Source organism: Saccostrea cucullata, unplaced genomic scaffold (assembly GCF_032062105.1).
Source record: "Saccostrea cucullata isolate Sc308-1 unplaced genomic scaffold, CSIRO_AGI_Scuc_v1 ctg974, whole genome shotgun sequence".
NCBI classification, from domain to species: domain Eukaryota; kingdom Metazoa; phylum Mollusca; class Bivalvia; order Ostreida; family Ostreidae; genus Saccostrea; species Saccostrea cuccullata.
Window position 1 is genome coordinate 6156 of NW_026938202.1, and position 66982 is coordinate 73137.

Sequence of the window (66982 nt, forward strand, 5' to 3'; positions counted from 1 at the left end):
TGTCAAGTGTCCATTCCTTATTAATCATTTAAAGACAGAAATATATATGTAAAGTCAATTTAATGTTTTTAAAATGAATCTGAACCCATTCTATAAGAAAAATGTACATTTCTGAAAACAAAATACGCTTAAACAAACTGTATACCTCACACGTTACACATCGTCCGCGTGGCGCAGTGGTTAGTGTCTGCTCTATGTTATGGGTCAGAATAACCCTAAATGCCAGCAAAGATCAATAACACAATTTAAACTTAACAATAATTTATTTACAGTAATTTATTATAAGTATATGAAACATAAAGTACAAACTTAGCAAGAATCTAAAAATACATACATCAGAGTGTCCGTTGCTGCACACAATGTCCCAGTGAAAATATATCCCAGTTGTATCTCAATGGTGCTCATACGACAAAAGTATCTCTATGCATCGAATTGACAGGGTATTTATACAGTAATATAAATCTAGAATATTCTAGAAATTGTTAAAACATGATATTACTGGAACAATCTGGACATACACAAAATTTAAGAATGTTCTAGATAAAATGACCGAACATGATGACCACTCTGGAATGTTCAAGAAATTTAATGTTACTAATTATATACATAATGAAACAGTACACATCTCACAACACCTCCCCCCTTAAAAAGTTTGAATGTCAATGAAAACTTATATTATTAAAACATAGGTACATTAATACAAAATCTAGTATGTTTACGATACTCTTTCAACATGTTTATGTGACAAACCCGTTTCTCTTTACGTCGACCTGGTGTCTTAACTACATAGTTTACATCACTAATCTTGCTTTCAATTTCATAAGTGCCGTAATATCTGGCCTGTAAAGGATGACCAGGAATAGGTAAAAATACAAGAACCTTATCACCTGGCTTAAACACCCTATTTCTGGCATCTTTGTCATACCACATTTTCATTTTCATCTGAGAACTCTTCAAATTTTCTTGTGCTAATTTACAAGCATTGTAAAGTTTTTCTTTGAAATCAGACACATAATCTAAAAGATTAAGATCACTAGTCTCAGTCAACCACTTTTCCTTCAACAATTTCAAAGGTCCTCTAACTGTATGACCAAACACCAATTCAAAAGGACTGAACCCAAGAGACTCCTGGACTGCTTCTCGTGCAGCAAATAGCACAAGATGAACACCTTCGTCCCATTCTTTTTCATACTGGTAACAATAGGTCTTCAGCATAGTTTTTAGGGTTTGATGAAAACGTTCTAGCGCTCCCTGGGACTCAGGATGATAAGCAGTTGATCTATATTGCCTTATACCCAACTCATGCATGACTTGCTGGAACAACCCCGACATAAAATTTGAGCCTTGATCCGACTGAATTGCCTTGGGTGCTCCTACAAAACTGAAAAACTTGGTTAGGGCCTTATCTACGCTCTTTGCCTTTATATTCCTAAGAGGTATGGCTTCAGGAAATCGAGTGGATGTACACATAATGGTAAGTAAATACTGGTTCCCAGATCTAGTCCTAGGCAAAGGTCCTGCACAATCCACCAACACTCGACTAAACGGTTCTTCAAAAGCTGGAATGGGTTGGAGAGGAGCAGATGGTATCTTCTGATTTGGTTTACCTACCATCTGACAGACATGGCATGACTTGCAAAACTTCGAAACATCCTTTCTTAGCTTAGGCCAATAAAAATGACTCAAAATCCTATTATAAGTCTTATTGATACCTAAATGACCAGCCATAGGTGTATCGTGAGCTAAACTCATGACATCTCGACGATAAGCAGAACAACACGCCACACTTCATTTGGAGAAGCGTCAGGTGGTCTCGATTTTCGCATATAAGGATGCCATCTTTCAAATAGAAACATTCTCCAACTTTAGTGGTCTCTTCTGGTGGAAGTGCCCTCTTACTAAGTTGAATGATATCTGGGTCTTTATGTTGTTCAGAGAGTAAACGTTCTAGGCTGAGGATGTCCTTGCCTTGGCTAACTAGTGGATGCAACTCATCATCCTCACCACCAAATTTTGGTAAAAGTTCTTTCTTCTCTTGCTTCTTGATATGGTGTGGTTCCATGCTTGTTCGAGTGCCATCAAGGTCAGATAAGAAAGTGTCATTCAAATCAATATCAACAGAGGAATTCGTCTCGTCAAAGGCTTGAGTATGGTCTGCCTCCATTTCTCGTCTTCTGGCCATCGCTCTAGTAACAGCACAGGCTGGATAAATGTCATCATCTTCATCATCGCACATGACATTGGAAGTGATTTTCTCACAAACTATAGGATCAGGTACAACCTTCCCACCATCTAAATCGTTGCCTAACAACAAAGAAATGCCTGGAACGGGAAGAGTAGGTCGAACTCCTACAGTAACAGGTCCAGTAACTAAATCTGACTTCAAACAAATTCTATGCAGGGGAACGTCAATGACGCCTAGCTCCACGCCCTGTAATAAAACTGACCCACCAGTATATGTCTGCTCAGACAGAGTAAGCTCGCTCTCTAACATTAAAGTCTGTGCAGCACCAGTATCTCTCAAAATCTGGACAGGTTTAATTTCGCTAGAGTCACCGAGTGAAACAAATCCCTGAGACATAAAGGGCTTATAATCCTCCATAGAATCAATAGAACTGGACTGTGAACCCTGGACATCAGGAGTGTCAGAACAAATCGAAACTAATGCTTCTCTATCACCTCCAACTGCCGCACAAGCGTGTGGTTGAGTTTTATCAAAATCATTTTTTCTCTTAAGTTTAAAGCATTCACTGATCAGATGACCTTTTTTCTTACAATAACTACAAGTAGGAAGCGACCCTATTCCACATGATCCTTCAACACGTCCTGGACCGGACTTAAAACCACCTTGTGATGGAAACTGGAGACTTGTGGAAGACTGAGACCCTGAACCACTCTTTTTATATGTGTCTGAATTGGTAGAATTACTGCTAGTCTGAGATCTTGATACAAAATTCTTTTTATGAGACAGAGCATAAGTATCAGATATGACTGCTGCCTCTTCAAGAGTTTTCACATTCTTATCTTCTAAATGTGTTTTCAAATCTTGAGAAACACATTCCTTAAACTCTTCTACCAGGATGACTTGGCGCAAATTAGCAAAAGTTTTATCAAGTTTCTTAGATCTAAACCAATGATCGAATAAATCTTCTTTCTCTCGTGAAAATTCAACAAATGTTTGATTATCAAACTTCCTATACTTTCTGAATTTTTGTCTATACGCTTCAGGTACTAATTCATATGCTTTTAATATTGATGCTTTGACCTTCTCATAGTCTGAACTCTCAGCTACCCCTAGTGCAGAGTATACCTCAGCCGCTTTTCCAACCAGTACACTTTGTAACATTGTTGACCAAACATTTTGTGGCCATTTAAGATTCTCTGCGACTTTTTCGAATTGGGGAAAATATTTGTCTACAGATTTTTCTTGAAATTTTGGAACTAACCTAATATTTTTTGCTGCATCAAATTCAGTCTTGACAAATGACGGTTCTGGTTGGTGCTGTAATCTTAATTTCTCTAATTCAAAGTGCTTTTGTCTTTCTACTTTGTCTAATTCAAATTTTCGTTCACGCTGTCGTTCTTCTCTTTCTCTTTCTCTTTCTCGCTCTTCTCTTTCTAATTTTTCTCTTTCAAGTCGCATTTTCTCTAACTCTAATTGAAACTGATATTCTGCCATTTTATAAGAGCCTAACTCTGATTTAACTGTATATTCTGGAAGATCGTATTTTTCAAAGATGTTTTCTTCTACTAGTTTGTTTGCAACCTTAATTCTAATGTCTTGCTTTCTCTGAGAGGATTTAACATCTAACCCAAAATGCAAACCTAATGCGATCAAGTCATCCTTTTTTAACGTATCAAAAAACTGAACACTTGGTGAACTAAGAAAGTCTGTGACCGAAAACACCATGTTGATTTCTGCTGGCTTATAATCAAATTTAACGGTTCAATAAACAAAATTCTGACAATAAACTGCAAAAGTGCAAGAAATTCTTTATCCCGGACGAGCCCCCTATTCTGTTATGGGTCAGAATAACCTTAAATGCCAGCAAAGATCAATAACACAATTTAAACCTAACAATAATTTATTTACAGTAATATATTGTAAGTATATGAAACATAAAGTACAAACTTAGCAAGAATCTAAAAATACATACATCAGAGTGTCCGTTGCTGCACACAATGTCCCAGTGAAAATATATCCCAGTTGTATCTCAATGGTGCTCATACGACAAAAGTATCTCTATGCATCGAATTGACAGGGTATTTATACAGTAATATAAATCTAGAATATTCTAGAAATTGTTAAAACATGATATTACTGGAACAATCTGGACATACACAAAATTTAAGAATGTTCTAGATAAAATGACCGAACATGTTGACCACTCTGGAATGTTCAAGAAATTTAATGTTACTAATTATATACATAATGAAACAGTACACATCTCACAACATCTAAAGTTGCGAAGTAAGGTGTTGATCCTTACGTCGGCGGGTTTGATTCCCACTGTGGAACGAGGAGACCGGTCATTCGGATGAGACCGTATTAACCGAGGTCACGTGACACAGTAGGTTTTGGCACTCTAGAGCAGACGCTCTAACCACTGCGCCACGCGGGCGACTAATGTGTCAAGAGGAATAACTCGTCCTATCAAATGTTATCCAGAAACTTCAATATGTGACGTCATAGGATATAAATATAGAATATAATGGCAATGTCCATGTTTTGCCATGGGAAACCTAAAATACGTGTCGAATAAAAAAGTAAAATAGGAGGTGCGCAATGGCAATATGTAATAAAGATTCTGTGAAAGTTTCATTAAATTCCACTCAGTAGTATAAGAGGAGTTGCGGATAAGAGATGGGTACCCAAAAGCGTAACAGACGGACGGAAATACTAATTACTATATACCCTCCGACCTTTCAAGCGGGGGGTATAATAACTATTGGTAATTTATATAGCGCCTTTGACGTTTTCAGGTGTTTATTGCGAATCAAAATGATTCTGCTTGCCGAAACTATTGTAACCTTTACATGAATGGTTCATTAAATTTAATGTGATTATTAAAATACAATTCATAAAATTAAAGGGCACTAGCTAGAACCTTAAGAATAAGCACCTCCTAAACAGCAATGATTTAAATGTTTTTTTTAAAAAATGTCAAAAAAACTAGATTTTTAAATGTTTAAAAATCGAATATTTTTTAATGAGCCATTCCTAAAATTCTAACTAACTTCCTAGGGTATTTTAAGGAAATAATTATACTGATTTAAGCTTATCCCATACATGTATTAGTTTTATTATCTCCGATATCAAAACTTTGCATTCGTTTTACCTGAATGTTTTTTGTCACGGGAATTTGCGAAAAAGGACGACACGTGTTCCTTTTTTACAGTTAATGTATATTTGTGTTTTATTGTATACTGCACTGGCCGAACAGTTGTTTTGTCTTTTGTATCATTCTCGCTTGCCGTGGAAGAGACATAGTACGTTTGTCTAGCGGGCGTTTAACAACAGCAATGTAGCATACTTATGCATCCGTCTACTGTTGTCAACTGATTACATTGAGCAGTGATTTAGTGAACGGCTTATACAGTGGTCCTTAAATATAATTACTTCAAAAGAAAATATGAGAAAAATTCTTTCTATTTACTGAGTATAATGTTAAGCTTTAAAATATACTAGTACAGTTCAATAAAGATGGATTCTGTCTTTTACGAAACGAAATGTGAAGATAGAAATGTGAACGAATATTGAAATATTACAGTATGCCCTTTGGAGTCCGGAAAATACGGATCTCAAAAAAACATCACAGATTGAATCAGAAGTAAATATTCATTGTCGTTAAATCACAGACGCCACGTGCACCTTGTCCTCATTAAAAAAAAAACTACAAGAAAAATGAAAAAGATGAAGCAAAATGTACAAATTACGAGCGGTAATCAAGCTAAAATGACAACTTAAACAAAACACATCAGGTGCGGAGTAAGCACCGATATCTCAAATACAATACAATTATATGAATATCCCTCGTGTACAGATCACATACAAAGTGTATTCAAAGTGTGGTCATTAACATAATCGTGGAAACAGAAAAAATAGTAAAATCTTCGGGTGAAAACAATTTTAACTACTGTGGAATCATTTTAATTTGTGGGGGTCAATTTTCGTTGGGAAGCAAAACTTTGTCTGTTCATGTGGACGTCATTTCGTGCGCTTCTGTTACTCGTAAATACGATGTTTCAATGAATCAATATGTGAACAAATTAAACATTCGTGAGAATGAAAATTCGTGGGTAAGGGTTACCCACGAAATCCACGAACTTTGGTCCCCCAACGAACAATGATGATTCTACAGCATTTGTTTAAAGAACGTCAATTATTTGAATTGATGATAAATTGTTTTTGCTTTTAAAAATTCATTGCATCGACCAAAGATCTTGAGAAATGGTGACTTTAGATAAACTTAGATATCCTTGTTCGATCATTTTTGTCACTTACTTGTTTCAATTTAGGAAAAGTGTCCATGTATATAAAACTCGCTCTTGTATATCGAATCAACTTAGAGATTTTTTTTTTTTTCAAATTCACTTTCATTTATTACTAAAGTTAATTACTATAAAACCCTTTGGTCAACACATTATCATCAATTTTGTGACATAAGCTAGACTATTGTGACGTCACCTTTTTTTTTTTTTTTTAATTCTTTATTTATTTTACATTATCTGTTTCATAAATCATAATACAAAATTTTATTATATTACAGATTGGTTTTTGAGAGAGAGAGAGAGAGAGAGAGAGAGAGAGAGAGAGAGAGAGGTGGCATGTTAACTCCTTTGCATAAATAAGACTATTTCATTTTATAGCATTTTATGAAAACAATTGATTCCACTGATTCCAGTTGGTGTCAAAAATCTCTCTGTCACCATTTTTATATGCTAAATATTTTTGAGTTTCATAAAAAATTTTAATATGTGAAGTCGCAAGTCTGACATCTAATTTTTTCCCTAAACATCTCATTGTATATATATAATATTTTATCCATAGGAACAGCAAGTTATGAATATCTTTGTTTTTTACTAGAAATCCCAAAATAAAACTTTGCTTTGTAAATGAAAGTTGCAACCCTATCCTTTGCTCGCAATATCTTTCAAAACTGTTGAGGAAGGTCTGTACATTGTCACACTCCCATAAAGTATGTATTATTGTTTCTTCTTCCATATTGCAGAAAGAACATAAGTTATTATCTCTTTTTCTTATTTTACATAGATATGAGTTTATACCTAGTATTTTATTTAAAATTCTGTATTGAAACCATTGCAGTTTACTATTTTTTGTAATTTTAAATGGAAGTTTAAGAATCTTCTTCCATTCACTTTCCCCTAAATTGAAAATATCATTCCATCTTGTTTTCCCAGTGGGTTCAATGTCATTTACATTGATTAATTCATAAAACTGTTTTGCTTTTTTACACATTGAAAGAAAATGAGTGCTGGACAAAAATAATGGGCTAGGTAATTTTGCAATTACATCATTAGTGTCTGGTGCTTTCATCCATGCCTTTACAGCATGTATTATACCTGCAAAATCTAAGAAATTAAGCCTTACATTTGGATATATGCCACAAAATTCCTCAAAACTAAAAAAGGAACCATTTTCATCTATAAGATCATTAATAAATCTAATATTCAAGTCATACATATTTTTGTTATAAATAACTTTCCCACCAATGACAATTTTAGGATTATAAAAAAATTGGTATGTCTCTTGCAACCTTGGATACACTATAGTTTTTATTATTTAATTCAATCCAAGCCTCAAAGACATCTTTCCAAAACTTGTTTTTAAGGTTCTTCATGATATTTTTGATATATTCAATGCCGCATGTTAATATTTTTATCAAATCTAGATTAGGTAAAAAATTTTGTAAACCTTTATCTGACAGTATAAGCTGTCTCATCCAAAATAATTTAAGTGATGCAGTGAAAGCTCTAATATTTATCATTTTAAGTCCGCCTTCTTCATATTTTTTACTAGGACATCTTTCTTCACTCTGTGTTGAGGACCATTCCATACAAATGAGAAGAATAATTTTTCCAGTTCCTTCAAAAGGTTTTCTGGTGGATTGGGAATAGCCATTAGTATATGGTTTAGCAGTGGTAAAACAAGAGTTTTAAGAACAGTTATCTTTCCAATAGGTGTCAAATATCTCTTACTCCACTGACTAATTATAGCTTTTATTTGTCTTAATTTTGGTTCATAATTAAGTCTTTCAATTTTATTCAAATCAACATCATAATGAATTCCAAGTAAAGTAAATCTTGTACATCCCCACTTAAGATTATATTCATGACTTAGTATTTCTTGACTAAATCTTTTGGAACCTATCCAAACTGCATGGGATTTCGAACCATTGATATATAAACCAGATATTTCGGAAAATTTCTTTAATGTTTTCATCACTTCTGTTAATGATTCTTTGCTACCATCTAAAAGGATTGAAGTGTCATCTGCTAATTGGGATATTTTCTTTTCCATATTTTTTACAGTAATTCCCTTGATTTTTTTTTATTTTTTCTTATCATTATTGCTAAAATTTCTGCACACAAGATAAAGATATAGGGTGATAGTGGATCCCCTTGTCTACACCCTCTCTGTATATTAAATCTTTGTGAAAAATTACCACTTTGATTAATTGTGGAATTTATATTAGTATAAAACAATTTCATCCATTTTTGTATTGAGGGACCAAAATTAAAAAACTGTAAGGAATTCTGTATAAAATTCCATGAAATAGTGTCAAAAGCTTTCTCAAAGTCAATCAAAAGCAACAAGCCTGGTATATTTTCTTCTTCTGTGTACTGCATTATATCATAAATTAAACGTGTATTTTCTCCTATGTACCTATTAGAAATAAATCCTGTTTGATCACTATTTATTAATTTGTCAAGTTTATTTTTTATTCTGTTAGCAATAGTACCTGAAGCAATTTTATATACAGTATTTAGGAGTGTTATTTGCCGCCAGTTTTTTAGAAATTGTCTTGGCTTATCCCCCTTCGGTAAAAGTGTTATTATACCATGTCTCTGTGTGATAGACATAAGATTATTCTCAGATGCATAATTAATTGATCTTACAACAAAGTATCCAAGGTATTTCCAAAAAACTTTAAAAAATTCTGCTGAGAAACCATCAGAACCTGGTGATTTGTCTGCTTTCATTTTATTTAAAGTGCTAGAAGCCTCCTGTAAAGTAATGAAACCTTCTAATTCTTCAGCTTCTGCATTAGATAATTTTGGAGAATTCTCACTTATTAGATCAGACTCAAATTCTCTTAGTGGTTTACTCAATATAGATTCAGAATATAATTTTTCAGTAACCAGTGGTAATCATTAATTTCTTTTCTAGCAAAATATCCAAACATGAAAATTTGCTTATGTATGTGTTATCTTTTCAAATTCTCTTGGATGCAACAGGTCGACAGATTGATGTAAATCAAAAACCCAAGCATCATCTAAGTATCAATTTTGGATTAATTGTGTGTAAAATCCAATTCTTTTGAACCAAATAATTTTGCAATTCACCATCCATCATTTTTGCAGAAAAAGCGGCCGTCTGTGATGTCAAATACATTGAAATTCATTTAACGTTAATATAACAAAAATTGACCCAACTCCATAATTCTTCAAACGAAGCAAATGTTTTAACAGGGCACAGCTCGGACTCCCAATATTACAAGAAATCAAATCATGTTTAAAGTTAATAGAATTTTCATACTTTATTCCTTTATTTAGAAATCAACTTTCGACCTAATCACAGATGCTCTTAAATGATTGATTGATTGTATATTGTCTAAAGTCCCTCTTGAGAATTTTTTACTCATATGGAGACGCCACCACTGGCCGGTTGAGAGCTGCAAATTTCGTCCTTTACTCACTCAGGGCCATTGAGCAGGGAGAGATCTTTTTCGTGTCAGCACGTACTGCGACATTGAACCTCGGTTTATACGGTCTCATCCGAAGGACCGGTCTTCACGTCCCATAGTGGGTTCGAACCCGCGACATAAGGATTCACTCCTTACTTCGCGACTCTAGAGCAGACGCTATAACCACTGCGCCACACGGGCGACTGCTTTTAAATGAAGTGGAAGAGATAATTTCCATATACTGGTCATAACAGTGTAAGGCTGTTGAAAGGTTGAGGTTATTACGCTTTTCAGACAAGTTTTTGCAAGGGTTGTTGATACCATCTTTTTTCCTAGTGACTTATATTTAAATTTAAAACAACTGTCTCAGACTCAGTGCTGACTTCTCTTTTTGAGCTGGGATTGGCTTTTACGTGCACGTGTTTAATATAGCTTTATGAATTATGAAAAAGGATAAAGATATAAAAAGAAAAAGTGATCGAATAAACAAATTTTCACTATGATCCATTTACAATTGCCGAAAGGAAATTAATAACCTGTTTCATTTTTTTGAAAAGCAATTCATTTATGAAAGTCATGATTTTGGTGTCAGAACAACAGTCTGGCCCCGGAGAGGAATTGATATAATCATCGCTTGACAATAATACATTATACTTGTATAATCTGACGTAAGGTTAGAATAAAATCCGAATAACTTTTTTTTCAAGATTTGGAAAATAGAACAAATAAAATGAAATTAATAAAAAAAAAATCTTTAAAAATAACCAATTTTAACACCGGTAAAGAAGAAATGGAAAACAATAATTATTATGAAAAGGTTTCACGACTTCAATGACCTTAAACAAGAATTAAGCCATAAACAAATAAAAACAATTACAAGTACATGTATAAAACATGTATTTTGAAATCATTTTCCTAAAAACAAGTTACTGAATATTTGATCAACGGAATCAAGAAATACGCTATTAAAAAAATAATAGATACTTTAATTCTATAAACCCGCTTAGGTACAGCTTCACGACATAAGATTTGTCAGTATTCCCCAGAGTTTTTCAAAGAATACTTGTTTGATTACTATAGTTTACTTATTTAAACACTGCACACCTTGTCTTCAACGTAAATATAAACATTTATCATTCTTTTACATATCAAAGATGAAGATGATACAAGTTAATGTATAAAAAAATATAAATGTAAATTCTGTTTGCATGCTTAAACTAATGATCAATAGCATGCCCCGCTTTTTTGTTGTACATCATATATCAACTACAAAAAATCGAATAAAAGGGAGGTTTACAGGTAATTTTATAAAACCGGATATAGCTTATGTAGTTTAACGTAACTGTTGTCATTGTTGTTTTAGAGCTTGCAGAATGGCACATCTGTTCGTTTTTCTTCTCACAGTTGCTTTTTTTGTCAAAGAAAGTTATCAAGGTACAGTTATTCTACTTTTCACATTTTTCATTCATAAACTTGCATGTAAAACGAACGAGATAAGAAAAGTATTACAAAGATTTTTTTAAAGATAGAATTTATTTTCTGAGACTATTTAGGTCGAAAATTGTTTGCCATCCTCATTTTTTCTTATTTATTACCTATTTAGAAGCAACCAGGGATTTTTCAGTTTTGATTACATTTCATGTATCACAAGACACAAATAGAATATGAAGCATCTGTTTCTTTGCAAAGCATGCCATTTTTTCATAGTAAAAATCATGGCTCTATCGAATATTTACTTATATCCATATTCGTTCAACAAATGATGAAGTTTTTAATGTAACTTGTATAAATGATATTATTTTTTTTTCGTTCTTATTCAGCAGGTTGCATTTGCACCGCACAGTATGACCCGGTATGCGGAACAGATGGCAGAACTTACTCGAATCCTTCGTGTATGAGCTGCACGTAAGAAAGAAACGAACATTAACATAGTTCTTTTTTAAGAACTCCAGATTTGTTACAATATATACACATTGGCAAGGACCTTATTTTAACTTTCTCTAGAAAATTAAAATATTTATCAATTAAAAAATATTCAGGGATTGTGAGACTCAATTTTTTAATATAAAGTCATTTTTGTGGTACATTTCAAGACCAATCATACTTTGTCTCTGTTAAATTATTTTACTAGGTTACTTACTGGTAACTTTTCAGTCAAAAAAAGAATATATGTATACATTTTCATGTTATTTTTTATTATCTCCATTATTTCTTCTAGACCAAATGTTCGGATTGCTTGTCGAGGAAGATGTCCTTGTTGTGAGTATTCGAACAATATCTTTCGGCTACAAAAAGCCGATATATAATATATATAATTCCACATGTCCAATTTCTATTTTATTGTAAGTAAAATTATACATTTTTGCTAGAATATCACAAAATATTTTTAAAGCACCATGTATCTGCACTGCTCAGTATGATCCTGTGTGCGGAACGGACGGGAAAACGTACTCTAATACTTCATGTATGCGCTGCACGTACGTAGGCTTTTTAAATTCTTTATATTTTATATTAAATATTATATTAAATGTTTAACGTTTCTGTGCTAACGCTAAATAAAATATGATATCACACTTCTTTATGTTTAATTTTGGCCGTTGAAATTTTAGAGTTAAGTACTCTGAAAAATTAACCTGCAAAGATATGTCTTTTATGGGCGTTTTAGTTTGTTGATGACTTATTCACGGTATTCAAATTAAAAAAAAATAGCTTGACAGAAAAGTACGGATCTAACTTATATAAAGTCGTACCCAATTCGAAATGGATTTTTGACTTTAATATTATATTGTTCGTTATTATGTATTTCATTTAAGATATCAGTTGAAGATTTTTTTGTTAAACAAAGACGGAGAAAGTATCCCGACACAGACTAGAAACGCCAACATGTCTCCAACTTGTTGTTAGTGTTACCGTTTAACATTATTTTAATCCAACTTCCATACCCACTAAACATTGAATATTCTCCATTATATTCATTTCATTAATGAAATTTGAAATAGATGGAGATAATGAATGGTATTAAAGCTTAAAAGTCCGACAATTTTGGGGCTGAGCGAACACGGACCTCCAAAATATCAGAGGTAGGATTAGATGCCATGGAAAAGTGATCATCCCCTGCCGACCGATCAAACCCACCGTGTGCTCCTTGTCATGACAGAGACGGAAAACTCCGTCGACAATTCAGTGTGTAAATAATGGATAAACAATTACTATGAATGATATCAGTCAACTTTTGACTAAATGAACTGACAAAGTCTGTTGTTTAAGGGACCCCTGTTTGCTCTACTCCTGATTCATATTGTTCGAATAAACTTTTGAGCTTAATTATACTGTCCGTTTTCTCCATATATATTTCATCTCTGGGGCAATTTTAAAGACGAAGCTATAAATTTTAGTTTGAAACAAAATATTTTATCTTTTCATACAGGCCAGGTGTGAGAGTTGCCTGTAAAGGTGAGTGCCCCTGCCCACGGCCCTGTAACTGTAAGGGTAAGCCTAAGTCCCCCGTGTGTGGAGTAGACGGCAGGAATTATGATCATCCTTGCTGGGCACGGTGTCAGTAAGTTAACCTTAATTATATTATTATTATGTACTTTAATGAGCTATAGTATTGTTATGGAAAAAAAGAAATAAACTAATATGTATTGACTTAAAAATGTACTGCCATGAAATATTTTGTTTTAAAAAAATGACCTTTAGTCATTTGCTTATTGAAAATTGTACTTTAAAACCATCTATTTTATCTCATTTACAAAGCTTTAACATCTCTAACTTTACATTTAACTGATCGTATTAGCGATACGTTTAAAATATGTGATTGTGATTGTAAAAATTGTGAATTCTATCAGATTCGAGTGCTGTCTTTTCATAATTATTTTTTTTTTTCAATTTTTAACAGCAATATAGCAGTACAGTGCAATGGATACTGTCCCTGCAAAGGATATGGAAAATGAAATAGTATCAAAATCTTATTTTGGTGAAAATTATGAAGTGACAGAAATAAATAATCTGTTATAGACTTATTATTTGTTATCTTACTTTTAGAATGCAGTTCTAAATCAAATTAAATGTAAAATAAGTCTGATGGATGATATGACGAAAAAAGAGCAATTTTTTTCTTGCAAATAGAATAATTACTCTAAACGTAATTTTTTTTCTCTCCTACAAGCATATGAGTCGCCCGCGTAGCGCAGCGGTTAGAGCGTCGCAAAATTAATAGTCGATCCTTGCGCCGCGGGTCTGAATCCCAGTGTTAGTCGTGAAGACCCGTCTTTCGGATGAAACGGTAGAAATCGAGGTCCCGTGTTGCAGTTTGTGCTGGCACGAAATAGATCCCTCCCTGCACAATGGCCCTGAGTGCCGAGTATATGACAAAATTTGCAGCTCTCCACCGGCAAACGGTGGCGTCTCCATATGAGTAAGAAATTCTCAGGAGGGACGTAACAACATACAAATCAAGAAAAAGCTGACATATGATTATTGCAATTTAGAACCTCTTGGTTTTTATTCTATATTTGATATCAAACTCATACACAGTGGTCAGTAACATTGAAAATACACCAAAACCACATACTTCTATCTACCCAACCTGTACTTCACTTTTAAAATTCTGCATCAGTATCAGCATTAAAAATTAGCATTACCAAGATCAGCAGCAACAAGCAAAGGATAACATGAGCTTGACCTACTTAACACCAGAATTGACCTACTAATTAACATAAAAATATCAATGAGGTTTTATTCAGAAAAAATGACAACACAGAAAGGAAATTAGTTTAGGTATTAAAATCATTTATACATCACGAGATATTATGATCAAATAAGTATATAAGTATATGAAGCACTTTTATTGCTTTAAACGGCAATGCGTCAGAATTCAATTATTTATTTCTGGCAGGATGATGCTACTTCCGTTAGCATTGACCAAATTATGCTACAGCATCAGGATAAGCATTACAAGTATTAAATCCGAAAAAAGGCAGCTTTCTATTCAGCAAGCAAAAAGCACAGTGTTTAATGATAATTTGAATGTATGTTTGATATGAAACATACACACATATAATATAGTTTATAAATTAGGTATTAAAATCTCAATAAAAAGTTTACAAAAGATGAAAACAGAATCAAGGCAAGGAAGAAATTCAGCAAACAAACTAATGAAAAATGCAGGAAGATAAGTTGACAAATAAAGAAGGATAAATCATAAAATTTGTCAGAAGTTAATATGCCCGTGAATTCAACATGTTTTATATTAAATTCTAAATTCTTTCTGTGCAAATTTTAAAAATAATCGATCCGGAAGAAAATAGGTAGCTTTAGAAAAGAAATTAGAATAAGTGTTTTTTTTTTTTTGAAAAATTATGAAATAGTGAAACCTTTCAAAAATTGTTTCCGTGCATTCTTTTGTTGAAAATGAAAAAAAAAAAAAGAAATCGGTCCAAAACAAATTTTACTATTTTACTCCGTTTGTCCTTTTTCAGAAGAAGTTTCATAAGTGTTAAATGTTTCGGAAGTTTACAAAATCTTTAGCCTTCTTGAAAGTACAGTAGCCCATATTTTTAAAATTTTACACAATAATAGAAAAAATCTATTTCATGTTCATGAGAATTATTCTATGAATCCTACCATAGCAATTAATATTTTATTAAAATTGTTTTAGGAAATTTAAAAAGAAATATAAAGCAAAATGTTTTTCGATGATAATTAATCCTAAGAATTTTGTTTGAATTAACCCTTTAACTTCAATATTGAGAACAAATGTAGGTACAGGAGACAAAAATGTGACAGAGAGGTCATCGGAGCAACTTATTGCCACTATATGTTTAAGGGATTTTTCATCCAACCAAAGTCTTACTAATGCTCTTTTAACAGGTGGAAATAGTTTTAATTTTTTGATGGGATACCCTTATTTTTGAACTTGCAAAGAGTAAGTAAACACTCAAAATTTAGTTTGCCAAATAATGGAAGATTCAAAACACTATCGGGCAAATATTGACAACACTTTCAGAAACTTTGTACAGTTAAAATTTGATGTATATTTGAAATTTGTGTAATTCTTAGGTAAATATTTAAAAGTTACTCAATTGTAGCTCACCTGAGCCAATTTGCAGTGATATCATGTAGATTTTGTCTGCCGTCTGTCGGAGTTGTCTTCGTTCCATAATCAACTTTTCTTAAACCACTAGGTCAATTTTTACCCAGCTGACCACAAAGAAATTTTGGATAAAATGAGCTTACATTTGTTTACATTATAAGGAATCTATCCCATCTCAAGACGGTTACATATAAATACACTGCAAACACGGCGGGTGTGATCGTTGGCATTGGTGCTAACTCTTTCATGAATCCTGATGTCACCACCCATGTTCTGGAGATCTGTGTCTGCTCTACTCCAAATTTGTATCGGTTAATGGACTTTTGAGTTTGAATACTGTTTGTAATCTTTTATATATTTCTAAATTATGAACGCTTCGTAGTATTATAGTCAGTTTAAATTCGTTTAAATAATGGTTCCTGGAGAAAAGGTGGTTGCAACTAATTGATATCCATGTTGTGAATAGTAATTCGGTGGAAAAATTCTCTGGTGATAAATAAGAGGGACAATATCTTCTCGAGTGGGCCTTTGTGCCTTTTTTGGTTAATATTTGAAATATCATCCCATGTAAAAGCAATATACACACCTTTTACTCGTCCAAGTAGCTAATACTAAAAACCATCCAAAATATTAAGTGGTTATGATCACCAAATGACAAGATACTTGCTTCTAAGTTCAATTCTAGGTTCAATTTTCTTTCGCTGCGCTGTGTGAAGCCTAAAACAAAGGGAGTAGCTGTTTTCTCGCAAATCACCCTGAGCTCTAGCGAATTAGTCGTGGATCTTGAAGGATGAGACGGGGGTTTAGTGTCATTGTGGGCATTTGCATATTGAAAACAAGAGGCCCATGGGCCACATCGCTCACCTGAATACTGGACTAGCTATAAAAATAAATCAGCTTAGTATTGAAAATTTTACTTGTTAGGGGAGAGAGGATTTTAATTTTTTATTACTTGATAATGTCACTATTTCAATAAAGCATACCTGTATAATTTTGCCATACATGCGAAGAAGAGTTTTAAAGATATATCCTATATACATGTATTTCTATGTAAATAAAGTATTTGATTGCCCATCATGGCCATACCTTACCCCCAGGGGTCATGATATGAACAAACTTGAATTAACTCTAACTGAGGATGTTTCCATATTAATATTACCAATCATAGTTTTGCTGATCTTGAGAAGAAACATTTAAAAAGATTTGTCCTATGTATTCCCATGTAAAAATTTGATCAGCCATGGCAGCCCCGCCCTATCCTTGGCGGTCATGATTTGAACTTGACTCTTCACTACCTGGGGATGCTTCCACATGAGTGTCATCTTTATGGTTTCATGGATTTGGAGAAAAAGATTTTTTAAAGATTTTTTCCTATATATATAACCTCTGGTCCGTCATTGTCGGCAATGGTTCTGGAGAAGATTTTGTTAAAGATGTCAATAATTTTTCATTTATTTATAATTATATCCCTTTGGAAGAATTTAGCTTGGTCCTGCATTTGAGCAAACTTGAGTTCCCTATACTCAAGGATAATTTGTGACAAGTTTGGTCGAAATTGGCCTAGTGGTTCGTGAGAAGAATTAAAAAATGTGAAAGTTTACGACAACAACGACAACGACAGACAACGAACAAAATTTTATCAGAAAAGCTCACTTCGGCTCAGGTGAGCTAAAAACACTGCTCAGTGTTAAAAATGCGACGCTACATTTACTGTCATGGGACTATTATCAATCTTCGTATTGCTTAAATTTAGCAAAACAAACCCCCAAAACGGAAGTTTAAATTGTTTATCGATTGTGAATTTGATAGATATTATCTTCTAGAGCAGGAAGTAAATTCATGTATCAATAAGTATGTAAATATCTGTCAAGAAGTCCGCAGATATTACTAACTGGTTATCTATACTCCAACATTAAATATTGATTGGCATTTCAGTATACGTTTTAGTTTTAACAGCTGGCCAAGGTCTGCATTATCTAAAAGATTTCATTCCAGAAACTTTCTCAAATCTACTTTTTTCATTAAAATATATACTACTTACGATATTTGAAAGGTTGTTATAGAGTAAAATAAACTTTAAAAACGATAATGATAAAACACAGAAAAAAATGTTTTTAAACATGCGCTTTGTATTTAAGTCTACTATACGTGTATATATATAAATTACGATTGTCCACATTTATCGATTTTATTTCTTTAAACAGATAATATTAAAACAATTTTACACAGGAAATGGTGTCTGCACATTCTAAAATAAAGAAACGTTATTCATTATTTGAAAAGAGGCTATATAAATGTATGTGCGATTTCTATAACATGGATCGGAATATGTAAAGGAAATATGAATTAACTTGAAGTGCTTATCTGCCACCCTATGTTCATCGTTAGAAACCTACGGCTGATAATGCTTCGTTCCTGGCGTAATCAGCATAAGGTTTCATACGTCTTCATATAGTTAATAAGTTGGAGGTTAGACATGGGGAAAATTTTATGTGATATTTCTTTATTAGTAAGTGGATTAATGATTACAACAAAAGTTTAAAATACCATGTATTGTGATTAAAATTTTTAATAAGATTCAGTTAATAAATATCCATTGGGACATTTAACTGTGCTTCAATTACAATTTACCTCAATACTATTAACTGAGAACATAATTCTAGCTTTGAATATCTCGAACTTTATTAAACATACCAGGGGTGATAAAAAGGTTCGCGAATTATTTGAATAACTTTCATCAAAAAAAGTTTTTCAGTATTGATTTGTTAAGTATTCCTTACTAATGTTAACCATTCTGCCTATGCACGAATAACATGATCTAGACGATCACTTGATCTTCTCGATATTCTTCGTAGCGTTTCGTCACAGGAACTAAAAGATTTTCCCGAATTCATATTTCTAACTATACAAAAACCATACAAAAACAGACCATTTTTCAGAAATAATCAGATCTTGGTAAAATATGTAGTCTGATTGGATAAAAATATCTTTTTTAAGAACGAGCATGATGACCACCATAAACTGAGTCCTCTGTCTTGTGATCGTCGTTTATTCAATGTGGATAATGCATGACTTCCTCCCTTTTTTTAATATCAGAAATGTTTATAGTCTATATTAAACGAAATTTTAGGGATGTAGTAATCATTTTATTGATATTCAGCTACTTTTGTAACTGTAAATTGGCGATTTCTTTATGTCATATTGCTTAACAAAGTACACATCTCATTGCCAACTTTCTTTCACTGGGCAACTAAACAATCATCATTTTTTCAAACATCTCTCTTCCTCACTAGACAGTCAATCCAATTAATGATTAAAATTTTGACTGGTCTTGAATTTGTTATTTTTATAAAAGGTGTAAATTATTATATAGTACTGCAAATGAATTTTCAAGATATACGTTTAACTTTAAGCTGTTCGTTGCTCAGTTGACCATTTTTTTCTCGAATCCTATACCGTATAAGTAGAATTTTTAGCGAGGATTTAATTTTGGCATTATTAGCGAGGGTGCCGAGATCGCTAGAATTGAATATAGCTAAAAATTAATTGCTTTTTATTTGTAATAGCTTCTTTAATATACATTTGAAAATCGCTAAAATAACATCTCGCTAAAAATAAATTACCAGTTTTGATGGACAAATCGCTAAATTTGCGTCTCGCTAAAATTTCCACTTATACGGTATTTTGTAAGAAGCATATCCTTTTAATTTCATGTAATTTACAGTGTGGTTAAAAAAATTAATTCTCAATTTTGTTACTGTTACAAAGCTGGCAATTTCTGTCTTTGGATGGCTCAGATTCAAACGTCCAGTTTCAATCCGAAGTGGTAAAATACCGCAACGAAACATTGCTATAGCTGATAGGAAAGGTTTTGGGAAGTTCACACTGACAGACTGCTCGACTTCATATTGGTTTTTAAAAAGACAGTAAGTTCTTCGATTGGAGATTTTTTGTTAATCCTGTGGCAAATCCATGTTATAAGTTATTGTTTATATTCGACATATTCAGGGAATCCAGTAATAGTTTTGTTTTGGGCCGGGGTTCCATATTTTTCTTTATATTTTGATTCCGGTCCCAAAGAAAAATTTTGGTCAAACAGTCGCCCGCTTGTGACAGTGATAAGAACCTCTGCTTTAGAGTCGCGAAGTCAGGATTCTATCCTCACTTCGCGGGTTCGAATTCCACTGTGGGATGTGAAGACCGATGCTTCGAATGGGACCGTATAAAGCGAGGTCTCGTGTCGCAGTAGGTGCTGACACGAAAAAGATCCCTCCCTGCTCAATTGCCCTGAGTGCCGAGTATAGGACAAAATTTGCAACTCTTCATCAGCAAGTGGTGGCGTCTCCATATGAGTCAATCTAATTAAAATTAGATCCTTTGATCCGCTCACCTAATATCGCTACACCTTTGTTTAGCGATCTTAGGTGAGCGGATCAAAGGATCTAATTTTAATTAGATTGCATATGAGTGAAAAATTCTCGAGATGGACTTCAAAATAACATTCAATCAATCTTATCCAGACAATCGGTCGTTTTCTGATATCATTAGACTGTTCCAGAACACAGGATGTTAATCTGGTGTTGATTGTATCATGGCTTCCATCAGAATTCTCACTGAATTGCAATCAATGGTGTGAAATGGAGTACTTCCAAAAATATTCCATCACCTCTAGATTTAAGCGATTCCCAAACTCCACTACAGTAATCTAGAATTTATGGGTAACACACTTGAGATATAATTTCCCAGTATATGTTTAAATCCGACCAATTTAAGGGAGTGAATTGTTGATACCATGGATCCAAAAGCTCGTCCTCCAGATTTTGCCTTATTTTCGGCATTTCTTTTAAAATCAATATTCACATCAAAGAGTACACATAAATAGTTGCCGCTATTTTTACACCACAAGTCTACAACACGTAACATGTCTTACATACTCGATTCAGAAACTTCAGAACTTCAGAAACCTCATAAGCAGGTTTCAGTAAATGTTCAACCAAGCATTTTTATTTACTCCTCACTAAGATATTAACAGTAGTGAAGGAGAATCTTTGAACGTACTGTGCAAGAATATATTCAAGACGTAGTATAAATCAGATGCGGATACTTAAAAATTTGAAATCACAAAATTTTACCAAAATGAACAGATTAAAAACTTACAACTTTTCAACTTTATACACAACCATTTCCCATGAAAAAATTAAATTCCAGGCTTTTCATCATCATTGACAGCTGCTTTTTCAATAAAAATAAAACTCGTACATTTATTTACCTTGCCATTGGTTATTCGCAAAATTCCGTTGTTAAAAACATTCTGATTGTACACACAAGTACTTTGAAGTCGGCAACAAAAAGATGCTTGAGTTTCTGACTGATAATATCTATGTTGTGTTTGGAGACCAGATCTTGCAACAATCTATTGGAATTCCCATGGGTACAAATTGCGCCCTGTAATTAGCAGACCTATTTTTGTATTCCTATGAACCAGAATTTGTGCAAAATCGCGTGAAAAAAAGGAAACTCATGCTGTGGTCTTCAACCTGGCACGTAGATAAATCGACGACGTATTGTCAATTAACAATGGTAATTTCTATTCTTGTGTCGATACAATATATCCTTGTGAAATGGAGATAAAAGATACCATGGAGTCTGACACATCTGTTTCATATTTGAATACAAGTATTTTCTTGAAAAAGACGTAAATGGTAATCTAACAACCAAGCTCTGTGATCAATATGATGACTTTAATTTTTCTGTAGTCAACTTCCCTTATTTAAGCAGCAATATTCCTTCATCACCTGCATATGGAATTCAACTGATTCACTAGAGCATTCTATATGCATGAACAATTTCTAAAGCAAGGTAAATTATTGACAAACAAGTTGATGAAACAAGAATATAAGCAGTATTGGTCAACGTCATAATTTCGTAAGTTCTATGGTCGAAACGAAATGACCTTGTCAGGAAATACAATTTATCGTTGAATCAAATGCTGACTTTATGATTTCATACTAACTGTTAGACCACTATTTATAATATACCGCTGTATTAACGACTTAATTTTCCGTTATTCCCCGATCATGACAAGGAATACACGACGGGATTGGCAGGCCATGTTCACTCCTCCATGAAACCTGATGCCACCTCTTCAGTTTTATATAGTTTTAAAAAATTCTTTATACCACAATTTTCTCAGTAATTTTTCATCCGAAGTTATTTCCCCTTGTTCGTCATAGCATTCCGTGGGATTGTGTCTTTTTTATGAGAACAAAGCCGTTTACTTTGTTCCCAGAACTTCTGAGGATCATCTGGGCAAACAGACTTGATATTTAGAGCTAATGATCTCTTATACGTTCTTTCATAGTAACGAAAATATTTTTCTGAGGCGTTCTGTGCATATTTTTTCCCGTAATTCACGCTTAATATGATGATCTTTTACATTGCGTTTAGGGTGCATTTTTTAACCATATATAAATTACATTAACTTTATCGTACATGCAATGCAACTTTGGGGAAAATCTACCGTCCAGGTATTCTAGATCTTAAGGGACCGTCTCAAAATACAGGTTCATTTACTATAGGATTATGTAGGAAAGTGCCACTTTTTAACACTTTAAAGCATATTATACAAATCGTACTACAATATACGTTTTGTTAAAACTATAATATATGAAGAGTAATACTATATTGTACATTATATGTAAAAAACACAAAATTCTACCCTCATGTTACCAGAGGGTAACAAAAAATGCAAAAAATTAAAGAATTTTCCTTTTTTTTATGAGTACTACAAAATATAACGGGCACAAAAGATTTATATGAAAACTTAGGAAAATATTGAAGATATTCTTAAATTTCTATGTTTTAAATTTCAATAGCGTATGTTTATTACTTTTTCTTTAATAACATTTTTATGACCCATTTCTTAAGAGCTTCAGTTTATCATAACGTCAAAAACACACTATAACGACGTTAAACTACCTACCAATTGCAAAATCGGTTAAAAAATCAGTTATATAAAACTGTGCTTACATTTTTAAACCTGTTATTTCTTAAGTTGATTTAATTTTATTAATGAAGTGAAAAAAAGTGCTTTAAAACAGAAAGTAAGCTTACTATAATGCGCGAAATATTGCGCAATGAAAACCAAACTCGGCCCCCTTAAAATACTATTTTCAAGGTCTCTTAGAGTGTCCATAGTTCAGTTAACTTGTCGTTTAAGTACGGCTTGTGTCTACGCATTTTAGGGGCACTTGCATATGAAGGACGGGAGTTCAGATTAGGTTGGTTGTCGTTTTCATCAAGGACAACTTATATTTGCGTTGAAAGTACTCATTATTTTCGTTTAATTAAATGTTGAGCTTAATATTTTAATATTTAATATGAATACAGTTTCAACATCAGGTAAGCATTTTTAACTTGCACTTGCGTCAAATAAAAATTAAGTTTAAGATTTATTTCAAGGGAAACTGACGTAGGGGTATGTCATTGTACTGCAGTTCGAAAATTTAATTTTTATTACAATAATGTGACCTTAATTTGGGCGAAAAACCATATGACCTTAAAAAGTGCGTTGAGATGTATTTTGTTATTTATGTGGTACACCACCTACAAAAAATACATTGAAAACAATGTGTTCTATAATTTTGAAAAATGGCACTGTCCATTTTCTTCCTATTAAGTCCAGAATGTTGCACTTTCCAGCATTCATAGGCGAAGCAAAGTTCAAACTGGATATGTAATAGGTTTGCCATCATGTTTCGGGAGGGGAATCTTTTAGGGATAAACCTCCCTCTCCTTAAACAGATATAGTAATCGTTTGGAGTGTTCTGGTCCTTATCCTAAAATTTACGAAAATCAAGTTAACTGATACAGAATATTTGCTTAAAACTGACCAATATCGATTATAACTTATATACAATTTTTGTAAGAGATTTATGAGAAATAGAGAGAGAGAGAGAGAGAGAGAGAGATGATTTCTAGAGCAACGTCTGACGTGAATAGATGGAATTTTAGTGATAAAAAATACATTTATGTTAACAGATTTAAAGATTTTATGTACCGGTATTTTGATTCAGTAGGCCATGTTATATTAAGAAGTTTTTTAGCCTTTGACGCAAATACTTATTATATTTAGAGGGGGAAATATGAAAATGAATCATGAAAATGAAATAGTAATATTTGACAGAAGTAGAAGTTCCTGGATGAAACAATGCAATATATCAAAAGATGACAGAAGGATACACACGTGTTGGTCGCCTTCATGGAAATACTGGTCGGATCTAAAGGCACGTGGTTGGACATTAATGGGTTGCCCATTTCAAACATATTTGATAATCATCCAGTGCTTAATACCGGTATTTACATTTGCTGATGTCTTTTTTGATATAACAATGCCAATAAATTTGAAATTCAATTTTCAATGACTTGCAGTTGGTCACATGATCAGACATTCTTGCGTATGGAAAGCGAACTGCACAAGCAATTTGGAAAGTTCTGACTGTGACGTCACATGACGTCGTAGATAATTTACGTTGCATTTCAAAATCAAAGTCGGATTAATGCCTGTATTTTTTGTAACATGAATAAAAACGTAAAATATGAATATAAGAAATAAAATATCAGCTTTTGGAGTTTCATTGGGTTATGATATGAAGTCGGTACGTGACCAAATCTACTATAACGCCCACCGATTTCATGTCATAGCCCAATGAAACTCTAAAAATGATATTTTATTTCTTAAATGAATATAAGCTATTAATAAAAATGCTCACAATTATGATGAATTTTTGGAAAATGAATACTTTAATGCATAAAACCTTTTGAAACCCCATAATTACATAAGCAGATTTAATAAGCAAGGTGCATGAAGATTATGCAACCATCAGTGGTTTGTGGAACCTTGACAAATTGTCCATTTAGGTACTTTCAATATTGTAAATTCAAGTCAGAAAAGTGAGATTCCCTGTAGTGGGAGGAGCTAACAGCAACTATAAATTGAGAATATTAAAATTCATACCAACAATTACCTTGAGTACTTATCCAGGATGGTTGGTGGAAGTACTGTAGTATTGGTGTGTGTGGTCCTGTTCTTGGTAGCCCCAAGAGAAGGTAGGTCAATTAAAACAGACCATTTTCAGTTGTTAATAATATTTTAAAAGGTTGCAATATAGATATGTTAACTTAATCAACAGGAAATTGTCGTCCATTTCTAACTTACAAATAACAAAATCTATTCAACATACTATAAGCAGCAGACGAAACAAGGGGATATTGGCTAACCCTAAAGTGCAACATTTCTTAATTTAAAAGATATGTCAAAGTTATACACACTGCTCTTTCAAGGTTACGCATATGGATTTTCAAGCAAAGTAAAGACAAATATCATTAACCAACAACAACCTATACTCTTTGCTAAGTTTTTCCCACTAAAGGACAGATGATACAAAAAAATAGATAGTTGGATTGGTATATATTTCTGGGTCTATTTTTGTTGCAAATGATGCAGCTAATAAAATTTCAATATTTTAATTAAGAATTTGTAATCCTTCTATGATGTTCAAAATTCTACCTTCTTGTAGCCCTCTTTGTTACATAATACAAATATTTTTCGTTTCAAATTCCATTTTTGTGAAAACTAAAAAACTACGCGATTAAAATGTTCATTTTACTTATTGAAACATGACACAGGTTGTTATTTTCAATTTTTAGAACAAAAATTGTTTGTATCATGTGCAATAAAGTTTCAATATTTTAAGAAAATTGCGACTGTTCTACGAAGAATGTCTATAAAAATTAAGTAAGCATTTGAAAAATACAGAATTTCTTTTCTTCAGTTTAATTTCAGTTAAGAATAATTACTTTTTCTAAATATTGAACAATTGTCATATTAGTAAACATATCGTTAATGATGCATGTTTTTGTTTATATTACATTAATTGATTAACGGCTTTTTAGTGTTGTCTATTTTGCTATATATTGATATATTTTAGTTGCGTATTCATTTATTTAGTAATAAATGACTATTCAATGTCCAACCTTGTAATGTCTTTTGTGTCAAACAGCACCGCCACATCAAGTATTCATAAGTAAAAATTTTACACACGCCTAAAACAGCAGTAAATATCAAATTCTAGTGATTAACATCTATTTAACATACAGTAAGTTCCAGACAAAAAGATATGTATAAATGCAACATCTTTTCATTTAGTATTTTGTCAGGGTTATAAACACTGCATTCTTAAGGTTAGGCGTACGACTTTTCAAGCAAGGAATAGGAAAATGCCAAAAATCAACAACTAACTCTTCACAAAGTTTTACTCACTTTAGACAAAGTTTCAAAATTTTAAGATACATTTGAAGATACATGTATCATATGAATAAATCCTGCAATAAGTAATTATTTAAATTTAGTTTTACCCGAGAATTTGTTTTTATTTTTCTACATTAAAAAATAAATTTTGCAATCAAGCAAGAGAGAAGAAGAAAATTATGAAGAGTTTACCAAAACCAATATCTGTATTTTTGTAAAGAGTTCTTATTAAATAGCAAAAAGCGTGTTAAGATCGATGTTTTATTTCATTTCATTATGTTTGTCATGTGGTTATTTATCTAGAAGTTAAATATTTAAATATCTCTTCATATATAAATATTTTGTTTCATTTTTTATTTTGTTTTCTTTCAAAATAAATGAATTACAGTACTTTAGCAAGTTAGATTATCAAGATTTTTTAAAGCAGGAAAATGCTTTTACTATTTGCTTTTACGCAGATTTCCTTTCACAATATTATGGGATCATTAATGTACATAATAACGAACAATGAATAAGTAACGATTATTAATACATTTTTATCGTTTTTTTTTTTTTTTTTTTTTTTTTTTTTTTTTTTACATATATGTATATTAGGTGTATTCTAATAAAGCGAGTGAAATACGTACACATTTATAATTTGATCTGCACGGTTCGTAGTTACCTTTGACACTATTAAGTAATTATGTATCAAAACCGGCATTTATTAGTGTGGATTATTATTGTTTCCATCAATTGATTGTACAATAAGATTGTAAGATGAAAAAGAAAAATATTGATGGATGTGAAAATAGACTACATTTGAATTCCATTGTTTTATAGGGATAGGATGTCCATGTCCTAAAATTTGGGATCCTGTGTGTGGCGCAGATGGGTATACTTACGGAAATACTTGTTTCCTTCTATGCGCGTATGTTAAAAATATATATGTTATATTTTCCATTAAATGAACAGAAAGAAACTTAACTAGAACAATTGGCAGAAGATATATACATGTATAACAAAGAAGCGGTCAAACAAACTCGTTTTCCTCACATGAAAGGGAAATATTTAACGATAATGATAATTGTTCAAGCAGATTCTTTATTCTTTCAGGATCAAAATGTTTTAACAGAACAAAATTTTACAAAATTACAAACCTTTCAAAGCATTTTTTTTATTGAAAAAGAATTTTATACAAGATAAAATCTTACTTTTTCTTTTATCAACAGTGGTGTCCCCATATATTGTAGAGGAGAATGTCCTTGCTACAGACGCCAATAAACAAAACAGAGACAACACTTTACAGTAATGTCACCCGTCACCTAAAAATCAAGTATATATTCTCTTATATCTGTAAAAGTGAATTTTCTTGTTTAATAAAAACGGCATTCTAAACCTAGTTATTTCTTATTTTGTGCTTCAATCCTTTTTTTCTCCAACTCTCCTGTCAACTCAGCAGCTTTGCAAAATTAACCAATAAGCAAGGGCATTACTTTACTATAATTAAAATGTTCAACACAATTAATAGGATAAAATGAGGTTTTTCAAATGAGTTGGAAAACATTCTCAATATGATGTTCTTGTTGTGAGGATTTTTAAAAGTTACAACCAATTTTTCATTGATTCTTGGGTTGTTTCCCCTGAAAAGTTTCCATGGCTCTTCAGTTAAAAAGTATTATATTCTTTTTCTTCCAGGATATTTATATCAAGTTTGGTTGAAGTTGTTCAAGTATTTCCAAAGAAGTCGAAATATAAACTGTTTAGAGACTTCACATGCCGGTCAGATAAATGTTTAGACAAGAAGTGAACATTTTCTGAAAGGAAAATCTCTTGATTTTCAGTTCAGATGTGATAAAATTACGAGAGTAACTGTAGTTATGTTTATGGCCTTATTTATTTGTGCATCCCTTTGCTGTCTCAGTGAAAAGGGATAGAGTACATAGAGATGTATTACATTTGACTTAAATAAAAGGTTTCTTTTTCAAAATACTAGTAATAATAATTTCAGTTCATACAAAAAATCATAAAAAGAGTCTGAAATATAATTTAAAATTTGCCGTATCCTTTTCTCTAAAGAAGATTAGGATTATTCAAAGAATGAAATGTTTTCGTTGTATATGTGTGTTAATTATGGGGTAAAAGTAAAGGCTTCCGAAATTGTAGGATAAAAATAAGCATGTAAAATTGTCACAACTGACCTCAAGTTGTGATGGATTCGTTAAATCAGAATTTACAAACCAAAATAAATAATATTTTGTAAGACCTCCTGTATACCAAGAAACAACAAGATTTATAAAAATTAACAATAAGTTTATCTACATATGTACAATAAACATGAAAACGGCCAAAAGTTCAATCATGGTCATCACTGGACAGATTCACACTTCACACCACGTCGCAATGTATGGTCCACCATATTGTCCCTTCCGGTCCACCATATCCCAAAAGTATCCTCACCATGTACACCAATCCTCCCTTCCAGAACAAAAGCTTAATATACAATTTTGGTCACCTACAATTTTCATAGGGTTTTCTAATAAAATATTCAAAACACATATCTGTTCAATATACTAGATTTTACGAACAAATAACGAAAGAAAACATGTATTTGTCGTTTAACAAGTAAATGAATTAGAGCGTAAATATATACATTCTCGCTATATTGCTATCAGTTTTACATAGAAAATTGCTCTTTAAAGCTAACAACAAAAATATTGTAAAGTATAAAAACTTACTGAGCTGTGGCATTTTATACATAAAAACCATACTGTCGGCCCCCAGGTCTTGCTCGCAACGCCGCTACAAACATCCCTGAATCCCAAGATCACACAGCAGGGGAAACAGCTAGAACACACCCAAGTTCACACAGCATGGGTTATATAAAAGGCACACCCAAGATCACTAAGCATGGGTAAAGTATCACTCACGGCGTCCAGACCTCATCTGACACACACTAGCCAACACCCAGTATAAATAACTGACCAAACTACTCAAACGGGTTCGACGAGTATACGTTGATAAAAATAGAACAAATACAACTCAGTGACCAATAGTGCGTAAATGAAATAAACGATAACTCCTAATGCCAAAATAAAGATAACTCTCACCGATATACAATGTACAATAAGCTAATATCAAACATTGACACAATGTCACTTGTGACAAAAATCAATATCAACACAAAAACGGAAAAGCAATGTAACCGTTAAATTCTGAAATTTCTTATATAATCTTTACTTTACTGTTAACTGTAATTTCTAGAACATTAAAGAAAGTCTCTTGATGTAACCATTTTCTATGTATGATTAATTTTTATTTATTCATTTACTGTAGATGATCTACATGATAAATGAAGTGGCCTGTTATTATAAAATGAAATACATGGATATAACGAACAGTATTCAAGCTCAATTAATCCATTGAACAATAATTCTTAGGATGATTAATTGACTGATTGTATATTGTTATACGTCCCTGTTGATAATTTTTCACTCATATTGAGACGTCACCGTATGCCGGTTTAGGGCTTAAAATTTTGACCATTACTAAGCACTCAGGGCCATTGAGCAGTGAGGTATAATAGTGCCGAGCGCATGGCAAAGGAACAGTTGCTAACCATTTTATCGACTAGGTCAGTCACGACCGAGATACGAACTCACGACCCCCCTGTCACGGAGAGAGCGCTCTACCGACTGAGCTGCCAGGAACGGTTTCCTAGGATGAGAGCAAACACGGATCAGGTGCGAGGGAGGAGTGAGCGTACCCCAACGCCCGGTACTCCTTGCCATTATCGAAAAATAGCGGAAAATCCGCCGACAATTTAGTGTAAATTATGGTCAAACAATAAGTAAGTATGAAAAAGTCAGTCAGCATTTGACTATATGAAAACTTGTATTCGCTGACAGGTCATTACAACGACCCTAGAACCTAACAAAATATAAATTGAAAAGAGACTGCTGACATTCTTGTTTCATCAACTTTGCCAATAAAAAAAACTCTTTTTAGAAATTGTTTATACGAACATGTTGGGCATACTCTTGCAAATCGAAAGAACTGATAGATATAAACTCCTTGTGCAGGGTATTTTGCTGCCTAAGCAAGGGCAGTCGATGATTAAAAAGTTAGTCAAGTTTATAAACAAGAGGCCCACGGGCTTTATTTGTCATCTACATTTCATGTAACAACTTTCCAACAAATGAATTTTTTTGTTTCAAATCAGAGGCCATGAAATTCGCTATTTTGAAAGTTGAACCATTACTCATACACTGGGCAATCTTACTTTGATTACTTAAAAGCCAGAGACAGAGCAAAGAAACAAAGAAGATATGCATTTCCACTGCATAATCAGACTTGCCCAACCACACAGAAACCCCTAGTACTACATGTGACTGGGGCCACACATTTCACAATTTTGGTAAAGGCACCCTTGCTCATTATTAATGTTTGATCAATACCAACAAAAAGCGGATTTCAAAGCATTTAATATTTAATTTATTTTCAGTATATAATTATTAAAGCCCATCCACCCCAGGCATGCCTGCCCAAGGGCCTTGAAATTCACAATACTGGAAAAATCACCCTTAAGCTTCCTCATCATGACTATGTACTTTAATCATCAACATAATACCCAGTAACAAAGGAGATTTTTTAAAGAATTAATGCATTTTCACTGCATAATCATTGGAGCCCGCCCTAACACCAGAACCCATGACCCAGAAGCAATGAAATTCACATTATTGGAAGCTGTGCTTTTCTTCATCATACCTATGTAAATAGTTCATTGGCTTTAACGCGCAATTGTTTATTATAGCTTTTTGAATTATGAAAAAAATTAATATATTATTAAGATATAAAACAAGAGTCCTAGGGGCCACATCCCTCATCTGAGCAAATGGCTAGAAAAAAGCAAAACATTAGTTAAGTATTGAAAAAAATATAAAATTGGGTACAGGGGAGAGGTGGGGTTTGAACAAACTTATACCCACACTTCCTAAGTAATTTTTTGAATTGATATGACACAACGGCTGAAAATTTTTATTGATCCTTTGTTATGATCCACTATAATGGCTCCTATGTTCTCCTATTTAGAAGACTAAATCTATATTACCTTTTTTAATGCTTTTATGTTGATGACCCCTCGGGGGTATTAATTTGAACATACACTTTCAGAGAATGCTTTTATATAACAGGTCGAGGAAACTATTTTCTGTGACCTCGGAATAAATTTACATGTTAAGTGAGAAACCGACGTGACTGACAAATCGACCAATCAGCTCAATGAGTTGCATTATGGTCTACTACAAAAATACTACACGTGTGTTTCTAAAAGGCCCAATTTTTCAAATCGCTCTCGGAAAAACCTGATATATTTTTCCAAGCATTTTACACACTTAATACAATATGAACATCATCATCTACTAATTCCATGCTCAAATTTATATACAAATGATTTACAATGATAACAAATAGGGTTTTCTCCACTCCATTGTACAATTCCGTTTGTTGACAGCTTTTCCAGTGCTGTAATTTCAGTGAAAAGTCAATTTCACGTGACTATTCCTTGGTCCAAAAACAATCAACTCTGAGGTGTGTTCATGTATTGTCAATGTTTCCAACGTATACAACTACGAAATATTTGCTCTCACGTTCTATGATCAATGTGCATGAGGGTGCAGGTAAATAATTTTTAAAAAGTGCAACTTAAGAATTCTTTTTTTTTATAAAATGCAACTTTTAATTTCTAGTAAGAAATAACGGAACAACAACTAAATAAACTTAACCAGTAACATGGCAAATTAACGAATATCGAGTTAAAGAACTTGAGTCTTATTTACTTGTGATGACTTTGTGAGCGGTATTTCAAAGTACTATTTAACAAGGAAAACTTACTTTGTTTGTTAATGTGAGCATGGGGAATCTTAATTAGTACCCAATCTTCGCATTTTTCATAACACATTTTTAAAAAATTGTTAGCTGACTTTCCTGCAGTCGTTTGCATTTGCGTCCTAAATTCCCCTGATTCACGTGTTTGTAGTAAAAATAAACATGTAGTAGGCCATCATGCTTTTCGGCTCATTCACTGGATTGGACCATTGTTTGCTGTGAGCACCTCTGTGCGCAATCGCAACAATATCCATATAAGGTAGTTTCCTCGACCTGTATAACTATGACCAAACATGGGTTTGCTGTTCTTGAGAAAAAGATTATTCAAGACTTTTCCAATGTATTCCTATGTTAAACTCTGATACCCCACTGTGGCCCCGTCTCACGCCGGGGTAATGATTTGAACAAACTTCGATCTACACTACATGAGGATGCTTCCTAATGAGTTTCATATTTCTGGTCCAGTGGTTCTTAAGAAGAAGATTTATTTCCCTATGAATGCCTTTATTAACTTTGATAACCCACTGTGGTTCCCCCTTCCCCCCTCGAAGGTCATGAATTTGAATCCCCATACTTGAATCTACATTACATGAGGATGCTTCCACATGAGTTTCATCTTTTTTGGCCCTCTGGTTCTTGAGAAGAAGATTTTAAAAGATTTTTCCTATGTATTCCTATATTAAACTTTGATATCCCACTGTAGGTCCACCCTACTCCCGGGGATTACGATTTGAATAAAATTGAATCAACACTACATGAGGAAGCTTGCACATAAATTTCATCTCTCCTGGCCCGATGGTTCTTGCGAAGAAGATTTTTTTAAAATGCCATGATTTTTTTTAATTATTCACAATTATCTCCCCTTGGAACAGTGGGGGGGGGTTGGCCCTTTATTTAAACAAACTTGAATTTCCTTTACCCATGGATACTTTGTGGCAAGTTTGGTTGAAATAGGACCGGTGGTTCTTGAGAAGAAAATGAAAATGTGAAAAGTTTACGACGACGACAGACAACGGACAAATTTTGATCTGAAAAGCTCGCTTGAACCTTCGGCTGAGGTGAGCTGAAGGTGATCTAATAAACAGATGTTCCATTAATAGTTGCCAAAAGGAAATAAATAACCTGTTTAATTTTTTGAAAAGCAATTCATTTATGTAAGTCATGCTTTTAGTGTCAGAGCAACAGTCCGGCCCCGGAGAAGAATTGATAGAACCATGCATCAAAAATATCACATAAAAATAATACATTATACTTGTATAATCCGGAGTAAGGTTTAAATAAAATTGAATTACTTTTTTCAAAATTAAGAAAAAAGAAATAAAATGCAGTTATATTAGGAAAAATACTTTTAAAACAATCTGTTTGAACACCTGAAAAGAAAATGAAAAAATTGTTATGAATTTTTTTTACAATATGACCTTAAACAAGATTTAACTCAGTCTTAAGAGAAGACATAAACAAATAACAACAATTACAAGTATATAACATGTATTTTGAATTATCCTTCGTTAAAATATCTGAGTTACCGAATATTTTATTTAATTATCAACGGAATGAAGAAATGGTCTTTTTAAAAACTATAAAAACAGACTTTAAGTCTATAACCCGCTTAGGTACAGCTCCACGACATAAGATTTGTCAGTATTTCCCAGAGATTTTTAAAGAATACTTGTTTGATTCCTATAGTTTACTTATATAAACACTGTCTTCTACGTATAAATAAACATTGATGATTCTTTTACATATCAAAATTGAAGATGATATAAGTTCATGTATAAAAAAAATTATATAAATGTAAATTTTCTTTGTATGCTGAATCAATAGCATGCCCCGCTTTTTCGCTGTAAACCATATATTTACATCCACGTGCACTGAATATTTTCTTCTTTATTTCTTAAGAAAACCCATTGCTTTCATCACTGCATGAACTACATTAGGCATATCACCTGTACAGATTTCTTGATCAGTGGCCGTTCCATCAATGAAACGTACAAGACGTTCGCATCATTAACACAATAATTAATATTTTTAATCCTACTTAAAATGATAATTTAAACAGATATAAATATAAACAATAAAATGTCTTTCTTTGTTTGTTATTACTGGAATGAACGGTCGCAGCTATTGCAGAAAAAATTTACATTACATATGTATTTTTTCTGCAACAGCTGCTTCCGTTCATTCCAGTAATAACAAACAAAGAAAGCATTTTATTGTTTAAATATCAACTAAAAAAATCGAATAATAGGGAGGTTAACGCTCGTCAGGTAATTTTATAAAACGGATATAACTGATGTAGTTTAACGTAACTGTTGTCATTGTTATTTTGGAGCTCTCAGAATGGCACATCTCTTCGTTTTCCTTCTCACAACTGCTTTCTTTGTCAAAGAAAGTTATTAAGGTACAGTAATTCTACTTTTCATTCATTAACTTATATGTACAACGAACGAAATAAGAAAAGTATTACAAAGATTTTTTTTAAAAGATAGAATGTATTTTCCGAGATTATTTAGGTCGATGAATGTTTGCTATCCTCATTTTTGTTTCTGATTTATTACCTATGGAGAAGCAACTAGGGTATTTTTTCAGTTTTGATTACATTTCATGTATCACGAGATACAAATAAAGTACGGAGCATCTCTGTTTCTTTGCAAAGCATGCCATTTTTTCATTGTAAAAATCATGGCTCTATCAAATATTTACTTATATCCAGAAATTCCTTTGTTTTTAATGTGAATTGTATAAATTATATTATTATTCGTTCTGTATTCAGCACGTTGCATTTGCACTACCCAGTATGACCCGGTATGCGGAACAGATGGCAAAACTTACTCGAATCCTTCATATATGAGCTGCACGTAAGGAAGAAACATACATTACCAGAGATCCTTTTTAAGAACTCTAAATTTGCTACAATATATACACATTGACAAGGACCTTATTTTACTTTTCCAGAAAATTGTTTCTTTTTAACTTTTTTTCTAGCTATAGGTTACTTTGAAACTTTTCAGTCAAAAAAGTTGAATACATGTATATATTTTCATGTTCTTGTTTAATGATGTCCATAATTTTTTCTAGACCAAATGTCCGGATTGCTTATCGAGGAAGATGCCCCTGTTGTGAGTTTTCAAACAATATCTTTTGTCTTAAAAAATTCTACTGATACAGTGTAATAATTCAATTCCACATGTGCAATTTTTATTTTATTTTGTTTTGCTAGAATAATAACAACTATTTATTTTAAAGCACCATGTATATGCACGGCTCAATATGATCCAGTGTGTGGAACGGACGGGAAAACGCACTCTAACATTTCATGTATGCGCTGCACGTACTTATGTTTTGTATTGTTTATATTTCAACGTTTTTTTTTTCATTCATGTGCCTTAACAGTATAAACGTTTTGCAAAATTTATATATTCTTACCGAGTCCGAATTGAATTTTGAGCTTGAATACTGTTTGTTATCTGGATATTTCATTTAAAATATCTTTTGATATTTTTTTTCGGGGGGGGGGGGGGGGGGGTTAGAGAGAGAGAGAGAGAGAGAGATGGAGAGAGAAAAAGTATCCTGACAAAGACTAGAAATGCCAACATGTATATAAATTGTTGTTTGTGTTCATGTTTTCAATTTTCTAAATTATATTTCTTTCACATGTGATATATTAGATATATGAAGATAACGAACGGGGTCCAGGTTCTAAGGATCATTAAACAATACATAATTTATGCAGACTAAACATTGATCTCCAAAACATCAGAGGTGAGATCAGGTGCCATGGAGGAGTGAGCATTCCCTGCCAACCAATCACACCCATCGTGTCCTCCTTGTCAAATCCATCAACAATTCAGGGTTTAAACAATGACCTTTCAATTAGTATGAAAAATATCAATCAGCATTGTACTCGCTGACAATGTCATTGTATCGACCATAGAACTTACTTAATGACGACTTCAAACTAGACTGCTGATAATCTTGTTTTATCAACTTGCCTGTAAATAATGCACATTGTTTAAGGACTTGTTCATGCGTAGAGCATGGTCTTGCGTATCGAATCAACTGAGAGATATAAACCCCGTATGCAAGTGGTGAAGATTTTTGATCCAATAATCCGAAATAAATGTACCATTCTAGAAAATGTCGTGAATATCAAATTTATTGTTAATTCAATTCAGTTGAAATATACATAGAAATTTCTTGAAAAAAAAACTTATTGTAAGACCCCCCTCTGTATTGTTGGTCTTTGAAGGAAAATATTGTTACAGCACTTGATTTCAAGATAAAACTATTTTAATTGTATTTTTGATATAAAAAGAACAAAGAAAGTATCTAAATACGGAAATATTGACGAATGTTTTCATGACAAGGAGCACATGGCGGTTAGCAAATGATTTTTTCTTCCCCATGATACCTGATCCTACCCCTAATGTTTTTGGAGGTCCTTGTTTGCTCTACTCCTAATTTGTATTGTTTGAATTTATTTTTGAGCTTTAATATTGTCTATTATCTCTATACATTTAATTTGTGGAACAGTTTAAAAAACGAACCTATAAATTTCAGTTTGAAACAAATTATTTTATCTTTGTTTACGTACAGGCCAGGTGTGAAAGTTGCCTGTAAAGGTGAGTGTCCCTGACCCCGGCCCTGTAACTGTGAGGGTAAGCCTAAGTCCCCCGTGTGTGGAGTAGACGGCAGGAACTATGACCATCCTTGCTGGGCACGGTGTCAGTAAGTTAACCTTTATGTTTTATTATGTAATTTTATGAGCCATAATAAAATGTATTGATATGAAAAAAGAAATATTAATAAAGAACTAATATGTTTTGGCTTGAATGTTAAAATTGAAAAAAAAGTATTAAAAAATAAATAAAAGTCACCTTTAGTCATTTACTTATTGAAAATTTTACTTTAAAACCATCTATTGTATCTCATTGCAAACCTTTAACATCTCTAAATTTACATTGAACTGATCGTATTTGCAATATGTTTAAAATCTGTTATTGTAATTGTAAAAATTGTGAATTCTTTCAGTTTCGAGTGCTGTCTTTTTATAATTATCTTTTTTTTCTTTTTTTTAACAGCAATATAGCAGTATAGTGCAATGGATACTGTCCCTGCAAAGGATATGGAAAATGAAATGGTATCAAAATTTTATTTTTGTGAAGATAATAAAGTGACAGAAATAAATAATCTGTGAAAGTTAGACCTATTATACATATCGAGGGAAATGTGAAGATTAATTCACCAAAGAAAATCATATTCACAGTGGAGAATATATTTCTTGGCTGAAGAAATCTTCATATTTCCCGAACATTCATGTAATGCATTGTTAAAAATACCGAAACAAGCAAAATCTTCAATTAAATAAACATAAACTTTCAAATTCAACAACGCTTTCAAATTCATTTTCATTTTTTACGCAAAGTTACTGAAACCCTTTGACACATCACTAATCAGCAAAGAGCAAGAGCCACTTTGGGCCTTATTTGGCCCTGGGAATTTCTGAAAAATCAAAACTGCTCAGTTTAGGTTGCAAATGCAGTATTTATAACTTGGAAAGTTGGTGACCACGTATCTATTAATCGTGACGTAATTTCCCATCTAGTCAATGCATTATGACGTCATAAAATGTGTAATTTTCCTCATATCTGTAAATTCCTTTGAAAATGACCTAAAGTTGAAGCATTATTTTCAATATTTCATATAGTGCACAACCTCTGATCCAAAATATGCAAATACATAATGAAAGCCCTGTTTCTGAAGATCAGAAAACATGTTTTATTTTTTGGATCGTGGGCTGTGCTCATATTTTAATTCTTTGCTGAAGGTAGTCAAATACGCATGTTTTCTGCAAATTTCAAGAACATTGCAATTTCTCAAACCTGTTTTCCAATATCTGGATTCTCAAAACGAAATTTTATTAAAATAAAAGCACCAAGTGTCTGCTTAATTTTGATATATGAAACGGGAAAGAGGGTGATAGTTAATTAATTGATATAAGTACAGGGCCGTTTTATGCATAAGATGGCTCTTGCTCTTTGTGACGTAAACCAGGCTATTGTCTACTACTCTCTAGGTAGACTATGATGAAAAGCATGCCGACGACCGTTAAAGATGTAGTTTTATGGCCTGATCACATGATAATCGAGAACCAATCAGAAAACGCATTGTGTAGAATAATTACAATGAGGTATAACAATATTTGTTATCTTAGTTTATGAAATGCAGTTTTAATTCAAATGCAATGCAATATAAAACGTTATGGATGATGTGAAGAAAAAAGAGCAATTTTCTTTAAATTTGCAAATAGAATAATTCTTTTAAATCGTAAATATTTACTCATCTACAAACAGTAGAGTCGCCCGCGTAGCGCAGTGATTAGAGCGTCTGCCCTATACTAGTAGTCGCGAAGTTCAGAGTTGATCCTTACGTCGCGGGTTCAAATCCCATTGTGTGACGTGGAGACTGGTCTTTCGGGTGAAACCGTATAAATCGAAGTCCTGTCTTGTAGTAAGTGCTGGCACGAAATAGATTACTCCCTGCAAAATGGCCATAAGTGCCGAATAGGGAAGAACATTTGAAGCTCTCCACCAGTAAATGGTGGCGTCTCTATATGAGTGAAAAATTCTGGAGAGGGACGTGAAAAGACATACAAGTAAACGAAACAAAGATGATTACTGCAATTTAGAACCTCATGACTTTTATTCTAAATCTGAAATCCAACTTATATTCTGTGTTCAGTAACAATGAAAATACAACAAAACCAGATAGTTCTGTTTAACCAACCTGTACTTCATTTTTAATCCTAACAATTCTGCATCAGTATCAGCAATAATAATAACAGCATTACCAGGATCAGCATCAGCAAGCAAAGCTAACATTAGCTTAACCTACTTAATAACAAAATTGACCTACTAACATAATATCAATGAGGTTTTATTTTCTAAAGAATGACAGGAAAAGAAAATTAGTTTAAGTATTAAAATTATTCATACATAGTGAGATATTAGGCACTTTTATTGTTTTAAACGGCAATGCTGAAATTCAATTATTCATTTCCGGTAGGCTTATGCTACTTCAGTTATCATTGACCTAATTATGCTACAGCATCAGGATAAGAATTACAAGTATCAAATCCGGAAAAAAAAAACAAAGGCAGCTTTCAAATCAGCAAGCAAAAAGCATAGTGTTTAATGATAATTTAATGTATTTTTGATACGAAACACACACACATATAATATAGTTTCTAAGTTAGGTATTAAAATTCAATAAAAAGTTTACAAAAGATAAAAAAAAGAATCAAGGCAAGGAAGAAATTCAGCAAACAAACTAATGAAAAATGCAGGAAGATAAATTGACAAAGTAGGATTAATAAGAATTTGTCAGAAATTATGCCCGGGGATTCAACATGTTTTAAATAAAATCTTAAATTCTTTCTGTGCAAAGTTAGAAAATAATCGATCCGGAAGAAATAGATAGCATTAAAAAAATTAGAATATGTGTTTTTGGAAAAATTATGAAATAATGAAACCTTTCAAAAAATGTTTCCATGCACTCTTTTGTTGAAAATGCCGTCTGTCGGTGTTATTTTCGTTCCATGATCAACTTTTCCTAAACCACTAGGTCAATTTGTACCAAGTTGACCACAAAGAAATTTTGAATAAAATGAACTTAAATTTGTTTACATTATAAAGAATCTATCCCATCTCAAGAGGGATACATGTAAATACAAAATCTAAACATCTGTCCAGAAACAAATTGGCCAGAAAAGATGAAGGCTATATGAATTTTTTTTCATTTATATCGTACATTTAGAATTGACCTCGGGGGACAGCAGGATAAGATTACTGTAAGCGATTAGATATTTAAAAGCAATATTTGAATAATATTATTTTATCAATAACAACAAACTCTTGGTAAGTCATATTTATATGGAAGCATTGTCAGGTGCAATATAGGTTCAAGTTTGTTAAAATCATGATAGACCGGGAACAGTGTATGGTACAGCCACAACAGAAAATGAATGTTGGATGTAAGGATGATTAAATCAACTCATTGTTCTGATGAGAAAACAAACCCAGAAAGGAAATTATCAGTAATATAAATATAAAATACCCTTAGCAATATTCATTTCAGTGAATAACGATTAAATGTTTACATCGGAATACATAGTATATCAACCCTTTTTTTCTTTTTAAACATTATGATTTACAGAATTTGTCCAACATAGGTGTGGGAAGCAAATTGAAAGTGAGAAGGGGTTGGGGGTTGGGTAAACCCCGATTTTCAATGCCGCATAATGTCTATTTTTGCAAAAAAAAATTGGTGTGGGGGGGGGTAGCCCCCCTAGCCCCTCCGGTTCCGACGCCTATATTCAAAATTTTGTACCAGAAAAGACGAAAACACTTGCTTTGGCCCTCAACTCGACATATACATCTCGACGTATTCTCAATTAACAATGTTTATTTCCTTTTTTATGTTGTAACGATATATCAAGGTGAACATGAAATTAACGATAAAACAGCGTTTGACACATCTGATAATTTTTTGGATATTTTACATGTTCTTGAAAAGACATTGATTATAATCAGATAATTATACAAGCACGTTTAATACTTTTACAATTAACCGGTCAATAAACAAACTATTAGTCGAAATGAAGCTGAAATATTGCCGACTCGGCGTTAAACATTATAAATTAAATCAATCAATCAAAAACCAAGCTTCATGATAAACGTGATAACTTTTCAATTGTAAACTTCCCAAGTTATTATGCAGCAAGTTACCTTTATCGCCTCATACGGTTTTTTTTTTTATCTGTTACTTTATTCGATTCGCAAGAGCATAAGAGCATACTCTACCATTAAACAAGCCGAAGTACGTTATTGACGGGTAAGTTGATGAAACAAGTCTCGTTTGAAGTCATCTTTTCGTTACTTCTATGATTGATATAATCATCTTGCAAGCAAATAAAATTAATCATCAAAGCTGGACACGATTTGTAAATAAGCCTTCCACCATTTCGGGGTTTACTATCACATGCATTTATTACAACTGGAAAGTGCAACTGTTATAACTAAGTTTCTTTGATATCTTACTCTTCCTGCATTTTTAGAAGTAAACGGTTATTTGGGGGTAGCTTCCTAGTGCTGTATAGCATATGTACGTCCTACTTCGGTGACGATTGACGACACTTAATAGCGACTTATCAGTGAGTCTATATTCAGGTGTTCTCATAAATAACGGTAGTCAAATTGAATATGACGGACAATTTCTTTTACGAATCATGTACAGACTTAAGGGAAATGCTGACTGACGTTTTTATACTAATTGTAAGACCATTATTTTCATAATGAATTTCCCATTTTTCCGGATAATGACAAGGAGCACACGGCGGGTGTGACCGTCGATAGTGGGTGCTAACTCATTCATGAATCCTGATGTCACACGTATCCTATGTTCTGGAGATCCGTGTTTGCTCTGTGTCTGCTCTGCTTCAAATTTGTATCGTTTAATGGACTTTTGAGTTTGAATACTGTTTGTTATCTCTATATATTTCTAAAATATGAAAGCTTCGTAGTATTGTAGTCATAAATTCGTTTAAATAATAGTTCCCGGAGAAAAGGTGGTCGCAACTAATTGATATCCATGTTGTGATATTCGGTGGAAAAATCCTCTGATGATAATTAAGGAGGACAATATCTTCTTGAGTGGGCGTTGAAGTATTTTCTTGGTTAATATTTGACATCTCATCCCATGAAAAAACAATATATATATATTTTACTCGTCCAAGTAGCTAATACTAAAAACGATCCAAAATATTTAGTGATCACGATCACCAAATGACAAGGTGCTTGCTTCTAGGTTCAATTCTGGGTTCAATTTTCTTTCTCTGTGCTGTGTGAAGCCTAAAACAAAGGGAGGGGCTGTTTTCTCGCAAAGCAACAAGCTCTAGCGAATAAGTCATGGATTTTGAAGGACGAAACCGAGGTTTAGTGTCATTGTGGGCATTTGCATGTTGAAAACAAGAGGCCCATGGGCCACATCACTCACCTGAGTACATGGGCTAGCTAAAAAACACAAATCAGCTCAGTATTGAAAATTTTACCTGTTGTGGGTGAGAGCATTTTAATTTTTTGTTACTTGATAATGTCACCATATCAATAAAGCACACCTGCATGATTTGGCCATACTTGGAAAGAAGAGTTTTAAAGATATATCCTAAGTACATGTATTTCTATGTAATAAAAGATTTGATTGCCCATCATGGCCCTACCTTACCCCCAGGGGTCATGATATGAACAATCTTGAATTAACTCTGAGGATGTTTCCATATTAATCTCACCAATCATAGCTTTGCTGATACTGAGAAGAAGATTTCAAAAAGATTTTACCTAAAATTTGAACAGCCATTGCGGCCCCGCCCTATCCTGGGGGGTCATGATTTGAGCAAACTTGAATCTTCACTACTTCAGGATGCTTCCACATTAGTGTTATCCTTATGGTTTCATGGTTTTGGAGAAAAAAAATTTTTAAATCGATTTAAAGATTTTTATATATATATATATATATATATATATATATATATATATATATATATATATATATATATATATATATATATATATATATATATATAATCCAAATTCAAATGATAAACTCAAACTTTTATCTAAAGCGCTTTCGCCCCATGTGGGCTCATCAGTAGATTTGAAATTGTAAACAAGTTACATTATGACGTCATTCTCGTGACGTTATGTAGGCAACGTTAAACATAATAATTGTGACGTAATGATAATCACAGTTAAGGGGGGACCTATGTCGTTCGACGTCAAAGCAGCGTTATGTGACGTCACAATAGCGACGTTTGTTTTTTTCCCGCTGACTTTTGCAACTGTGATTATATGCATAACATTGTTATTAATCAAAACGTACACAGTTTGCAAAAAGAAAATTTTTTCATCAATTAAAACAGATTTATTTGATTTATGGAGTTTGTTAATATCAGAATTCTCTTCCTTTGGTTGATAATTCATAGCAATTTCAGTTGTGAAGAAATACCTCTATGATATGCTGATATAAAAATGCAAAAAATATAAGATAAAATTCAGCAAAGACAGCGGCTTAAATTAGGGAAATATGTTTAATTTTATGATTACCATTAATTGTATTTTCTGGATAAAACTAAGAAAAAATTAAGAAATATTACTTGTACCTATATTTACTTATTGATTTATAGTGCATGTAAATTTTATTGTATAAAGTCATTCCTAGGTTCTATTAGGTGTTGGCTGTTGACGGGGAAGGGGGGGGGGGGCAGAATGATTAGAATGAAGAAGAAAAGAGTTTATCTGTTTAAATTATTTCTTATCAAAACAAAATACTCATTTTTTGCAAAATAGTTTTATATTCAGATGTTTGTCAGTGCTAACTTACCTTTTTTTTTTAGTGCAGAAAGGTCAATATTTATGACAGAAGAGTACGAAAATAAAAGAAAACGTCATATTTCTCGTTTATTTTATCATAAAGGTATACTTTTTTCCATGTTAAATTTAAAAGAGGGGTCAGTTCTTTCAAAAAATATAAATAACAACATTTTCACACAAAGACTTTTTAAGATATTACCTGTTATGTATGTGGGAATTGTAAAAAATACGACAGGAAAAACGGGGTGATACTTACATTGTGCTCCTTTATAATTTTTCATGCGAGATGAATTACAATGAATTTGCCTTCATTTTAAAGATACAAGTCATATAAATTAAATACATGTTGATTTCGAATGTGATTTGACATTTTTGGTTCTTTTTAGCGCATATTTGGAGTAGAACAATAATGTCTGAAAATAATCTATTTTTAGCATTTCACACTGTTTTTGCACGTGCTCCTGTGTAAAAATAAGCATATAAAGGTATTGTTTTTAATACCTAAAAATTAAGATCAAGTGGTCAGGAAAGAAATGTCAAAGTTTTGAAAATTTCACACAAAGACTTTTCGGACATAGGTCCCCCCTTAAATGAGGCGCACAGATAAAGTTTTACAGTTCATCTGATCAAAGTTAAGCACCTATTAGAAATGTACAATAATGGAGACATTTTATATAAAATGTACATAATAAAATAATTTGATATAAATTCCTTTTAACAGTTCAATTTTGGTTTAAACAGATTTATAAAATATTGTTCTTTGGCTTTCCGTAATTGTTCATTTTCCTCTTTTATTTTGTAAAAAGGAAATATATAAAAATGTCCTTTGCCACAAGAATCAAAGTGTTCACTACATGGCGTGTTTCGTATGGTCGGATCCTTAATCTGTTGTTTGTGCACGCGAACACGGTCGGCTAATTTGGTTCCTGTTTGTCCTATATAATTTTCCTCACATGAGGGACACGTCATACAGTATATAAGGTTTTTAGATTTACACGTCATCGAAGATTTAACGTCAAACTTCATTCCGTTTTTAAAAATAATAGTTTGGCCGGTTTTTAAAACTTGACAGGTTCCGCATCGTGGATCCTCGCACTTAGAAACCATCGGTTTTTCTGGGTTCGATGTAAATTTGGCAGTGGTAAGAATCTTTTTCAAATTGGGAGGTTGACGCCTGCTGTGTAGTATATCCTTTGGTTTAATAAGGTCCCTTAACGTTTCTGATTGTTGAACACGGTGGAAATTCTTTTACCAAAAGAAATTACGGAGCACAAACAAATATCAACAAGGAAAACGTCCAGTGGAAAAAACCTTGGAACAACCAACAGCAAAACAAAATGAGCAACAACATTTCTAATAACAGAAATACGAACCAGCAATATGAAGGGAATAAGCAAAACAAAATGAGCAACAACATTTCTAATAACAGAAATACGAACCAGCAATAAGAAGGGAGTAATTCTTTTTTAGGGAAGGGCCACTTTCGCAAACACCGCATGAAAAAATTCCTCTTCCAATACCTGTAGAGAAAACATCTAAAGTCGACCCCAAAATTATAAATCTATCTCAAAGGCATTTTTCTACGGATGAAATAGAACTACTGAAAAGGGGCCGAAAGTTTACGCCTACGCCTAAAAAAAACGACGTAGATGTAATCAAAGACACAGAGGAATTTTGTCGGAAGCTAAGACTCCGGGAATTCTTCCAGAATTCGGATTACAATGACGAATCCTTAGTTCGAAACAAAAGTAATTTTAAACCAAAATCAAACAGGGACAAACACTTGGACGATTACATTAATTGTTTGAACAAATCTGCATACAACAATCACAGTGATATCCGTGTGCGAGATAACATCTCAAAAATTGAGAGAACAGCACTGAAAAATATTACTAGTGACGATACTATTATCATAAAAGAGGCTGACAAAGGAGGAACTATTGTTATTATGGAGAAAGAACACTACAAAGATATGGTCCTAGAACAATTAGATGATATAAACTTTTACAAGGAACTACCTTCGAATGAAGACAAGAAGACGATGTTTACAATGAAAAAATATACTTCAAAATTTTTCGATAATTTATCCAAAAAGGAGATAGATTTTCTTCTCAATTTTGAAGTAAAAACTAGTAACTTTTACGGATTACCGAAAATTCATAAATCTAAACAAATCCAAAACGGAATACAGGAAAAGAGTGAACCTTATATTAAATTGCCACGTCCAACAGACTTAAAACTACGCCCTATTGTAGCTGGTCCTTCTTGTCCAACACAGAGACTTAGCAGTTTGCTAGATATTATACTAAAACCTTTCTGCAAATTAGTACCCAGTTTTATTCGGGACGACAGGGATTTTCTCAACCATATTCCAGAAAGAGTTGAAGAAAATACGAAATTATTGAGTTTTGATGTTACTACTTTATATACAAATATTCCCCACAATTTAGGACTAGAAGCCATCTCCTTTTGGATTGACAAGCACCCAGATGTAATCCAGCCGAGATTTTCAAAAGAATTTATCCTCGAAGGACTTAAAATAGTTTTGCAAAATAATCATTTCTTTTTTGATGACAAGTACTATCTACAAACAAAAGGGACAGCAATGGGGACAAAAGTCGCCCCTACCTACGCAACTCTCGTTCTAGGTTTTCTGGAGGAAAAACTTTTTTCAGAATGCAAAACATTTTTTGGAGAGGACTTTGGTACATACATTGAAAGAAACTGGAAACGTTATTTAGATGACTGTTTTATTTTTTGGACAAAATCTCTACAAGATCTACAACAGTTTAACAGCATTCTAAATCGGCTCCATGAAAGTATGCATTTTACAATGGAAATCAGCGAAAACAAATTGCCATTTTTAGACATTCTTATTATAAAAGAGGGAAGAAAAATCATAACGGATCTCTATTACAAGAGCACAGACTCCCATCAATATTTGATTTTCAACTCATGCCATCCCTCCCATACTAAACGAAACATCCCATTCAATATGGCCAGGCGAATTTGTACTATTGTTATTGATGAGGATCGCAGAAATACAAGACTGTGTGAACTAAGAACTTTTCTTTCTAGACAAAAATATCCATCAAAATTAATTGAGGCTGCTATACAAAAGGCAAAGGAAATACCCATCAACGAATTACGTACTATTAGACATCACGAAGAGGAGAGCAACGAAAAGATCCCTTTTGTTCTAACCCACAACCCAAGAAATCACAACATCTTTAAAACTGCCAAACAATTTTTCCCTATTATTCAACAATCAGAAACGTTAAGGGACCTTATGAAACCAAAGGATATACTACACAGCAGGCGTCAACCTCCCAATTTGAAAAAGATTCTTACCACTGCCAAATTTACATCGAACCCAGAAAAACCGATGGTTTCTAAGTGCGAGGATCCACGATGCGGAACCTGTCAAGTTTTAAAAACCGGCCAAACTATTATTTTTAAAAACGGAATGAAGTTTGACGTTAAATCTTCGATGACGTGTAAATCTAAAAACCTTATATACTGTATGATGTGTCCTTCATGTGAGGAAAATTATATAGGACAAACAGGAACCAAATTAGCCGACCGTGTTCGCGTGCACAAACAACAGATTAAGGATCCGACCATACGAAACACGCCATGTAGTGAACACTTTGATTCTTGTGGCAAAGGACATTTTTATATATTTCCTTTTTACAAAATAAAAGAGGAAAATGAACAATTACGGAAAGCCAAAGAACAATATTTTATAAATCTGTTTAAACCAAAATTGAACTGTTAAAAGGAATTTATATCAAATTATTTTATTATGTACATTTTATATAAAATGTCTCCATTATTGTACATTTATAATAGGTGCTTAACTTTGATCAGATGAACTGTAAAACTTTATCTGTGCGCCTCATTTAACTGTGATTATCATTACGTCACAATTATTATGTTTAACGTTGCCTACATAACGTCACGAGAATGACGTCATAATGTAACTTGTTTACAATTTCAAATCTACTGATGAGCCCGCATGGGGCGAAAGCGCTTTAGATAAAAGTTTGAGTTTATCATTTGAATTTGGATTTTATATATATATATATATATAGTAAAAATAATTAAATTACAACCCGGGTTGTAACGAATTTTACATCGGAGAAACTAGTACTACTCTGAGAGCTCGGATAAGAGTCCACAAACAGCATATTAATAACCTGCAATACAGACAAATTAAGCTTAATGAACATTTAGATATATGCGGGAAGAGACAATTTACCGTTTTCCCGTTCTATAAGATGTCCGGAAACCAAATCCAACGAAGAGAAGAAAAGAAAAACACTTTATTACTACTTTAAAACCAAAGCTAAATAGCATTGTTTGACTTTCCCGTAATAACTGCTGGGAGAATTACGTCATAGAGACTGTATTACGTTCCGCTAATTATGACGTCATAGAAGGCGTTACTATGTGACAGTTAAAAAACTTGATTGTAAAGCATCTGAAGATTTTTTAAATGAAAGCGCTAATGCTTTACTTTGTTGTCTTCGTGTTTTCTTTTTAATTATTTTTACTATACAACTATACCGACCACTGTGAATTCATGGACTTCTGATATATATATATATATATATATATATATATATATATATATATATATATATATATATATATATATATATATATATATATATAGGCGTTTATGCATAAAATTATCACACAAGCCAATCCATTGATCATCTTCATGAATTCGAAAAATCTGACAGGTATTTCTTATATTTACATGCTTTGATTCCGCCAATCCACGGGCTCCAAGCCTGCTTCTCTCTAGGTGTTGTCCCACCCTGCACGTAGTTTTTTTTGGAACCGCGCCAAAACATTCATGAGGAAATAAAATACATTTACAATTGGTAATTTTATCCCGGACGAAGACTTTGGGAATGTAATATATATATATATATATATATATATATATATATATATATATATATATATATATATATATATATATATATATACAACCTATGATCAGTAATTGTCGGCAATGGTTCTGGAGAAGATTTTTTTAAAGATGCCATTAATTTTTCATTAATTCATAATTATACCCCTTTGGAAGAAAGCTTGGTCCTGCTTTATTGCAAACTTGAATTCCCTATACTCAAGGATAATTTGTGGCAAGTTTGGTTGAAATTGGCCGATTGGTTTTTGCGAAGAAGCTGAAAATATGGAAGTTTACGACAACAACGACAACGACAGACAACGAACGAAATTTTCAGAAAAGCTCACTTCTGCTCAGGTGAGCTAAAAACACTCCTCAATGTTAAGAAATACGACGCTACATGTACGGTCATGGGACTCTTGTCAATCTTCGTATTGCTTAAATTTAGCAAAACTGACCCCTAAAACGGAAGTTTAAATTGTTTATCGATTGTAAATTTAATAGACATTATCTTCTATAGCAGGAAGTAAATTCATGAATTAATAAGTATATTAATATTTGTGTTGTCAAGAAGTCCGCAGATATTACTAACTGGTTATCTATACTCAAACATTAAATATTGATTGGCATTTCAGTACACTTTTTAGTTCAACAACTGGCCATGATCTGCTTTATCTAAATGAATACATTTCAGAATTTTTTTCAAATCTACTATTTTTATTAAAATATATACTATTTACGATATTTAAAAGGTTGCTTTAGAGTTAAATAAACTTTAAAAACGATAATGATAAAACACTGAAAAAATGTTTTTAAACATGCGCTTTGTATTTAACTCTTCTTGTATATACAAAATACGATTGTCAACACTTATCGATTTTATTTCGTTAAACAGGTAATGTCAAAACAATATGACACACAGGAAATGGTGTCTGAACATTCTTAAATAAAAAAACCTTATTCTATAATATGGATCGGGGTATGTAAGGGAAATATAAATTAGCTTGAACTACTTGAAGGGTTTTCTTATCTGCTACCCAATAGTTATTGTCAGAACCTACGGCTGATAACGCTTTGTACCTAGTGTAATCAGCATAAGGTTTCATACGTCTTCATATAGTTAACAAGTTGGAGGTTAGCCATGGGGAAATTTTTATGTGATATATCTTTCTTGGTAAGTGGATTAATGATTACAACAAAAGTTTAGAATACCATGTTTGGTAATTAAAGTTCTTAATAAGATCCAGTTTATAAATATCCATTGGGAATTGGGAACATATCACTGTAATTCATTTACAATTTACCCCAATACCATAAACTGAGAACAGAATTCTAACTTTGAATATCACAACTTATATTTTAACATACGAGAGGTGATCAAAAGGTTTGCGAACTAATTGAATACAAAGTTTTTCAGTGTTGATTTTTAGCCAGGCTTATTGCTCAAAGAGCAATTGCCGGGTTATGTCATCCTGTTCAAGGCAGGAAGTCAACCCCATAGTCGCCATTTTAAAGTTACGTGCAAAAATATAATTCTTACTCTCAACTGCTTTTGAGATAATACAAACGCTAAATAAAGCAACAAAAATAAAACAAAGATTTATCTATATAAATAAACATTAGTAGTAATGACTTTGAAAACTTCAATCCTAAGTCAAAGAACATAGTTCATTAGCGTAAGGATTTTTGATAATCAGTGTTATCGTAGTTCTCTACACATACGAGGTAAAACAGGAGAGGGAACCAGACAGGCCTGTTTGTTTACATTCAGCTGTGGTACTAGATTAATTCTGACTCTGACAAAATCGGACCGTGGTATAAGGATTGAAAAACTCACTGTCAGTGTCTTATCATTCATATTGATAGTTTTAAAATAATTTTTTCATCAGAATATAAACGTGATTCATGTAAGAAATTCATTCTAAATGAGCCCGGCTCTCTGTACTACTGAGTACTTTGATTTAAGTACATGTAGTTCTTACCGATTTTTACGCGCATCTGCAACTGTTATGCCCATGGGCGAATAACGTGATCTAAGCGATCACTTGATCATGATCTTCTCGATATTATCCGCACAAAAACTAAAAGATTTCTCCGACATTATATTTCTAACCATGCCAAAACCACACAAAAACAGTCCATTTGTCATATATGGTCCAATCTTGGCAATAGTTTGAGTAAATAAGTATATCCTATTTTCAGAACGAGCATGGTGACCACAATATCCCAAGTCCTCTGTCTTGTGATCGTCGTTAATTCAATATGGATAGTGTATGACATCCTCCTTTTTAGCATATCAGATATGTTTATAGTTTAAATCATTAGATATTTGAGGGATGGAATAATCATGTTTTTGATATTTAGCTACTTTTGTAACTGTGAGTTGGCGATTTCTTTATATCATATTGCTTAACAAAGTACACATCTCATTGGCAACTTACTTTCACTGGGCAAGAGAACAATCATCATTTTCAAATTTTCAAACATCCCTCTTCCTCACTAAACAGTCAATCCAATTAAGGTAAGTCACTCGTCAGCTTTTTAGAAAAGTTCACGCAGAAGCTTTTACTTCAAAACTACTTATGAAAATTCAATTTTTATAACATATTTAAATTCAACAATGTAAATTTTTTAACCTTCAATGAAAAAACTGCTTAAAAATCTACAAAGAAGAAAGATTTATGAGGGACTACAGTAAAACTCGGTTATAACGAAGTCACAGGGACCTATGAAATTACTTCGCTATAACCGTAATTCGTTATAACCGTATAAGAAAGTCACTAAATTTATACAGCTGGGGATTCAAGATGACTCCGTTATAACCGTAAATTCGCAATATCCGTGTTCGTACTAAACGAGTTTCCACTTTTGGTGGAAGGATATTTAGCAGAAAATTCTGCAAATCTGCACATTTATAAAATCTAATGTAATGGAAATTTAGCCTCACATACTTTTACTCGGGGAATATTTTCCATTATGACATTGCCAGGAATATTTAATATAGTTCTTAATTTATATTTTTAGACTATGTTTTACACCTTCCCTCAACAAACTTTTCCAAAAAATGAAAATATATTAAAGAACTCAAGGTCAAATTTACACCATTTTTTGCCTGAAAATCACATATTTTGACAAATATTTCAAAATTAACATCACTGACCCCACCTTTTTCTTTCATTATTTTAAACTACTCGATACTTGTGACTGATCAGCACTCAAGTCGTAAAAAGTTTGATATAAGAAAATTTTTTATTGCCTATTAAGTTTTTAAATACCCCAAATATGTTATGTTTTAGTGCAAAAAGGTCACACAATAATTTACGAGCATTAATTTGCAAGATTTGTTTATTGATAAATATTATTCAAACTATTTTACGTAAAATAAGATTAAATTTATTGCCATGCTTACATCTAATCAAATATACTAAGGGTTAAAGTTATTAACCAAAGAGATGAAATTTAAGTGCAAAAAGGTCAACTTAAATGTACTGTAGATCAGTAGGATGCACACTGACCCCCTATTTTCTTTGCAATTTTAAGTTACATTTTATGAGTACTTATCCAAAATATACTTCTCAAAAAATCCTTGATATAACAAATTTCAGGAGTGACTTACCTTAATGACTAAAATTCAGGCTGGTCTTTAATTATTTATCTTTATAAAAGGTGTACAAATTATTAAATAGTACCGCAAACGAATTGATACAAAGATATACTTTTAACTTTAAGCTGTTCGTTGCTGAGTCAACTATTTTTTCTCCAACTCTATTTTTTTAAGGAAGCATATCCTTTTAATTTCATGTAATTTAGAGTCTAGTTTAAAAAAATCATTCGCAATTTGTTACTGTTACAAAACTGGCTTTGGATGGCTCAAATTCAAACGTTCAGTTTCAATTCTAAGTGGTAATACACTGCAACGAAACATTGCTATAGCTGATAGTATAGAATTTGATAAATTCACACTGACAGACTGCTCGACTTCATCATGGTTTAAAAAAACAGTAAGTTCTTCGATTGGAGATATTTTGCTAATCCTGTTGCAAATCCATGTTGATAAGTTATTGTTTATATTCGACATATTCAGGTAATCCAGTAATAGTTTTATTTTGGGGGTCCACATTTTTCTTTATATTTTGATTCCAGTCCCAAAGAAAAATTTTGGTCAGATAGTCGCTCGCGTGGAACAGTGATAAGAACCTCTGCTTTAGAGTCGCAAAGTAAGGAGTCTATCCTCATTTCGCGGGCTCGAATTCCACTGTGGGATGTGAAGACCGGTCCTTCGAATGGGACCGTATTAACCGAAGTCCCATGTCGAAGTAGGTGCTGGCACGAAAAAGATCCCTCCTTGCTCAATTACCTTAAGTGCCGAGTATAGGACAATATTTCAACTCTTCATCAGCAAGTGGTGGCGTCTCCATATGAGTAAAATTTTCGAGATGGACTTCAAAACAACATTCATTCAATCTTAGCCAGACACTCGTTTTCTAATATTATTAGACTGTTCCAGAACACAGGATGTTAATCTGGTGTTGATAGTAACATGGCTTTCATCCGAATTCTCACTGAATCGCAATCAATGCTGTGAAATGGAGTTCTTCCAAAAATATTGCATTACCTCTAGATCTAAGCGGTTCCCAAACTCCACTTCAGTAATCTAGAATTCAGAGGCAACACAGTTGAGATATACTTTTCCAGTATACTGGTATGTTTAAAATCCGACCAATTTAAGGGTGTGAATTGTTGATACTATGGATCCAAGAGCTCGTCCTCCAGATTTTCCTTAATTTTCGGCATTTCTTTTAAAATCAATATTCACATCAAAGATTACACCTAAATAGTTGCCGCTATTTTTACACCACAAGTCCACAACATTTTACATGTCTTACATATTGGATTCAGAAACTTCAGGAACTTTGGAAATTTCATTAGCGGCTTAAAGTAAATGTTCAACCAAGCCTTTTTATTTACTCCTCACTTAACATCAACATAAGTGAATAAGAATTTTTAAAGGTACTGTGCAAGATTATATTCAAGATGTGGTATAAATCAAATGTGCATGGATACTTAAAAATTTGAAATCACAAAATTTTACCAAAAGGAACAGCTGTAAAACTTACAACTTTTCAACTTTATACACAACCATTTCCCGCTAAAAATCAAATTCAAGGCTTTTAATCATCATTGACAGCTGCTTTTTCAATAAAAATAAAACTCGGACATTTACGTACTTTGCCATTGGTTATTCGCAAAATTCCTTTGTTAAAAACATTTTGATTGTACACACAAGTATTTGAAGTCGACAACAAAAAGATGCTTGAGTTTCTGATTGATTGTATACTGTTTTACGTCCCTCTCCAGAATATTTCACTGATATAGAGGCGTCACCATTGCCGGTGAAGGGCTGCGAATTTAGGCCTATGCTCGGCACTTACGGCCTTTGAGCAGGAAGGGATCTTTATCGTGCCACACCTGTTGTGACACGGGGCCTCGGTTTACTGTAAACCAACTTTTATTCGCGACAAATTTATTTAGAGATTAAACGGGGAAAACTAATTTGCGATGATTATTTTTCGCGATCAAGCCTATTTAGGTTATGTTGTTAATAGACACGTAGACTTTAAGAACCGGTTCGCGGCGAGAAATATTCGCGATGACGAGGCTCTCGCTATTTTCGCGAAAATTTCTTGTACGCGAATAAAAGTTGGTTTACAGTATACGGTTTCATCCGGAGGACCACCCCATTTAGTCGCCTTTTACGACGAGCAAGGGGGTACTGAGGACCTATTCTAACCCGGATCCCCACGGTGCTGAGTTTCTGATTGATAATATCTATGCTCTTTTTGGAGATCAGATCTTCCAACAATCTATTGGAATTCACATGGGTACAAATTGCGCCCTGTTATTTGCAGACCTATTTTTTTATTCCTATGAAGCAGAATTTGTTCCAAATCTTACGCGTGAAAAGAAGGAAACTCTTGCTTTGGCCTTCAACATGGTATGTAGATAAATCGACGACGTATTGTCAATTAACAATGGTAATTTCCATTCTTCCGCCGATACAATATATCCATGGGAAATGGAGATAAAAGATACCACAATGTCTGACACATCTGTTTCATATTTGAATACAGGTATTTTCTTGAAAAAGATGCTAATGGTAATCTAACAACCATGTTCTGTGTTTAACATGATGACTTTAATTTTTCTGTAGTCAACTTCCCTTGATTAAGAAGCAATATTCCTTCATCACCTGCATGCGGATTTTATGTATCACAATTGATTCACTAGAACATTCTATATGCATTAACAATTTCTAAAGCAAGTTAAATATTGACAAACAAGTTGATGAAACAAGAATATAAGCAGTCTTGTTCAACGTCATAATTTCTTAAGTTCTATGGTCGAAACGAAATGACCTTTTCAGCAAATACAATTAATCATTGAGTCAAATGCTGACTTTACAATTTCATACTAACTGTTAGACCACTATTTATACGCTGTATTAACGACGTAATTTTCCGTTATCCCCCGATCATGACAAGGAATACACGACGTGGAGGGGGTGTTCACTCCTTCGTGAAACATTATGCCACCTCTTATATAAAGTTTTTTTTTATTCTTTATACCACAATTCTCTCAGTCATTTTTCATCCGAAGTTATTTCCCCTTGTTCCTCATAGCATTCCGTGAGGTTATGTTTTTTTTTATGAGAACAAAGCCATTTAATTTGTTTCCAGAACTTCTGAGGATCATCTGGGCAAACAAACGTAATATAGACAGCTAAGGATCTCTTATACGTTCTTTCATAGTAACGAATTTTTTTTTTTGAGGCGGTCTGTGCATATTTTAATTTTTCCCGTAATTCACGCTTTATATGATGATCTTTTACATTGCTTTTAGGGGGCACTTTTTACCATATATAACTTACATTAACTTTATCGTACATGGCAAGTTTGGGGAAAATCTACCGTCCAGGTATTCTTAATGGACCGTCTCAAAATACAGGTACATTTACTATAGGATTATGTAGGAAAGTGCCACTTTTTAACACTCTAAAGCATATTATACAAATACTACAATAGACGCTTTGTTAAAACCGTAATATATGATGAGTAATACTATATTGTACATTATATGTAAGAAACACAAAATTCTACCGTCTTGTTACCAGAGGGTAACCAAAAATGCAAAAAATTAACGAATTTTCCTGTTTTTATAGAGTACTACAAAATATAACGGGAACAAGAGATTTATATGAAAACATAATAAAGATATTGAACATATTCTTAAATTTCTATGTTTTAAATTTCAAGAGCGTATGTTTATTACTTTTTCTTGAATAAAATTTTTATTACCCATTTCTTAAGAACTTCAATTTATCATAACGTCAAAACACACACTATAACGACGTAAAACTACCTATCAAATGCAAAATCGGTTTACAAAATAAGTTATATAAAATTGTATTTACATTTTTAAACCTGTTATTTCTTAAGTTTGATTTAATTTTATTAATCAAGTGAAAAAAATTTGCTTTAAACAGTAAGTAAGTTTCATTTTACTATGATGCGCGAAATATTGCGCAATGAAAACCAAACTCGGCCCCCTTGAAAGACTATTTTCATGGTCGCTTAGAGTGTCCATAGTTCAGTTAGCTCGTCGTTTAAGTGTGGCTTGTGAATACGCATTTTAGGGGCACTTGCATGTGAAGGACGGGAGTTCAGATTAGGTTGGTTGTCGTTTTCATCAAGGACAACTTATATTTGCATTGAAAGAACCCATTATTTTCGTTTAATTAAATGTTGAGATTAATATTTTTATCGTAAAAGAGCTTCCGTCCTGGTGTAAAAGTAAGCCGCCCACTGTAAGTAAAAATCAGCTCTCTTTGTAAAAGTCAACCCCTGAATTGCTATTGTTTAGTTGCAGACTCCTAAATATTTCTCTACATCTTCAGTTTAAAGGGTAAAACTAAATGCATAAAGAGAATCTACAGAAGAATATTATATAACTACTAAATATTCTTTACTAAATTCCTCTCAATTTCAAAATTCCTATTGAGCAATGATGTATGTGATGGGATAAATGTTAATTTATTATAATTTTTTGCTCAATGATTTCAATTAAAAACTGATTAGATTTCTTTAAAATAATGTTTCGTTTACTCTATTTTATCTTTGAGGTTTTCTTCAACTTATTTGGACGTCACGTATGTAAAATGAATACCGTTTCAAAATCAGGTAAGCATTTTTTAATTTACACTTGCGTCGAATAAAAATGAAGTTTAAGATTTATTATAAGGATAACAGGTAAAATTGTATGAGTAAAGTGATTGACATAAATTTGAAAATATAAAAATAATATATTAATATATAATTATATATGTAACTGTTTTATTTTAGTTTGTTTTTAATGAAAGGGTTTAAGCATATCGGATTTGATAATGTACACTGATTTTTTTTAATTTCCCTCGGATTAAAACGTCCTATATTTTGTTTTGTTTTAACAGAAGTGTGCAAATAATAACTATGTCTTACACTTTTCAACTTTATACACAACTATTCCCCACAATAAATGTAAATCCAGGCTTTTTGATATTATTGACGGCTGTTTTTTCAATAAAAATGGATTTAGTAAATTTACTTACCTTGTCACTGGTCATTTACAAAATTATTTTGTTAAAACACATTCTGATTGCACACACAACTACTCTTAAGTTGACATCAAAGAGATGCTTGAATTTCTGATTGACAATATCCATGTGGTTTTTGGAGACCAGGTATACCAACAATCTATTGGAATTTCCATGAGTACAAATTGCGCTCCGTTATAAGAAGACCTTTTCTTATATTCATATAAAGCAGAATTTTTGCAAAATCGTATGCATGAAAAGAAGGAAACACTTGCTGTGGCTTTCAACTCGACATTTAGATATATCGACGACGTAATGTCAACTAACAATGGTAATTTCCTTTCCTACATCGATATGATACACACATGTATCCTGGTGGGCTTGAGATGAAAGATATCACATAGTCTGACAGATCTGTTTTATACTTGAATATTTTACTTTAAAAAGACGTTAATGGTAATATAAACCAAGCTATATGATAGACGTGATGACTTTAACTTTTCTTTAGTCAACTTCCCTTACTTATGCAGCAATATACCTTCATAATCTGCATACTGAGTATATATATCTCATTTGATTCGATACGCAAGAGTATGCTCTACGTATGAACATTTTCTAAAACGAAGTAAATTTTTGACAAGCAAAAGATGAAACATGAATATAAGCAGTCTTGTTTAAGGTCATCATTTCGTAAGTTCTATGGTCGATTCCATGACCTTGTCAGCAAATACAATTCATCATTGCGTCAAATGCTGGCTGAAGTTTTTCATACTAGTTGTTAGTCTATTATTTATACACTGAATTGAAGACATATTTTCCCGTTATTTCCTGATCATGACAAGGAGCACAAGACGGGTGTGACCGGTCAGCAGGGGATGCTCACTCCTCCATGGCACCTGAACCGACCTCTGAGGTTTGGAGGTCCGTGTTTGCTCTGCTCCTATTTTGTATTGTTTATGGACTTTGAGATTGAATACTCTTTGTTATCTCAATACCCTCCTTCATGTGACAATAACTGTATGGCCGACGTCTTGTCTTTGCATTTAGACGTTAAAAGTTATTTATTACTGATACCATTCTATCTTCAAAGTGTAGAAGATTTATAATCATACGATTAGAAAATATGAAAATCCTAGTAAATACTTTGCTTTTGATTGTGGGAAATAAATTAAAGTCCAAAAGCACATATTGGTATAGCTACGTGTTAGTATGATTTAACAAGAAGCCGATGAGTCATGTTTCTGACATTGTTATAATTTTTTATAACAATGGTAACATTTTTTAAAGAAACAGTTAAAAGCGATAAATTTTCATTGTGACTTAACTCAAACGGTAAAATCATTTCCTGATGCCATTCGTATTTGTATTAAACATGTGGTTCAGAAAAAGAAATATACCGACAGGGAACACCTAAGGAGGTTCGATTCTGAGCTTTTGACCAGATATTGGTCTGGACCTTTATTTTTAAAATTCTGCATCATTTTTAAGCTCTAACATTAAATCTTGATTCTTCAAAGCAAATTGAACTATTTTCAACGAAAAGAAAACGATTACATTCCATTCAAGAAGAATAAACCAGGAACTATATTTTGTGTCGGAAAATTTTTTTAAAGAAAAAAATATTATTTTTTTCCTTTTGAACCACAAACAGAACTGTTAATTTTATATTTGTATTTTTCCTTGCTGGTTGCACACAAGGCTGTTTTTGTAAAATGTGTTATACTGGTTCTGAAATATCTATTAAAATATTAAGAATCTTATGAATTCTTTCAACGATTTGTGACAAATATAATAAATGCATGTATATCCTGAAAGTCCAGGAAAACATAAGAGCCAAATTTAAAAAAAAAAACTACAATTGACACTTTTTAAGTATTATCTTAATTTTTCATCATATACCCCAATTTTTGATGTTTTTTTTTTTAAATATTTAAGGTAACTTTGACCTATCTGTTTAAATTCAGCATAAAGTTTAAGACTTCAAAAAAAAAATTTTTTTTTCTTGCTTTTTTAATGTGTAATTCCCGTTAGGTCAATTAATTATGCGAACAAAGACCAAGAGCCATTTTGTGCCTCATTTTGAGAGTTTCTGAAAAATCAAAATCAAAAAGATATTTTATTATAGGAAGTGAAAGCACCAAGTGTCTACTTTATTTTGATATATACTGAAAGGAAAAAGAAACGCAGGGTGGCATAATATTTGAAAATTTGTGGACTGCATGACCGAAATTTACAAAAATTGATTTAAAAGAAATTTAGCTAATGTACACCAAAATCAGTGTTCAGAATTACTCAACCGTAAAATGCATGACGTCACGTAGGGACAACGCCAAAAAGCCCAAAACACGTGCAATCTGATGACGATGAGTTTGTTATCAAATCTTGTTGCACCATTTGATTCACCTGAGGTATGCACATTGTTTTTCAATATTAAGAGACGATATGAATTTCTTGCTATCTTGGTACCGTTTACTGAAGTTCAATGGGGTCTGGTTTTCGAATTGCCTTATCAATTAAAAAATGCAACAACGGGTAACAAAGTAGTTTCTTGTAAATTTTCCTCCATAAAACTTGTTACCCGTTGTCAGAGAGGGTCTGGAATGGTTTTCAACCGTGATGATGACGTTAACGCGCAACAGAGTCATGTAACAAGCGGGTTATTCACCCTGTAATATGTTAAATCGCCACCATAATACCACAAAAACTGCCTTTTATACAGAAGACTATTATAATCATTATATTCACACGAAAAATGAAAGAAAACAATTCCGCAATTTGGTTTTTTGAGCCAGTCAACCTAGTGTTGTTATCCTCTCAATGGCGCATGCGCGCGTCGTATTACTAATTTTGGGGCGTTGTTACCCATGCCAAATAAAGCCAGGGTTTGAAAGATAAACACTCTGATGAAATTCCAAGCAAAGGAGAAATAAGGCTCTGACAGATGCACAAAAGAAACATTAAAGATAATGCAAGTTTTTGATTTTCACTTTGGGGAGGTATCGTCATATGAGCTTCAATAACTCATGAATTACTAATTAAAAAAAATCAAATGGGAAATTTGGTTATATCTTTTTGAAAGATAACTTTTAAAGTTAGATAGGAAAACTAAAAAATGTTTTAAGAAAAAATAAATTTAATTCACGCCAAAAGTTTACCCTGCGTTTCTTTTTCCTTTCAGTATATGAAAAAGGAAAGAGGCTGAATGTTAATTAATAGATATACGAACAGGGCCATTTTCTCTCTGAAACAAAGTGTCTTGTTGTGAGGTGTGTTGTATTTGTATTATTTCATCATGTATATTATTAGTAACATTAAGTTTCTTGAACATTCCAGAGTGGTCAACATGTTCGGTCATTTTTCTAGAACATTCTTGAACTTTGTGCATGTCTAGAACTTTCCAGGAATATCATGTATTTACAATTTCTAGAATATTCTAGATTTATATTACTGTATAAATACCCTGTCAATTCGATGCAGAGATACTTTGTCGTATAAGCACTATTGAGATATAAATGGGATATATTTTCACTGGGACATTGTGTGCAGCAACGGACACTCTGATGTATGTATTTTTAGATTCTTGCTAAGTTTGTACTTTATGTTTCATATACTTATTATATATTACTGTAAATAAATTATTGTTAAGTTTAAACTGTGTGATTGATCTTTGCTGGCATTTAGGGTTATTCTGACCCATAACAGAATTGGGGGCTCGTCCGGGATATAGAATTTCTTGCACTTTTGCAGTTCATTGTCAGAATTTTGTTAATTAAATTGTTAAATTTGACTATAAGCCAGCAAAAATCAACATGATATTTTCGGTCACAAACTTTCTTAGTTCGCCAAGTGTTCAGGTTTTTGATACGTTAAAAAAGGATGACTTGATCGCATTAGGTTTGCATTTTGGGTTAGATGTTAAATCCTCTCAGAAAAAGCAAGACATTAGAATTAAGGTTGCAAACAAACTAGTAGATGAAAACATCTTTGAAAAATACGATCTTCCAGAATATACAGTTAGATCAGAGTTAGGCTCTTATAAAATGGCAGACTATCAGTTTCAATTAGAGTTAGAGAAAATGCGATTAGAAAGAGAAAAATTAGAAAGAGAAGAGCGAGAAAGAGACAGAGAAAGAGAAAGAGAAGAACGAGAGCGTGAACGGAAATTTGAATTAGACAAATTAGAAAGACAAGAGCACTTTGAGTTAGAGAAATTAAGATTACAGCATAAACCAGAACCCTCATTTGTCAAGAATGAATTTGATGCAGCAAAAAATATTAGGTTAGTTCCGAAATTTCAAGAAAAATCTGTAGACAAGTATTTTCCCCAATTCGAAAAAGTCGCAGAAAATCTTAAATGGCCACAACACGTTTGGTCAACAATGTTACAAAGTGTACTGGTTGGCAAAGCAGCTGAGGTATACTCTGCACTAGGGGTAGCTGAAAGTTCAGACTATGAGAAGGTCAAAGCAGCAATATTAAAAGCATATGAATTAGTACCTGAAGCGTATAGACAAAAGTTCAGAAAGTATAGAAAGTTTGATAATCAAACATTTGTTGAATTTTCACGAGAGAAAGAAGATTTATTCGATCACTGGTTTAGATCTAAGAAACTAGATAAAACTTTTGCTAATTTGCGCCAAGTCATCCTGGTAGAAGAGTTTAAGGAATGTGTTACTCAAGATTTGAAAACACATCTAGAAGATAAGAATGTTAAAACTCTTGAAGAGGCAGCAGTCATATCTGATACTTATGCTCTGTCTCATAAAAAGAATTTTGTATCGAGATCTCAGACTAGCAGTAATTCTACCAATTCAGACACATATAAAAAGAGTGGTTCAGGGTCTCAGTCTTTCACAAGTTCCCAGTCTCCATCACAAGCTGGTTTTAAGTCCGGTCCAGGACGTGTTGAAGGATCGTCTGGACTAGGGTCGCTTCCTACTTGTAGTTATTGTAAGAAAAAGGGTCATCTCATCAGTGAATGCTTTAAACTTAAGAGAAAAAATGATTTTGATAAAACTCAACCACATGCTTGTGCGGCAGTTAGAGGTGATAGAGAAGCCTTAGTTTCAATTTGTTCTGACACTCCTGATGTCCAGGGTTCACAGTCCAGTGCTATTGATTCTATGAAGGATTATAAACCCTTTATGTCTCAGGGATTTGTTTCACTCAGTGACTCTAGCGAAATAAAACCTGTCCAGATTTTGAGAGATACTGGTGCTGCACAGACGTTATTGTTAGAGGGCGTGCTTCCTTTGTCTGAGCAGACTTCTACTGGTGGGTCAGTTTTATTACAGGGTGTGGAGCTAGGCGTCATTGATGTTCCCCTACATAGAATTAGTTTGAAGTCAGATTTAGTTACTGGACCTGTTATCGTAGGTGTTCGACCTACTCTTCCCGTTCCAGGCATTTCTTTGTTGCTAGGCAACGATTTAGCTGGTGGAAAAGTTGTACCAGATCCTATAGTTTGTGAGAAAATCACTCCAGATGTCATGTGCGATGATGAAGATGATGACATTTATCCAGCCTGTGCTGTTACTAGAGCGATGGCCAGAAGACGAGAAATGGAGGCAGACCATACTCAAGTCTTTGACGAGACGAATTCCTCTGTTGATATTGATTTGAATGACACTTTCTTATCTGACCTTGATGGCGCTCAAACAAGCATGGAACCACACAATATGAAGAAGCAAGAGAAGAAAGAACTTTTACCAAAATTTGGTGGTGAGGATGATGAGTTGCATCCACTAGTTAGCCAAGGCAAGGACATCCTCAGCCGAGAACGTTTACTCTCTGAACAACATAAAGACCCAGATATCATTCAACTTAGTAAGAGGGCACTTCCACCAGAAGAGGCTACTAAAGTTGGAGAATGCTTCTATATGAAAGATGGCATCCTTATGCGAAAATGGCGACCACCTGACGCTTCTCCAGATGAAGTGTGGCGTGTTGTTCACCAGATAGTGGTCCCAGCTGCTTATCGTCGAGATGTCATGAGTTTAGCTCACGATACACCTATGGCTGGTCATTTAGGTATCAATAAGACTTATAACAGGATTTTGAGTCATTTTTATTGGCCTAAGCTAAGAAAGGATGTTTCGAAGTTTTGCAAGTCATGCCATGTCTGTCAGATGGTAGGTAAACCAAATCCGAAGATACCATCTGCTCCTCTCCAACCCATTCCAGCTTTTGAAGAACCGTTTAGTCGAGTGTTGGTGGATTGTGTAGGACCTTTGCCTAGGACAAGATCTGGAAACCAGTATTTACTTACCATTATGTGTACATCCACTCGGTTTCCTGAAGCCATACCTCTTAGGAATATAAAGGCAAAGAGCATAGTTAAGGCCCTAACCAAGTTTTTCAGTTTTGTAGGAGCACCCAAGGCAATTCAGTCGGATCAAGGCTCAAATTTTATGTCGGGGTTGTTCCAGCAAGTCATGCATGAGTTGGGTATTAGGCAGTATAGATCAACTGCTTATCATCCTGAGTCCCAGGGAGCGCTAGAACGTTTTCATCAAACCCTAAAAACAATGCTGAAGACCTATTGTTACCAGTATGAAAAAGAATGGGATGAAGGGGTTCATCTTGTGCTATTTGCTGCACGAGAAGCAGTCCAGGAGTCTCTTGGGTTCAGTCCTTTTGAATTGGTGTTCGGACATACAGTTAGAGGTCCTTTGAAATTGTTGAAGGAAAAGTGGCTGACTGAGACTAGTGATCTTAATCTTTTAGATTATGTGTCTGATTTCAAAGAAAAACTTTACAATGCTTGTAAATTAGCACAAGAAAATTTGAAGAGTTCTCAGATGAAAATGAAAATGTGGTATGACAAAGATGCCAGAAATAGGGTGTTTAAGCCAGGTGATAAGGTTCTTGTATTTTTACCTATTCCTGGTCATCCTTTACAGGCCAAATTTTATGGCCCTTATGAAATTGAAAGCAAGATCAGTGATGTAAACTATGTGGTTAAGACACCAGGTCGACGTAAAACATTAACATGTTAAAAGAGTATTTTGAAAGGTGTGACCGAAATTCTGTGAAACCAGTTTCCACTTTAGCCAACGCTAAGACTGTTCAAAATTGTATTGAGAGTGATACGAGTGTAGAGATGAATGAGAAAGATTGTAATCAGAGTGTCCGCTTGAAAAACTCAGAAATTTTGGCTGATTTTGATGCCAAACTTGGACATTTGAACATTCACCAAAAAGAACAAGTTAAAAACTTGATGAATGAGTACCATCAAATCTTCTCGGATGTTCCAAAGAAAACTAATGCAGCTTGTCATGATGTTATAGTTGGCGACGCTCTGCCTATCAAACAACATCCGTACCGTCTCAATCCAATAAAATTGCAGTAACTAAGAAGGGAAGTGCAGTACATGTTGGACAATGACATTGTTGAACCTAGTAAAAGTGATTGGAGCTCACCGTGTATTCTTGTACCAAAACAGGACGGTTCGTACCGATTATGTACAGACTTTAGAAAGGTGAATTCTGTTACCAAAACTGATTCATATCCAATACCTAGAATTGATGACTGTATTGACAGCATTGGAAACGCCAAATTTGTCAGTAAATTTGACCTGTTGAAAGGCTACTGGCAAGTGCCGTTAACAGAAAGAGCAAAAGAAATATCTGCTTTTGCTACACCAGATGGACTTTATCAGTATAAAGTAATGCCTTTTGGCATGAAAAACGCACCGGCTACATTCCAAAGGATGATTCACTCCCTTCTTCAAGACCTTGAGGGATGCGAGGCCTACATTGATGATGTCGTCATATACAGCGACACATGGGACGAACATCTCCGAATCATGCGTGCTTTATTTGACATTTTAGCTAAAGCAAGCTTAACTGTGAACCTTGAGAAGAGCAAATTTTGTCATGCCTATGTAGAGTATTTAGGTCATAAAGTAGGTCAAGGTTATGTTACACCCATTATGGCTAAAGTGGAAGCTATTGCAAAGTTCCCGATTCCTACAAACAAGAAAGAGTTAATGAGGTTTTTGGGCATGGCTGGGTTTTACAGAAAATTTTGTCCAAATTTTTCCTCAGTAGTTAGTCCACTTACAAATCTTTTGCAGAAGAGGGTTAAGTTTGAATGGACAAAGGACTGTGAAAAATCCTTTCATAAAATCAAATCTGTCCTTATGAGCAACCCAGTTCTGTCAACTCCAGATTTTTCTAAGCAATTTAAGCTTACTGTTGATGCTAGTGATGTTGGAATCGGGGCAGCTTTGTTTCAAGAACATAGTGATAATGTAGATAGAGTTGTTTCTTATTTTTCAAAGAAACTTACAAAATGTCAACAAAAGTATTCCACCATTGAAAAGGAATGCCTTGCTTTGTTGTTAGCCTTACAGCATTTTGATGTTTATCTGAATGTTACATTGCATCCAATTCTTGTGTATACTGATCACAACCCCCTGACATTTTTGCATAAATTGTCAAACAAAAATCAAAGACTGACTAGATGGAGTTTGTTGTTACAAGAATACAACATAACAATTAAGCATATCAAAGGCAAAGACAATGTTATTGCAGATGCCTTGTCCAGAGTATCGTGAACATATATGATTTTGTATTAATGTACATATATTTCATTTTAACAATATAAGTTTTCATTGACATTCAAACTTTTTAAGGGGGGAGGTGTTGTGAGGTGTGTTGTATTTGTATTATTTCATCATGTATATTATTAGTAACATTAAGTTTCTTGAACATTCCAGAGTGGTCAACATGTTCGGTCATTTTTCTAGAACATTCTTGAACTTTGTGCATGTCCAGAACTTTCCACTAATATCATGTATTTACAATTTCTAGAATATTCTAGATTTATATTACTGTATAAATACCCTGTCAATTCGATGCAGAGATACTTTGTCGTATAAGCACTATTGAGATATAAATGGGATATATTTTCACTGGGACATTGTGTGCAGCAACGGACACTCTGATGTATGTATTTTTAGATTCTTGCTAAGTTTGTACTTTATGTTTCATATACTTATTATATATTACTGTAAATAAATTATTAAGTTTAAACTGTGTGATTGATCTTTGCTGGCATTTAGGGTTATTCTGACCCATAACAGTCTTTTTTAAAATAGACTAATACTTTATTTTTTCCATGCTTTATTTGGATAGATATATTGACATTGATATTGATATTGATTTAAGACACACATTTTGGTGCAAAAAGGTCATAATAAATGTTCTTTTGCGTCAAAATAGGCATAAGGATCTGAATTCTTTAAAATTGTATTTGCAATTTCAGGGTTAAGCAATCCAATATGTTCAGACGCCATCTATAGTTCAAATGATAGCAGTATAAAAATTAACGTCAGCAATATGAATACAACAGGAGCTATTCAATATAGAATAACCCTTATCAACAAACCTCTTCTTCAATCTACCGATGCAATATTCCTGTTTACTGATCTTTCACCTGGTCAGGAGTATACAGCAACCGTAGAAGCAATTGGAAAAGAAAATCTGACGAGTCAGATAGCCTGCAACTTACCTACATTTACAAGTGAGTATTATAAGGGTACATTAGTGATGTTTAAAATGCTAATAATTATATGCTTATATGCTTCTTTTTTAATTCTTGAATATTTTTCACGTTAAGAACCGAGCGATCCAGTTTGTAAGAACGTAACAGTATTTAACAGAGCAACTACAGCGTTAGGAATCAGTTTGGAAAATGTCTATACTTATGGTGTCATTTATTATGTTGCAGAATACGATAATATGAAAAGGAGGCTAACTGCGACGTGGAACAAAATAAATTCCTTTAGAAAAAAGATCACTGACCTT

At 33.1% G+C, this 66982-nt stretch overlaps 1 protein-coding gene across 1 annotated transcript; it reads left to right on the forward strand.

Annotated features, from left to right (window-relative positions):
• The first annotated feature begins 11261 nt into the window (after window positions 1–11261).
• Window positions 11262–27671, forward strand: LOC134249608 (serine protease inhibitor dipetalogastin-like). The gene is made up of 9 exons (XM_062731948.1): window positions 11262–11363; window positions 11750–11834; window positions 12148–12188; window positions 12322–12406; window positions 13357–13488; window positions 13828–13837; window positions 25023–25131; window positions 27152–27239; window positions 27541–27671. The coding sequence occupies exons 1-9, from the start codon at window positions 11303–11305 to the stop codon at window positions 27590–27592; spliced, it is 663 nt and encodes a 220-aa protein (XP_062587932.1). The 5' UTR covers window positions 11262–11302; the 3' UTR covers window positions 27593–27671.
• The last annotated feature ends 39311 nt before the right edge of the window (window positions 27672–66982 follow it).

What these genes read in the sequence shown, in the direction of transcription:
- LOC134249608 (XM_062731948.1), top strand. Translation starts at nt 11,303, where the DNA reads ATGGCACATCTGTTCGTTTTTCTTCTCACAGTTGCTTTTTTTGTCAAA. An exon ending in ACTTCATGTATGCGCTGCAC is followed by an intron (nt 12,407 to 13,356) that starts GTACGTAGGCTT and finishes CTTTTCATACAG; the next exon opens with GCCAGGTGTGAGAGTTGCCT. An exon ending in ACTTGTTTCCTTCTATGCGC is followed by an intron (nt 27,240 to 27,540) that starts GTATGTTAAAAA and finishes TTTTATCAACAG; the next exon opens with TGGTGTCCCCATATATTGTA.